The 60,948-nt window shown below is 38.9% G+C and overlaps 7 protein-coding genes and 1 long non-coding RNA gene across 15 annotated transcripts in view; 5 read left to right on the top strand and 3 right to left on the bottom strand.

Moving 5' to 3' along the window:
- The first annotated feature begins 289 nt into the window (after positions 1 to 289).
- Positions 290 to 5,936, top strand: LOC146579816 (sterile alpha motif domain-containing protein 9-like). Its single transcript, XM_085265163.1, has 3 exons — positions 290 to 351; positions 805 to 3,446; positions 3,979 to 5,936. The coding sequence occupies exons 2-3, from the start codon at positions 827 to 829 to the stop codon at positions 4,053 to 4,055; spliced, it is 2,697 nt and encodes an 898-aa protein (XP_085121289.1). The 5' UTR covers positions 290 to 351; positions 805 to 826; the 3' UTR covers positions 4,056 to 5,936.
- Positions 5,274 to 18,084, bottom strand: LOC146579814 (large ribosomal subunit protein mL48-like). Of its 2 annotated transcripts, XM_085265248.1 has the most exons (5): positions 17,977 to 18,036; positions 17,757 to 17,797; positions 16,549 to 16,651; positions 16,172 to 16,279; positions 5,274 to 6,057 (listed from the first exon to the last, which is right to left on the bottom strand). In XM_085265248.1, exons 1-4 carry the CDS (start codon positions 18,034 to 18,036, stop codon positions 16,202 to 16,204), a joined length of 282 nt encoding a protein of 93 aa, XP_085121374.1. In that variant the 3' UTR covers positions 5,274 to 6,057; positions 16,172 to 16,201. The 2 variants fall into 2 exon arrangements, 1 of the variants encoding a protein (XP_085121374.1); XR_014890765.1 differs by lacking the exon at positions 5,274 to 6,057 and adding an exon at positions 16,817 to 16,903 and having other exon boundaries at positions 16,243 to 16,279; positions 17,757 to 18,084.
- LOC146579815 (sterile alpha motif domain-containing protein 9-like) lies at positions 7,937 to 16,039 on the top strand. 3 transcript variants are annotated; one of them, XM_085265145.1, is made up of 11 exons: positions 7,938 to 8,155; positions 8,710 to 8,787; positions 9,012 to 11,769; positions 12,075 to 12,115; positions 12,246 to 12,310; positions 12,459 to 12,673; positions 12,756 to 13,012; positions 13,511 to 13,639; positions 13,728 to 13,884; positions 13,973 to 14,007; positions 15,262 to 16,039. In XM_085265145.1, the coding sequence occupies exons 3-10, from the start codon at positions 9,030 to 9,032 to the stop codon at positions 13,981 to 13,983; spliced, it is 3,615 nt and encodes a 1,204-aa protein (XP_085121271.1). In that variant the 5' UTR covers positions 7,938 to 8,155; positions 8,710 to 8,787; positions 9,012 to 9,029; the 3' UTR covers positions 13,984 to 14,007; positions 15,262 to 16,039. The 3 variants fall into 3 exon arrangements, with proteins under 3 accessions (XP_085121278.1, XP_085121271.1, XP_085121266.1); XM_085265140.1 differs by having other exon boundaries at positions 8,660 to 8,787; XM_085265152.1 differs by having other exon boundaries at positions 7,937 to 8,787; positions 13,973 to 14,014.
- Positions 18,085 to 23,582: 5,498 nt separating the features above from the next.
- Positions 23,583 to 28,067, top strand: LOC146579813 (sterile alpha motif domain-containing protein 9-like). Its single transcript, XM_085265191.1, has 2 exons — positions 23,583 to 26,200; positions 26,840 to 28,067. The coding sequence occupies exons 1-2, from the start codon at positions 23,590 to 23,592 to the stop codon at positions 26,902 to 26,904; spliced, it is 2,676 nt and encodes an 891-aa protein (XP_085121317.1). The 5' UTR covers positions 23,583 to 23,589; the 3' UTR covers positions 26,905 to 28,067.
- A 2,624-nt stretch (positions 28,068 to 30,691) lies between these two features.
- LOC146579812 (sterile alpha motif domain-containing protein 9-like) lies at positions 30,692 to 37,631 on the top strand. Of its 4 annotated transcripts, XM_085265126.1 has the most exons (10): positions 30,692 to 30,752; positions 30,981 to 33,766; positions 34,067 to 34,110; positions 34,224 to 34,288; positions 34,434 to 34,648; positions 34,731 to 34,987; positions 35,485 to 35,613; positions 35,702 to 35,858; positions 35,951 to 35,985; positions 37,098 to 37,631. In XM_085265126.1, exons 2-9 carry the CDS (start codon positions 31,006 to 31,008, stop codon positions 35,959 to 35,961), a joined length of 3,639 nt encoding a protein of 1,212 aa, XP_085121252.1. In that variant the 5' UTR covers positions 30,692 to 30,752; positions 30,981 to 31,005; the 3' UTR covers positions 35,962 to 35,985; positions 37,098 to 37,631. The 4 variants fall into 4 exon arrangements, with proteins under 4 accessions (XP_085121252.1, XP_085121244.1, XP_085121228.1 ...); XM_085265118.1 differs by lacking the exon at positions 35,951 to 35,985 and having other exon boundaries at positions 34,070 to 34,110; XM_085265102.1 differs by lacking the exon at positions 35,951 to 35,985.
- Positions 37,632 to 37,710: 79 nt separating this feature from the next.
- Positions 37,711 to 40,464, bottom strand: mrpl48 (mitochondrial ribosomal protein L48). The gene is made up of 8 exons (XM_085265235.1): positions 40,304 to 40,464; positions 39,914 to 39,972; positions 39,645 to 39,676; positions 39,470 to 39,555; positions 39,038 to 39,207; positions 38,341 to 38,443; positions 38,132 to 38,221; positions 37,711 to 37,957 (listed from the first exon to the last, which is right to left on the bottom strand). Exons 1-8 carry the CDS (start codon positions 40,322 to 40,324, stop codon positions 37,880 to 37,882), a joined length of 639 nt encoding a protein of 212 aa, XP_085121361.1. The 5' UTR covers positions 40,325 to 40,464; the 3' UTR covers positions 37,711 to 37,879.
- Positions 40,465 to 41,986: 1,522 nt separating this feature from the next.
- On the bottom strand, positions 41,987 to 50,962 carry LOC146579810 (E3 ubiquitin/ISG15 ligase TRIM25). Of its 2 annotated transcripts, none has more exons than XM_085265199.1 (8): positions 50,614 to 50,962; positions 48,853 to 49,700; positions 48,563 to 48,671; positions 47,828 to 47,923; positions 44,596 to 44,829; positions 44,271 to 44,293; positions 43,389 to 43,537; positions 41,987 to 43,246 (listed from the first exon to the last, which is right to left on the bottom strand). In XM_085265199.1, exons 2-8 carry the CDS (start codon positions 49,494 to 49,496, stop codon positions 42,960 to 42,962), a joined length of 1,542 nt encoding a protein of 513 aa, XP_085121325.1. In that variant the 5' UTR covers positions 49,497 to 49,700; positions 50,614 to 50,962; the 3' UTR covers positions 41,987 to 42,959. The 2 variants fall into 2 exon arrangements, with proteins under 2 accessions (XP_085121325.1, XP_085121335.1); XM_085265209.1 differs by having other exon boundaries at positions 48,853 to 49,697.
- An 8,707-nt stretch (positions 50,963 to 59,669) lies between these two features.
- Positions 59,670 to 60,948, top strand: part of LOC146579809 (uncharacterized) — a 3,961-nt gene continuing 2,682 nt past the window's right edge. Inside the window, exon 1 of the long non-coding RNA XR_014890769.1 lies at positions 59,670 to 59,755. This is a non-coding gene — a long non-coding RNA (uncharacterized LOC146579809). The remainder of the gene's footprint in view (positions 59,756 to 60,948) is intronic.

Raw genomic sequence — 60,948 nt, 5'->3', positions numbered from 1 at the left:
TAATTTTTCTTTATTAGCTTCATTCTTAATTTTCTTCCATCTAAATATCTTAAATATACCCCATTCCCATTTACCTTTTTATGTGACCATATATATTACCTAAAATGATTCCTTCTAATATTTTGATCATAGCATACTACTCACTTTGATTTTCACATTCTACGGGTCTTTTGGTGGGTGTATACATATACCCACAAACGTTTCCTGGGTGTGGCATGTGGCTGTATACTATATATAGCAGCTACCTGGTACCCAGGTTATGGAACATAGTTACCAGTCACAGATCAGCAGAACATTTGAGAGGAGCTCAGCTACATTTGCAACAACTGAAAGACAAGGCAAGAAAAATCTGTATGAATTTTCATCTGCAACAATGTTAAACTTTTTATGAATGTGATGCTGTAAATGTATATCTTGACATAAAGAGTGCTGCAGATAGTACGGTCACTCTGTAGTTGCACATGGAATAATTCCAGGGTTTAGGAGATTCCTAAAGATTTTATAAATACAACAATGCATTGAGATATTGCCATATGATTAGCTGACAAGATGTTCATTTTAACAAGCAGTTGAACAGGTGTACCTGAAAATCCAGTCAGTGAGTGAATGTTTTGTGTATGAAGGTAAATTTAGGGGTTGATATTGTGGCTTCATATACAAGTGCTTCGCATTTCATAGGGTCAATGTGCAACCCCAGCATACAAAACTCTTATTAATGTTGTGTCTGCTACTATCTAGACTACTCCTTTAGGATCAAATAACAGTTCAAACTAAATTACTTTCATTTTCTAAAACTTATTACAGCACAGGACAGCTAAAGCTAAAGATGGCAAACGGACCAGCCCTGTCCACTGCTAAAGGTGGGGAAGTATATGTACGGACTGAATTCAGAGATTCCTGCACAATGTTGCATGTTCTCCATGCAAATCAGTTTGAAGGAGAAATTTTTGATCCAGCACTCACTGGGAAGACAGAAGAGAATTTCTACAGAGGGGCCCCACCTCAGTGGTTAAACTTCTACATCAGTGAACAGGCAGAGTCCCTTGGGACTGCTTTTATCAAAAGAGATGGATATGAGAAACTCAGGGAACAAATTCAGAAAAACAGAACATTTCCAGGGATATCAGCTGTAAAACTGACACACCAACCAGGATGTGGGGGAACTACAATGGCCATGCAGGTGATGTGGGATTTGAGAAAAACCTTCAGGTGTGCTGTTTTAACTGGCTCCACCTCAGACATGGCAAAAGTTGCAAAAGAGGTTGTCCAACTTTTCACAGCAGGCAGTCGAAACAACCAGAACACTGTGCTGTTGTTAGTGAATGAAAAGAAAATCCTGGAAGATCTTGAAATCAACATTATGATGACAGTTGCTGAGCAGAAGATAGTTACTCGTATGCCTGTAGTCATTTTCCTCAGCTGTGTGAGAAACAATGCACCTCAACAGAGTGACCACGTTGTCCTAAAGAACACACTCTCAGACAATGAGAAGAAAAATTTTGATAAGAAAAAGGAAGAGCTTCAAAAGAGGTACAAAGATAAATGTGAACAATTTCATGGCTTTAACATAATGCAAAGTAATTTCTCTCAGGACTACGTCAGGGAGGCATGTGCTGCATTAGAAAACAGCAAAAAAACAAATAAACCTCGGAAGACGCAGCTTGCTGCCTTCCTGTGCCTGCTGAATGCCTACGTACCAGGTTCATATCTCCTGGAGTCTCAGTGCCTGGACTTCCTCGGACATGAAGACTACGATGACCTTTCACTGGAGGATCAAACGCAGCCTTTCAGTCATCTCATCATCACATTCCAAGAAGATGGAAGAGCTGAGAAAAAGGTCCACATGGCTCACACTATGATAGCACAATATTGTACTGAACTGTTGGCAAAGGCAGGTGTGACCAGAAGTGACACAACAAGAAACTTCTTGAACACTTTTTGCAGAGATCCGATTCCTCTGTGGTTGCTTGGTTTTGTCAAAGAGATGTTAACCAAAAGAGAAATGAAACAAGAAGTGGACCAAGTCAACAGCACAGACATCAAACAGAAAAAGTTTTCTAGACTGATTCTAGACATTGAAATGATGGAGGGGAAAGAGCAGTGTGCAACAGTTTTAAAAGTGGCCTCAAATACATTTGGTCAAAATCCATTTTTTCCACAAGCTCTTGCTCGTTTTTATTATATAGAACTAAAAGACTACAATCAGGCAGAAATGTGGGCACAGAGAGCAATAGAAAGAGATCCTCAAAATTCATTTGTTGCTGACACACTTGGCCAAGTCCATAAAAACCACCTAATGAACAATGAGGTTTCTGAACCAAGAGACATTTTGAGACTGGCCAAAAAAGCCATTAAAGCTTTTGAAGATGAAGAAAAACTTGCTGAAGATGAAGATGGACCAGACATGAAAAAACATGGCAATATAAAAGTTTCACCTTTTTATAACTTCAGAGGGCAGTTTGGTTACCTGCAGGTCTGCAAAACTCTGCATTACAAACTTGTCAGTCAAAATGAAACCTGGGAAAAAGTTCTCACCAAAAAAGTATCGATGGGCTCTGTCCTCGAATTACTTGGAGACAACAAACTCCAAAGATTCAATGATCTCATATTAAGCCTGCAAGATGACATTGAGAGAAAATGCATGTTTTTGGAAAAATTTCAGACTTACTCAAAGCCTAAAATGGAGAAAGATGATCCTGAATATATATCTAAAGACACCTCAGAGTGCTACCAGAAGTATGTTGACAACACAACTGCAAAACAACTCATCCAGATGTTTCAGGACAGAAACCTAGATGACCAGTCTGTGGAAGTGCTGTCATTTCTTGTCAAACAATACACTCAATCAGAGCTCGAAGTCATATCTACAAAGTGTAGAGAAATGTGTCCAAGTGCAGATTCAGAAGCAGCTCTGGTCAACAACATCCTCACACTATTTATAGGGAAAATGCCATCGAGCAAGAAAGACCCACCTGAGCTGCACATGTTCTCCCTCCTCTGGTACTGGGCTGGAAATCAAGGCCAATGTGATTATGACCTCAGTGAGTTAACTCAGCAAATGTACAAGTCTTATGAAAATACATATAAGAAGTACTTTCGAAACAGATACCTCCTTCCTGTGTTTTTCATTGGGAAAGGTGAAGGTGTGAAGAGAATTGTTCACAGAAATGTTATTGAGAAACATCTGAAAGTGATTGAAGCAGATTGGAGCGATAACTGGAAGAAAGAAGAAATCTTCAGAAATCCTGCTGTTCAAGAGCTCCTTCTCAGACTTGATGGAGAAGTAAGAAACTACAAAGTGTATACAAGAGTTGGTGGCAAAGAGATTGAGATCGATGCCAATGTGAGAAACAGCCTTTGGAAACCACGCTCAGTTACCTTTTACCTTGGATTCACCATCAGAGGTCCTGTGGCCTTTGACATTCAGCGCAAAACTGCAGACACAGGTAAGAAAGCATAACAGTTGAAACTACAGTGAACTGTAGCTGCTTGTTATTAGTTTATAGTTCTATAGTGATCGTGTTTGTATTATGGTCTTGAAGACATCATTTTTCAGGTTGAAAAATTATTTTCGAAACACATTTTGTAAAACTACCAGTTTAACCAACATCATGTATTTATTTGCAAAACAACCAGCAAGTCCAGGAAATTACTCTTCTTATGAATATTGGTACATATAAAATAAAAGTCCTGTCCCCTCGCCATTAGTGTTTTGTTGCTCTTAATAGCAATAATATATGTTTGGAAGGAAACATATACCAAACAGACAACTTTTTATATATCAGCAGAAAGACACCTTGGACATTAATGTAACAGCAAGTTCTAAATATTAACATGCAAATATGTTTACTAACACATTATATCTACTAAGATTACAACATCAGCTTGTATACACCTTAGTTTCTGTTGTGGAATAAGATTTTTTTAACATCCATTATTGTGTTTTTCAACTTATTTTATTTTTACTGATTGCCTCAGATCACAGCGTCATGGATCTCAGTGGAACAGCCCTGACCAACGATGTGAAAGACACCAAAGATAATGAGGGACATTAAAGTTTGTGCTCAGTTACCCCATGGGAAGGTGATTCTGAGACTTTTCTTTGTGTTTATGTGTTTACATGTAGGGGCAAAAACGAAAGGAAAGGGCTCTGTAATGTTCAAAACCAATGCAAAAGAAGTATGTGTTATGGTCATTTTTCCTGCTGCCACAGTTTTAGTCATAAATATATTATTTCTGCTAACACCTTAGATTAAACAACAGACAAACAACAAAAAGTTGAGTTCCTAAAACTTTTTTGCCAAGTGTCTATTTAATACTTTGTTAGTGGATTTGTCACATCTATGTAAGCGTTTATGTAGTGAAGTTTAGAAACTTTGTGAAGAAACGTCTCAAATGATTTTTTACATTGTTGTTTAATTGTTTTAATTGGAAGTTTTAAAAACATGATATTACAGAATTGTTTTGTCATTTATAACATGACACGAGTGAAGCATAACCAATGAAAATGTTTGACATATTTTAGTTGCTGCTTGATATATTGTACTGTTTTGATTTTTTTTCTAAAACAGTAGATTTATGAGATATAAGTTTATTTGTTGTTTTATTTGTGCATTAAAATGCAGTTCCGTGTATGTGCTATTACCTTCATGGATTTATTAGGGATTTATGCAATTTTAAAAATAGAAAATAGGGTTTCTTTGTTCTTATTGTGTTGCATTGTGTTGTGAGGGGTTTTTTTTTTTCACATTTTTAATCAGACCTTTGTAGTTTTATCTTTGTTTAAATTAAGATGAGTATTGCTGAATTTATCATTACTCAGTAGGTAATGTTTTGTTTCTGCAGCACAGAATCCATTTGGAAATTTGCATACTCAAATTTGATTATGTGAATCAATATTAAAGTTACATACATAGCCACCTTTGTATAATAATATTGTTTTGCATTAATTTCAAATGTGTTTACTGGCTGTTAGTGAAAATGACACAATTACTTTTAAATGTTTTAAATGTACACTCGGTTTTGCATTTGATGGTTTTTGGGGGTATTTTAAAGGGTGTATCTATAGCTGTGGCATACCATTAAAACATTACATTACATCGTTATTGTTGTTGTTGTTATTATTATTATTAGTAGTAGTAGTAGTAGTATGGTCAACTTTTAGAGAATTGCCAACTATCTCTCAATTTATTTGTCAAAAAACTAAAAAAGAAAGATATAAATTCTGCATTAAATATCAGAAAAACCTAATTTGCTTGAATACTTTTGTCCATGGTGATCCCTCAGTGAAACTATGCCATCTGACAGCATAATAAACATATAGTTGCACTTTGTCTGTTGATTTGAATAAACAGAGTAGCTTGAAAAGGAATCAAACTCTTGGCCTGATTATTTTTTTTATTTGTTTTATTTTTATTTTTTTTTTGTCAACCACCGTCTGATGCCTATAATTACGTGACAATTGTGTATGGGATAGGTATGAATGTGTGTATGAATTTCCACTTTTGGTGCAGCTCTCTGACTGTAAACATAAACATAGAGCTTGTCTGGCATATACTAAATTATCCAAAATATATTATAAACTTCCAAGTACACACGTCTTTGATAAGACGATGCTTGATGTTTAAGAAAAAAACATTTACAACATAAGAAGAGATTTAAAGAATTAAATAACACTATTTGGAAAGTAAAGGAGGGCTTTATTATCCAATGGTGACAAAAAAAAACCCTTAAGTGAATGTGAACAGTTACAACAGTCATAACTGACCTGAACAGTGTGTGGAAGTAAAAACCTCAAGTCACAATCTACTTCTGCTCTTTTTTATTTGAAAAATGAAAATTAAAAAAAAGTTTACAAGAACAGATCGTGCAGAAGAACTGAGCATGATTAAGTGAGCTACAGAATTCAGTAAGGCTATCTGACAATTAGACTCCAGTGACCCATCATAGAAGAATGAGATCCCAGTAGTGAGAGGAGAGCAAAGCACCCCCTGGAGTCTAGATGCTGGTGGCAGTCAAGATGAAGATGAGGAGGAGCCTGGTTGCATGAATGACAGTCTGAAAGACAGAATGACAGAAGACCACTGAGATTTTAAACACAGAGAGAAGGCAGGGAAGAAAATGATTGGACCAGAGTAATGATGTTAGCATTGAGTTTGCAGCCCAATGAGTGATTACAGATGTTCCTTACTGAACTTACACATGAGCCTCATTTTTACCGAGGACCAGAAATATGTGGCGCTCAACTCCCAGCATGCTGGGTGAGGACTGTTTGATAAGGGTAAGGTTTTGAGCTGATTTGTTTTGTTGTTTTGTTTTTTCACACAGAGGACTGTGAAAAAAGACAGTTTTGCCACTGCACTCACAGCTGTGAACATTACACATGCATCAGTTACACTGATGAAAATGTTTTGATAAGAAGAACTAAAGAAAAAATAAAGAAAATTGAGAAGAAATAAACAGCCTTGAAGAAGGTGCTTTTATTGGTTCACTGTAAATTTGGTCACATCCTGCACTCTAGAGCCTACATCAAAAACACTACTTTAATATCATAAATGAAACATTCTTTAACCCGACAGAGCCGCTGGTCCATTGAGTGGATGTCATGCTTTGACTCTCCTTCTATGCAACGTAGGATTAAGCTGTATGGTTGATATGTATTTATGTGTAAATGTGTTAGTAATGTTTCTTTAAAAGTTGGCTCTGACTGTTTTCATGATGCTTTAAACTAATTTTTAAGCTCTTTTGGTACTGAAAAGCATGCATGTTAATTTGATACCTATAGACGAGGCAAAGCATAACATCCACACAATAGACCAGCTGGCCTATTATACAGTTTGCTATGATATCAGGTTGCATTTTCTTTATGAGGCACTATATTCACACCCCCCTTGAATTACTAAGGTTTTTTGAAGTTTCACTTTTTCCACAAACTCTCGCTTGTTTTATTATATTGAACTAGAAGAGTACTACAACACAGAAATTTGGGTAAAGGAAGCAAAGCGGAGGGCTCACTGAAGTTCATTTGTTGCAGATACACTAGGCCAAGTCCATAAGAGCCACCTGGAGAACACAACCATTTCTGCCACATCAAGAGAAATTTTGAGACTGGCCCAGAGAGGATTGAAGCTTTTGAAGATGAAGAAAAACCTGCTAAAAATGAACATGTCAAAGGCAAACAAGAAAGTGCTGCTTGGTTACCTGTGGTATGACCATCTTATCAGACAATGAACAACAATAAACTTTGGAAGAAAGTTCTCACCAAAACCATGTGACTGGACTCTGTCCTGAAATCCCCCAGAGATGAGAAACTTTTCATGTTTATGGAGCTAGTAAACAGTCTCAGAGATATGGTTATGAAAAGGTTTGAAATGTTTTGACAGTTTCAGATTTTGTGTTGAAAAAAGATGATTCATCCTACATTTAACAAAAAAAACAAAACATCAGAATGTCTGCAAAAGGTATGTTGTGCCAAGCCAAATGATCACATCCAGAAAGCCTTCCACAAACTTAAACAAAACCTGTCAGTCACTTCTCCGGGAGTACTTTCCTGTCTCGAAAGATGGACTAAATCAGACACCAAGGACATTGAACTATGTCAACATAAAGACTCTGTTGTACATGTCTTACCCAGCTACATTCAGGCCAATATCATGCTGATTAATATGAAAGAAACGTTTGTGTTTCTCCCTGAAAGCAGATGAGTTTTTATTGAGATATTTTAATGAGTTTACGTATGATTTTATATCTCATCAAATAATAAGAATAAGAATAATCAGATACATTTTTTGTTTTTACACACACCAAAAAATAGAAGCTTTAATGTCAAAAACATCACTGATTCATATCCTGGCGCCTCTCGTTGGCTGGAAGCAGCAAGTACGCCACCTGTCGAAACAGGCGTGAAACACACAACAACGTCGGAGTTTGTCGTGGTCACGTGACCTGGGTGTTTTCTACCGCACTTTGGAACTGGGTTTTGAAACATCTGTGCCTCGGTGACTCAATACCAATGACCGTAGATACTCAATACGCTATCGAAACGTCAATATTGAGCTTCCCGTCGGCAGCACATAACGGTTTTGAAACCCTTTATTCAGGCTTGGATATGCGCATGCGTAGGAGGGTTTTACACGGTCGATCGAAGCACGCGCTTGTGAGTCCTCATTACACACAAATCATTGTACACGTTTGTAAATCATCATATCGTTATATCGTACTCGTTCGTAACACTTAACTTTATCTCTATATGAACTTGAATAACAGGTTAACTCAACCACAAGCGCGAACTAGTGACGGAATAAAATAATCTTCCGTCATGAACGCGTTCATAGTGAAACGTCAGTATTTCCTGTTGTGATGAACGTTTCCTTATCAAATGAACTTATGAATACAATACCGCTTTGAAGAAGTGCACGTAATGTTTGAATATAGGACAAAATTAACATATACCACCTATTTTATTATTTGTGCTGGATAAATTTGCAAATTTCCACTCTTTGGCTTCTAATTGTGCAATATTTGACTTGTTTATCGACTGAACGAGTCAAGTGTAGCCCCTGCCTTTAAAAAAAAGAAACTTTAAGCAGGAAGGAAATGCGCCTGGGATTGTTTTAGAAGTGCTCTGACGTTAAAAGTGTAGAGGTGTCCATGTCTGTAGGTGATTATCTCTTCCTGCTTTGGGTGTGTCTACTACCTCCTGGGTTACAGTACACATCCACGGTCCCAGTGCTTGAACACATGGCATGATAGCAGATCGCTAGAGCTGTCCGCGACATTTTAGAGGAGGTAAGATAAATTCCGTTAAGATCTGAAAGTTTTTGTTGAAGTTATTGTTTGGTCCTTTACATGGAGAAGGCTATATATGTGTGTACTCCACCAGCAATGAAATGGCTATTTAAATATATCACATTCCATAAAGTGAAAGTAAGAGCTTAATTTACAAATAGTTTAAGCTAAGACATAAGACTAAAAAATGTTTGTGTTTTTTTTTTACATTCATTACCATGAAGTAAAGTGAAAGTGTGAAGATGGCAAACAGACCAGCCCTGCCCACTGCTGAAGGTGGAGAAGCAGATGCAAGGAGTAAAATCAGTGATTCCTTCTCATTTTTGGATGTCCTCCATGCCAATCAGTTTGAAGAAGAGTTTGTTGAAACTCAACACGCTGAGCAAGTGGAGGAAAACTTTTACAGAGGGGCCCCACCGAACTGGTTAAACTTCTATATCAGTGAACAAGCAGTGTCAGATGGCAATGCAACTCCTTTTATCAAACGAGATGGATATGAAACCCTTAAAGAACAAATTCACCTGAGAAGAAAAGGCCCTGGGACATCAACAATTAAACTGTTTCATCAACAAGGATGTGGGGGAACCACACTGGCTATGCAGGTGCTGTGGGACTTGAGGAAAACCTTCAGATGTGCTGTTTTGACAGGCTCAACATTAGATATCACAAAAGTTGCGCAAGATGTGGTCAGCCTTTTTACAGCAGGTAGCCATGGCCACCAGAAAACGGTACTGTTGTTACTAAATGATGAGTTCATATTGGACATCCTCCAGGACAGGATTATGGAAGAGATTGCTGAACAGGATATAGAAATTGATTTGCCTGTGGTAATTTTACTGAACTGTGTGAGAAGCAGTGACGGGATTATCCACCAAAAGGCGCGTTCTTATGAACTGAAACAAAAGTTCAAGAGGAAAATGAGAAAATCTATTATTCTCAAAAAATCTCTCTCAGACAGAGAGCAAGCAGACTTTGATATGAAAAAAGAGGAGCTTGGCAGAAGATTTGGTGATCGATGCAAGCAGTTTCATGGTTTTAACATTCTGCAGTCTAATTTCTCTCAAGCCTACATCAGGAACGCATGTGCTACATTAGAACATATCAAAAGAACAAATAAGCCACTGAAGATGCAGCTTGCTGCCTTCCTGTGTCTGCTGAACGCCTACGTACCAGGTTCATATCTCCTGGAGTCTCAGTGCCTGGACTTCCTCAGAAGAGACAAGTTTGGTCACCTTTCACTGGAGGATCAAATGCAGCCTTTCAGTCATCTGATCGTCACCTTCCAACAAGGTGAAAGATCTGAAAAAAAGGTTTGCATGGCTCACAATATGATAGCTCAGTGTTGTACTGAACAGTTGGCTAATGCGGGTGTGACCAGAAGTGACACAACAAGACACTTCTTGAACAGTTTTTGCAGAAGTTATGTTCCTCCATATTTACTTGGGTTTATCAAAGACATGCTAAATAAAAGAGAAATTACGGTAATAGAGGACCCAACTCATGGCATTAAAGAATGGAAAGAAAAGTTTTCCAGACTGATTCAAGATATTACAAAAAGAGAAGATGAGGGCAACAGTCTGTCAGTTTTGATCATGGCCTCAAATAAGTTTTATGAAGTTTCACTTTTTCCACAGACTCTTGCTCGTTTTTATTATATTCAACTAGAAGACTACTACAATGCAGAAATCTGGGCAAAAGAAGCAAAGCGGAGGGCTCCTTGGAGTTCATTTGTTGCAGATACACTAGGCCAAGTCCATAAGATCCACCTAAAGAAGATGCCCGTTTATACCAGACCAAGCGAAATTTTGCAACTGGCCCAAAAAGCCATTGAAGCTTTTGAAGATGAAGAAAAACTTGCTAAAAATGAACATGCAAAGGGTAAACAAGGAGATGGGAATGTAAAAGTCTTGCGTGCTTTAAACACCAGAGGGCTGTTTGGTTATCTGGAAGTTTGCAGCCTGTTGTATGACCATCTTATCAGACATGATGAACTTTGGAAGCAAGTTCTCACAAGAACCATGTCACTGGACTCTGTCCTGAAATCCACCGGAGATAGGAACATTGTCAGGTTTAAGGAGCTAATAAACAGCCTCAGAGATTTGGTTGAGAAAAGATTTGAATTTTTTGACACGTTTTTAACGTATTCATATTCTGTTGTTAAAAGAGACGATTCATCCTACATGTCCAGAAAGACAATAGAATGCTACAAAAAGTATGTTGGAGACGCAGAACCAAATGATCAACTCCAGAAAGCCTTCCACAAACTTAAACAAAAACTGGCTGTCACTTCTCCGGGAGTACTTTCATGTCTTGAAAGATGCACTAGATCAGACACCAAGGACATTGCTGTATGGTGGAGAGAAATCTGCCAACACAAACATTCTGCTACACAGGCCTTACTCAACTACGTTCTGGCCAATATCATGCTGATAAATATGAAAGAACCTCCGTCCAGCTCCGACTACCAAAGCAGCTTTAGAGAGAAAATGCCATTGGCTCCTGAGATGCAACCCGAGTTTCACATGTTAGCTCTGCTGTTGTGTTGGCCTACAGATGGTGAACACGAATTGGCCTCTGACCTCCCTCATTTAATCCAAAATATTCTGCAATCCTATGAACAAGAATATAAGTCACTCTTTCAGTCAAGGTACCTTCGACCCATATTTTTTCTTGGACCGGGTCAGGGTCTGAACAGATTTGTTCACAGACGCAACCTTGAAATCTTGTGGACCCAAGATGCACTGGAAGACCCAAAAACAAACTGGAGGAATGACGATATTTTCACTGATCCGACAGTCCAAGGCAAACTCCTCAGAATTGAAGGTATAGTGCAAGATTACAGGCTGTATGCAACATTTGGTGACACAGAGATCGAGTTAGATGCCAACCGAAAAGACAGCCTCTGGAAAAAAGGCCATGTGTTCTTTTATGTTGGATTTACAATCGGAGGTCCTGTTGCTTACAACGTTCACAGAGCTGAGGGTAAGAGAATTAAGTTACTAAAGTCCTCATCTTTACAAATGTCATATGTGTTAATAATACACATTTTGTACTGCCATTATCAAAGTGAGTTAGTGCTGCGTACAAAGTTTTCCTGTACTAAACTGGTTTTATTGTTACACTTAAAGATTCTAACAATAGAAAATAGATATCTTATATGTACTTAATGTAATTTTGTTATGTAGAAATCTCACACAAGATAGCACTTGTGGTAAAGGGGAAAAAACCAATGTGTCTGAATGATATGTTGTTGGCCAGCTCTTTAAAATTTAACTTTGCTTTACAAGAACCATCAGAGAGACTTCTGAAGACTTTTGACAATGAAACAGTAAGTTTCTACTTCTCTGGGATTTTGTTTGTTTCTCATATATTGTATGTCACATAAAAATTCTAAAGTCATAATGTAAATGTATAATTATATTGTAAAAATATAATGAAAAAAATATCTTGTACAACAGGACTCCAGTCAGTGGACGAAGCTGAAACCTGAAGTTGAGATAATGGAGGAGGTTCATACTTACAGGTAAAGGTTATCGATAACTATAAGACAGACCATAAAGTAATTCATTACAAGTGCCATTTTATATTATTTGCTTTGCAGTTTTGCTGTTTCTGTTCGTGCATGTGAACAGAGCATAACAGAGCATTTTGTCTTGTCTATTCAAATTCAGCCTGCAGTCTGAAAGTGGCAAATATGAATGCAGCGAGTCTGCCTTGCGGTGGGTTTGTAAGGAAACCGTCAGCTTCAGATACCAGTTTAGCTCATGGGAGCGATTCATGAGGAAACCTGTATGCATGGACTACATACCAGCAGGACCCCTAATGGACATCAAAGTCACAGATGGGAAGCTAGAGGAAGTCTGTCTGCCGCACTGGATCTGTACAGGTGAGCAGTCGTAAAACGCATATGATTGTTTTATTACAGTAATAAAGATATTTATGCACACACGACTGTTTGTGCTTTGCAGGTGAAGTTGCAGCGATGTCAGACATATTTCGAGTTCTGCATGTGGACAGCAGTGGAGGTTATTTGGAGCAAGTGTCTGAAATGACATCATCCCATGTGAAGTTAAACAAGCCGGAGTTCTCTCTAAGAGGAGCCATGATCCTAAAGAAACTGGGCCTATATCTAAAAGTTTTTGCTGATGTCTTGATATACATGCAAATCACATCTGGCCTCACTCTGCACGTTTACCTGGTCCCACATGATCCTCTACTACAACAGGTAATACAATGCCACATACTGGAGCAACAATATAAAGTAGAAGTGAGGAAAAATATATAATAACACAGAGAAATAAAATGCTCTCATTGATAAATACAAAAACACAGTGACACTACAAGGCAGCAAATTAATAGAGTTTGGTCTCTAAATGTTTTGACAATCCAACTGACAACATTACTGACTTTCAGGCAGAGAAAACTGCATTAAAAGTTAAGAACTTACAGCCATCTTTATGCTAATGTAATTTAATCATTCTTTCAAAAGCTGTTTTTTGAACAGCTTTGAGCTTTTTTTTTAACTTTGTAGTTGTTACTTGTGTTTGCTTGGCATTTTCCCTTTTCAGTTACATGGATTGCAGTAGTGCAAATCAATGTTCTCATCTTGATATAAACACAAACACATATGTTCTTTAAAGACATGAATAGATGTGAACACGATTCCCAAAGATTTCCAACCATTACTTGTATGTGAAGAATGGTCCATTTTTCCATGTTTCAGGAAGTGGAGAAGAAGGAGAAATCTGACGGATTCAGAAAAATCCGAAAGACAAGTCCTGTTGACCCTGTACAGCTGGAGAGTTATTTCTACCTCTCAACAGACTGGGACACAGCACAAATCTGCCCTGAGGTTTGGACTAAGCTGCACTTCTGTTCATTGCACCATAACATAGAAACAGCAAAAATCCTCAAGTTTCCATAAAATGTTTTCTCTGCAGAAACAGCAGTTCATGTTGGAGTGGAGCGACACTAATTTCTTTGAGGTGGTCATTGGAAATGAAAAAAGCGACTTCGGAAACGTGAAACTGAAACTTGAAGTTGAGCGCAGGGGAGGAAAGGAAAAGGACACCGTGTGGACGTGCACTATCGGAACAGGTTAGTGTTTTATATGTTGTTACCCTAACGCAGCTCATCTAAACTATAAACAGCCACCATCTGACCAATGTGAACCCTTTTATTCCAGATGACTATTAAACTCAAGCATTCACCAAGAACAGGGTAAGAGGTTCGTTTTAATCCATAATTATTAGATTATTATTGTTATCAAAGTAGATCCCTTTAAAAAAATAGTCGTGAAAAAGAAGGTACACCACTTTTTTATTCTAAGGTTTTACTTATCCAGCTATAATTTGAAGGGAAAAAAAACATCTGGTTCCAATCGGATTCTGAAAGAATCTAAATACAAACCTGAGATGAGGAATGTGTTTATATTTATTCATTTAACAAAACTAGGCCAAAGTGCAGAAGTAGTGTGTGAAAAACTAAGCACAACACAAGATTTAGTGGCTTGTAAAACCACATTTAGCAACAATAAGAAGCAATCAGTGTTACTTTATCAGTCTCTCACATCATTGTGGAGGTATTTTGGTTCACACTTCTTTACAGCACCGCTTCAGTTCATTGAACTTTGCTGTCATTCATTTACACACAGCTGTCTGAAAAAGCATTTCAGTCCGGTTGAGGTCTGTACTTTGACTGCTCCATTCTCCTGTGCTTGGGATCATTGTCCTGGTGCATGATTTAATTTCAGCCAAGCTTTATCTGTCAGCAGATGCCCTTGCATTTTTCTCTTGAAAACTTTGGTATACCGAGAAGTTCAACTCAATGACTGCGGAGTGTTTAGTTCCTGTGGCTGCAAAACGAGAAGAGAACATGTGAAGAGACTTTCTTCTTCATATAACATGCTAATTGAGGCCTTTAGGGTCTTTTGGGGTTTTTGTAGCTTCCCTGAGCATTGCACGGTCTGACATTTACTGGGATGGTGACTCGTGTGAACACTGGAAGCCGTCCTTGAATGTTTTCTTTTTGTGAATAATAATTCTCACCAGACTGTTGGGCATCAACACTTGTTTCTTTAAAATTATTACTACTTTCTTCCCTGGAAATCTGTCAGCTGTGGTGACTTCTTGTAAAAGAAAAGAGAGCAGCTTCGTAGCTTTGTTTAGTTTGCAGCACCAGGCTGCCATTTACCTTCTCTATTAATGGAAGCATTAAAGTCTATTTAGTTTTTCAGCGTTTTGCCATAATTTTCATTAAAAAATGAGTGAGTTGATCTTTTACAACCTGATAAGGACAAAGCGATATTTATTATATTCTGGTAAGTAAAACCTTAGAACTGAAAAAAGGATTTACTTCTTTTCTCACAACTATAATCCTAATATAGATCATCACTGTCTAGTATTCAACAGTGATGATCTGAACACTAGACTTTTTTTTTCTTTTTTTAAATTTTCACCAACTTCCTCCGCTCAGGATTTCGTGGTTTGCCATTGGACAGCTCTGACTGGCAGAGCGAGTGAGGCAGCAGCTGTTGTAGACGAGCTTCAGGAAAAGGATGTGATCTCTGAGGACAAACATGGCGATGAGAGAAGTTCAAATGCAACATGAGACCAAATGAGAGAGATTGTTTAGTCTGTGACGCTGACACAACAGAGCAGTCTATAAAATCCTGAGAGGGATGAAGTCTGAGGTTTCTCATGTATGAGCTTGAAGGATCTCAGTGAAAGAACATGACTGTAATGACTGCTTAGAAAATGGAGCCGATCTGTACATTTGATTAACATGCGGCCTTTCCGTACCTCCTGTGCAAGAATATGATGTGAAAGAATGATTAAACCTAATTTTATCTAGTTAGTGGCATAAAAATTAAGGGTTAAATCTATTGTTTAAGGTATATAAACCTATGAACATTGCAGAATCTTGTTTTCGCAACCAAATAATTGTTTATTTCTTTTTTCAAAAATTTAAAAAATGCCTTTTTTAAATAATATTTTACCTTTTTTTGTCTTTGTAATTTTATGTGTTTTATGTTTTCTACAACATGGGAAATGGAAGTTAATCTTTATTCAGAAGATGAGAAAATATTTAAATAAACACACTTAATTATAATAACTCACATTTTATTATAACTAGTTTGTTTTAATTAAAAGTGAAAAATGATATCGTGCCTACGTTTGGTGTTCAAACTTTTCAATGAAGCAGAATAATTTGTAGATTAAATAATAAAAAAAAGTTTTGAGCTGGAAAAAAAGTGAGTATGGTTTTATTTCCCCCAATAAGACAAATAGAAATGTGCACACTTTTGTTTTTCTTAAAGCAGAAAATCAGTTTTTACGGGATGTTATTGAGGAATGAGCAATGCGCTATAAATTAGTTGTCGTACAAGTACTGTAGTGTTGATACTCGGTGAAGGTTATTGGTTCATCTGAGCGATGAGCCCCTCCAGCTCTGGATGCGCCTTGAACCGTGCTTGGAAATCAGCTTCGGTGTGCTGAGAGGTACAGAGGGAGAGAAGTGGATTAGTTTTAAAAATTATGATATGACTAAAAACTACACATGCACATTGCTTTTAAGAGTAAGATGGAGTTTGGTTTGTTATAGTGAGCACTTCTAATGTTCTCCAACAGTTATGGACTAAAAGATGAACATGCAACAGCTGGACACTGTTAACAGTTAGGTCTTTAAAACCTCTCAGTACACCTGCAGTTTGAGCTGAAAGCACAAACAAAACCCCAAAAAACACAACAAGCCAGGTCTTACCTGAACGACTCGGTGGTGAGTCTTGAGGACAGCATCGACGTATGTCTTGGTGCCTTGCTCCTGCATCAGCATGACCTCTGTGCTCTTTGTTGGTAAAGCATAGCTGTACGTGGGAAGCATTAAAGAGTATTAAAGCTAAATTTTCAGTCTACTACAAAGGAAAAAAAACCCAAAAAACAACAAACTTGCTGTAATATATTGGTCAGATGAGAATTGGGCAGGTTATCTGTATCCATGAATCTTTTCACATTTGTTTAGAAGCACTTACATTTTCAGAGCGCTTTCTTCTTCATCTCTATTTGTAAACAGAAAAATACCAGGGCTGTTTGTTCTCTTAACTTATGATGATGAATTTCTGAGGAGTGAAACATCATAAAAAAGCTCATTCAAGAGAACAAGAGTGGGATTTTTTTTAAGTTTTCATCTTACACACTGAGGCAATGCAGAGGAACTCTGCTGCCACCTAGTGACCAATGTCTGAAATATATCAAGGTTTAAAACTTGATCGCCTACCATCATTACTGTGGCTTTGACAGTTTAACGTTTTTGATAACTACGTCAGCGCCTTCATGTAAAACACATCTAAATAAATTTTTATTCCTCCCTTTAGAGGGAGAAAAACAACTTTTACAAACCTGCAGTTCATCCTGGCTAAATGTTTCTATCTGCTATAAACACACAGAACCTGCCCCATTCTGATCATCAGCTATCATTCTTGCATATTTTGTCTCTGTAAAAACAACAACAACAACCAATCAAAAAAGGCTAATGTGTTCAGCAACAACTAGTCAAAATCTGTGTGAGAGTGTGTGTGACTGGTATTCTGGGTATTCCCTTATGTAGTTTTGTTGGTATTGCTACGATAAGGTCTTTTGGTTGTAATGTGGTATCGAGGATATGATGCTGCTGCTAGTAGTGTGAACTTTATAATTCTTTTGTTAGGCCACCCACCCAGCTGCCACTGCTCTTAATTAATTTGTCTAAAAATGAAAGAGAAACCCTTCTGAAGTAAATATCAGACCAACATAATTTCATAAATATTTTTGTCCATAGTGATACTTAAGTGAAAATGTGATATATGACAGCATAACAAGCAACTGGAATTTGCCTACTTAGCCTGATGATTTGTATAAACAGAGCAGACTAAATAGGAATCAAACTCTTGGCCTGAATTATTTTTTTAGTACCCATCTGCTGTCGACACTTACCGTAACGCTTGCAGGGATGTGTCTGAATAGAAATTTGGTGTCTATAAGGAGACAAATGCCACATTAGTAATTTCCACTTTTGGTGGTCATGGACAGTTCATGCAGAAGAAGTGAGCGTGATTCATCGAGCTATAGAATTCATTTAGGCTATTTGGCAATTAGACATCCGTGACCCATCATAGCAGAATGAGATCCCAGCAGTGGGAGGAGTGAGGATTACCCCCTGGAGTCTAGATGCTGGTGGTAGTGAAGATGAAGATGAGGAGGAGGTGGGAGGCATCAATGGAAGTCTGAAAGACAGAATAATGGAAAAGCACTAAGATTTCAAACACAGAGAACAGAAGACAGGCAGGAAAATGATTGGACCAGAGTAATGATGTCAGCACTGAGTTTGCAGGCCGATGAGTGATTACAGATGTTCCTTACTCAAGTTACACTTGAGCTTCATTATTACTGAAGACCAGAAATATGTGGAGCTCAACTCCCAGACGACTGTGTGAAAAAAGACAGTTTTGCCACAGCGCTCACAGCTGTGAACATTACACCTGCATCAGTTGCACCGATCAAAATAAAAATAACAAAATAAACCTGTTGTTTTCAAAAGAAGAAATAAACAGCCTTAAAGAAGGTGCTGTTATTGGTTCACTGTAAATGTGGTCACATCCTGCCCTCTAGAGCCTACATCAAAAAACACTACATTAATATCATATATGAAACATTCTCTAACCCGACAGAGCCGCTGGTCCATTGAGTGGATGTCACGCTTTGCCTCTCCCAGGCGTGAAATTGACACGTGTACCAGCAGAGGTCTGTAATTTATTTAAAGCTAACAAGACACTTCTGAGAAAGGATGTTATGAAGTACACTCCAGGCTCCTTCTATGTCACATTATGATTAAGCTAAATGGCTGATATGTATTTACGTGTAAATGTGTTCGTAATGTTTCTTTAAGTTTAAGTTTCCCCTGACTGTTTTCGTGATGCTTTAAATACATTTTTAACCTCTGCTGGTTCTGCAAAGTACTGTAGCTTAAGCATGCATAGGCGAGGCAAAGCATGACATCCACACAATAGACCAGCTGGCCTATTACACACTTTGCAGTGACATTGGGTTGCATGCTCCTTATGAGGCACTATATTCACAAAGTGCAAAAAAAAGTCTTTTATATTACAGACAGTCTGGACACATTGTGCAAACACAAACCAATGAAAGCAGAATAAACAGGCTTTAAGTGACTGTAACGTCACCACACAAATGTGATCAATACTGTATTGTAAGCCCCATATGTGAGAAACTAAATAAATACATTTTTATGACATTAACTTCTTCATTAGTTTAATTATGTAGTGGAAATATCGGTCAATCCTAAATAAAATATGAATGTAACTCCAGTACCTCTGTGCTGTGCTGGTTATTTCCAACTGCTGCAGTCATTCCTCCTGTGTTGTTTTTATAATAAATGATCTAAATTTAAGAATTAATAAACATTTCTAGAAAAAATCTAAAAAGTTATCAATTAAATGATCTCATAATGAGTTAGATGATTTATGCTACATTCATGTGTTCAGAATGTTTTTATATCAGTTTCATTTGCTTTATATGTGTTAATATACAAACGTAATACCTTAGACATAATTTAAGTGTCTAAGGTTAAGATTAATCGTTATTAGATGCTTTGTGAAGTGATACAGGGCCATGAAATGATGAGTTACAACAGTGGAATGTGGCAGGTCTTGCAGAAGAATGCGATGTTGAGATGCCGGTGACGACAACGAGAATGTTGCAAATGTAGGAATGCTGAATGTGAGATGAGATGACGTGCAGCAATGTTGTTTGTTTTGTGTCTTTGAACTGTCAAAGGGAGGCTGAGTTGAATGAAATTGGACTTTCTTCAATGTTGTGTTTTGCTTCTGTACTTCATGTGATTGCATTTTTCTAGAGGTGCACAGCAAAAATATAAAATATAAAAGTACTTTTCATTGAGACTAATATTCTCATGCACACAAAAAGTCCCAACTGGATTTAGTTACAAACTGCTGGTGTGGAGGACCCATGTGTCATGACGTGTTTGACAATAAGGAATTTCTGGTGATGTTTGAAATGATCAAAGTTCATTTCTAGGCATGTATGTTTTGCTGTAGCAGGCAATAGAGGCATCTTTGAAACATTTTTAATATTAATGTTATCAGTCTTAGCATATAGCAGCTATGGCGCCATAAGAATGGCGTCCTATGGCTTTGATTTTGCTTTCATAATAATGATATGTATTATTATAATAATACATATGAAAGCATTCTAAATAGAGTTAGCATGAAAGAACATGCACAGTAGACAAGTGTTTACTTGTTTCCAGCACTTAAAAAAAATCTTATTCTGTTCAGTAACTGTGTGTTACTGTCTTTTGAGTCAGTCAGTGGGATGTTTTGTCTAATATTCATATGGCCTCTTATCTTTGTAAGGCACACAGTTCTTAAATAATGTGGCAGGCGTTTTGTCACAATTTAAATGAGACTGAACTAAAATTGTGTCACTTTTTCACTGTACTAAAATTACACATCAAAACACAGTCCGGCTCAAAAGTTGAAGACCACTTGAAAAATGGTCTTGAGCATGCAATTTATTAAAAACAACACTTAAACTGAAACAGGCTGTTTTACAGCTGATCAAAAGTTTAGGACCTTTAAAAGGTCAAATCTGTGCAAAAATGTGGATTCATTGTCATTTTCTGTCAGGTAGCCAGATTGTAATGACGTTCTGATGGCAAAGGCAAAATAAAACGTGGTTCACGTTGTGAACGTGGTCGGTCTGTTGAACTGCATAAGCAGGCTCTCTTGCAACATGGCAGGACTAGAACATAAATAAAACATTTCCTTTGTTTTCTTCATATATAACTTTATTCTTTCAGTGGCAAAAGTAAAACTGCTCCTGCTTATTCCTCACTTAGAAGAAAAATATAAAATTTAAAAAAGGCACCAAAACCTATATCAACAGGGCTTCTTTCACATTTTTCTATATTACTGCTAATTAACCTCTGCAGATCTATGAGATCCATATTTAGCTGGACAAGATTGCATTTAATAGAAATAAAATTTAAACTCTTTCACTCCATTCATCTACATGACAGATGGGACTAAACTCGTAGAAAAGTACTCGACAGCTGTGGGATCCTTCTACATTTCCCCTTTTCAGCTGGTTGAAAAAATTGTCAGTTTAGTTCTCTGCACAGACACACATTATTTAAAAATCAAGCATTTCCACACGTTGTGCCAGACATTTTGTTTTTTGTTGTTCTGATTTTTGGCAGTGTTACTTGTACTGACAAGTCCAGGAAACTTCAAGCTGTGTGATGCAATGAACAGCTGTGCGTGTGTGTGGTACATGAAAGCTTGTGATCAGGCATCGTTTAGGGAGTACTTAATTTGCTTTTGCTTTGTTTTTTAAATAACAGATCATTTTCAAGATTGTGTTAATTTAATCGTGGGAAGCCAAAATTGTGATCAAGGTTACATTTCGTGGAGCCCTGTCATTTAGTTGTAATAACCAAAAGATCCTAAAAATGTCCTTATTAAGCATTATATGCACATCTGCAAACTAAGACCTATATAGCAACCTTAAAAGTGCATTACACCGCACTCCAATATCAGCATGACTATGTCATAACCTAAAAAACACTGGTAACATTTGACAGTCAGATAGTAAGAACAGAAAACATTGCAGTGGTACGTTTCATTATCAGAAAAAGGAAACTTAAAATGCCTTTGAAAGAAATGAAATGAAAGAAGAAAGAAATGAAGGAAACAAAGCATGTTAGAATATGAAAGAAACTGTTGACAGTGTTACAAAGTTTACAGTTGCATGGCCTCTTGTCAGTAACATATCTGTTGATCTCACCCCCACGCTTTTCCTGGAAATGTTCAATCTTTGTCGCACAATAATACTGCTGCGTCAAAGTAAGAAAACAATAACCTCAAACATTGAAGACATTTTTTTTACATTTTCCCTGATCTTTCATTGATAGCTTCTTCTAGATTTTCCATCTGAATATCTTTAATAGGCTTTATTCCAATCTGCCTTTTTCTCAGAAACAAGTAAATATAAAGTCCTAATGATTCCTTCAAACATTTTGAACATATCTTACTACTACCTCACCTGGTCAGTGTGTGCTGAGTATCTACTCTCACACCTACCTGGGTGTGACAAGTGGCTGTATACTATATATAACTCCAGCACAAAAGTCACTAGTCACTAATACATGTAAGATATGAGAGGACATCAAACACATTTGCATCAAGTAGAACACAAGGTAAGAGAAATCTTTATGGAGTTTTTGAGAAGTTACACTTGTAAATCTCTGTCCGGACACAAAAAGTGCTACATATACAACAGCAGTGATTACATCTTAAATCAACACAGACTTTCTGTTCAACAGTCTCAGAGTTTGGTATGAAAATTGATCAGATTTGTTTTTCTCAGAAAAATATATATTGAAAAGTATTTTATGTATGAATGTAAAATTTCACACCAATCATTATATACATGTTTAAAAAAGTTGAAGATGCTTGAGCAGATTTTTTTGTAAAGATTTGATGATATGAGATGGAATGACCCTACAGTCAATCTGTGGTTAGACCTGGGAAAAACTGCTTGGACATAATGATTCCAGGTTTTAGAAGATTCCAGGGGCTTGTAAAAGTACAATACATAAAATATATTTAGTGGATGAAGATAACTTTAGGGGTCAGAATTACAAGTTTGATGTAGAAGTACTTATCTCCAAGTCTGCTTTATTTTCTAAAACACTACTACATGCCAAATTTTAATTAACCCTTTAAACCAAGGGTCCCCAATCCCAGTCCATGAGGGCCGGTGTCCCTGCAGGATTTAGATGTGTCCTTGATATAACACAGCTGATTTAAATGGCTTAATGACCTCCTCAACATGTCTTGAAGTTCTCCAGACGCCTGGTAATAAACTAATCATGTGATTCAGGTGTGTTGACTCAGGGTGAGATCTAAAACCTGCAGGGACACCGGCCCTCGAGGCCTGGAGTTTCCTACCCTTGCTAAAAATGCTAACCGTCACTGGTGATGGGTTAGGGTTTAAAGCAGGGGTCCCCAATCCGAGTCCACGAGGGCCAGTGTCCCTGCAGGTTTTAGATCTCACCCTGAGTCAACACACCTGAATCACATGATTAGTTCATTACCAGGCCTCTGGAGAACTTCAAGACATGTTGAGGAACTTCAAGACAGCTGTGTTATATCAAGGACACATCTAAAACCTGCAGGACACCGGCCCTTGAGGCCTGGAGTTGCCTACCCCTGGTTTAAAGGCTAAATTAGGTCAGCGTTTAAAGGGTTAAAACCAGTAATTGGAGATTATGTATCGGAATTTCAGGAGCAGGACCACACCTCCAAACACGCTCCTTCCGGCTGTCATCTATATAGGTACCCCCCAGTACTGCAAGCTGATCCCTTGTTCTCCATTCTTTAACTTCTTCACTTCTATTTAGTACATGGGGATTTGCCCAGCCCGGGAGCCATCGCCAGTCCCCTTCAAGTCCTCCCCAAACCGCAGCTCAATTCATGTCAAAGCATTCACTTTTACCTACTAAAACGCTGTCACACCTAAAATGAGGACGTGGGCCCAGCTAGTGAATAATAACAATCAAGAATAAAACTAACGCAGTAGGTATAATTTGATGAATGTAAAATCCTAACCCTTAGTAATGTACATTTAAAATGTGTGTGTGCTACTGCCATTTAGCCTCAGAGAACAGTTCAGACTAAAAATCTTTTCACACGTTTATTATGCTGCAGGACACTTAAAGCTAAAGATGGCAAATGGACCAGCATGGTCCACTAAGGAAGGGGAATTGCATATGGGAAGCCTCCCATTGTTGGATATTCTCCATGCAGATCAGTTTGAAGGAAAATATTCAGATGAAGATCTCCTGGAATGCACAAAAAAGGCTGAGGAAAACTTTTACAGAGGGGCCCCACCTGAGTGGTTAAATTTCTACATCAGTGAACAGGCAGAGTCCCTAAAGACTGGAACTACTTTTATCAAAAGAGATGGATACGAAGAACTCAGGGAACAAATTAAGAAAAATAGAAAATTCCCAGGGATATCAACTGTAAAACTGACACACCAACCAGGATGTGGAGGAACTACAATGGCCATGCAGGTGTTGTGGGACTTGAGAAAAACCTTCAGGTGTGCTGTTTTAACTGGCTCCACCTCAGATATTACAAAAGTTGCAATGGAGGTTGTCCAACTTTTCACAGCAGGCAGTCAAAACCACCAGAGAACTGTGTTGTTGTTGCTGAACAATGAGTCGATTCTGGAAGATCTCCAGAGCAGCATTATGATGACAGTTGCTGAGCAGAAGATAGTTACTCGTATGCCTGTAGTCATTTTCCTCAGCTGTGTGAGAAACAATGCACCTCAACAGAGTGACCACGTTGTCCTAAAGAACACACTCTCAGACAATGAGAAGGACAAGTTTGATAAGAAAAAGGAAGAGCTTCAAAAGAGGTACAAAGATAAATGTGAACAATTTCATGGCTTTAACATAATGCAAAGTAATTTCTCTCAGGACTACGTCAGGGAGGCATGTGCTGCATTAGAAAAAAGGAAAAAAACAAACCAGTCACTGAAGCTTGCTGCCTTCCTGTGTCTGCTGAACGCCTACGTACCAGGTTCATATCTCCTGGAGTCTCAGTGCCTGGACTTCCTCAGACAAGACAAGTACGATGACCTTTCACTGGAGGATCAAATGCAGCCTTTAAATCATCTCATTATTACCTTCCAACAAAATGAAAGTTGTGAGAAAAAAGTCCGCATGGCTCACACTATGATAGCAGAATGTTGTACTAAACTGTTGGCAAAGGCAGGTGTGACCAGAAGTGACACAACAAGAAACTTCTTGAACAGTTTTTGCAGATATGAGATTCCTCTGTGGTTGCTTGGTTTTGTCAAAGACATGCTAACCAAAAGAGAAATGAAAAAAGAAGTGGACCAAGTCAACAGCACAGAAATGAAACAGGAAAAGTTTTCTAGACTAATTCTAGACATTCATACGATGGAGGGGAAATGTCAGTGTGCAACAGTTTTAGAGAAGGCCTCATGTAAAATCTTTCAAAATCCATTTTTTCCACAAGCTCTTGCTCGTTTTTATTATATAGAACTAAAAGACTACAATCGGGCAGAAATGTGGGCACAGAGAGCAATAGAAAGAGATCCTCAAAATTCATTTGTTGCTGACACACTTGGCCAAGTCCATAAAAACCGCCTAATGAAGCAAAATGTTTCTGCCAAAACAAGAGAAATTTTGCAAATGGCTCAAAAAGCAATTAAAGTTTTTGAAGATGAAGAAAGATTAGCTGAGGATGAAGATGGACCAGACATGAAAGAACATGGCAAGAGGAATGTTTCAAGACTTTTTAATTCAAGAGGGCTTTTTGGTTACCTGCAGGTCTGCAATACTCTATATGACAAACTTGTTAGTCAAAATGAAACCTGGGAAAAGGTTCTCACAAAAAAAGTATCGGCGACCTCTTTCCTGAAATCACTTAGAGGCTACAAACTCCTCGGATTCATTGAACTACTAGAAAGCCTCAGAGATAAAGTTGAAAGAAAATGCATTTTTTTGGAACAATATCTGACTTACTCAAAGCCTAACACGGAGAAAGATGATCCTGAATATATATCTGAAGACATCTCAGAGTGCTACCAGAAGTATGTTGGAGACACAACTGCAAAACAACTCATCCAGATGTTTCAGGAGGGAAACATAGATGACCAGTCTGTGGAAGTGCTGTCATTTCTTGTCAAACAATACACTCAATCAGAGCTCGAAGACATATCTACAAAGTGTAGAGAAATGTGTCCAAGTGCAGATTCAGAAACGTCTCTTGTCAACAACATCCTCACACTATTTAGACGGAAAATGCCCCCAAGTGACACAGACCCACCTGAGCTGCACATGTTCACCCTTCTCTTGTACTGGCCTGAAAATGAAGGCCAGTGTGTTTATGACATCAGTCAAATAATTCAGCAAATGCAGAACACTTACGAAAATGCATATAAGAAGTACTTTCGTGCCAGGTATCTTCTTCCTGTGTTTTTCATTGGAAAAGGTGAAGGTGTGAAAAGAATTGTTCACAGAACAATTATTGAAAATCATCTGAAAGCAAAACCAGATTGGAGCGATAACTGGAAGAAAGAAGAAATCTTCAGAAGTCCTGATGTCCAAGAGCTCCTTCTTAGACTTGATGGAGTAGTAAGAGACTACGGAGTATATACAGGAGTTGGTGGTAAAGAGACTAAGATCAATGCCAATCTGCAAAACAGCTGTTGGAAAAAACGTCAAGTTACCTTCTACCTTGGATTTACTATCAGAGGTCCTGTGGCCTTTGGCATTCAGAATAAAACTGCAGACACAGGTAAGATAACATAACAGTAACATTGCAATGAAGTAAAATGCTCTGCAAACATTCACTACTAGTTAGTAGTTGTTTCATGCTTTGCCTCTCCAAAATGTGAAATGTACACACATGTAGAAGTTGCATTACCAGCAGGGCGAGATAACATATTAAGCCAAGAAGTCAGGATTGAACAAAAAGACATAGAGTAAATTTCAGCTAGGTGGCATCTATGTATATAGATGTAAATGTGTTAATAATGTCCATTTGAACACTTTCACTTGATTATTGTCATGTTAGCTTGAAATAAAATATCTCACTCTGCAGTTACTACAGCGTGCAACTTACTGCAACTTCTGCATGTGTGTCTTTTTCATGGTTTGGAAAGGGAAAGCGTGAAATGGACACGGTGCACCGGCAGGTCTATTACAAGTTTTGACATGATTCACGGTGCAATAATAACATAAAGTACATACACATAAATGCAATATTACAAAATTAAACAGTGCAAATGAGAATTTATTTGGCTACATTACAGTAATAGTTACTTATTGGACTTTTTAGATTTACACCATAGCATAATATTGTATTGTGTTTTTTAACCTGTATTATCCATTTTTCTGTTGTTTTACTTTATTTTTTGTTTGCTGATTACATCAGTTATTGCAGATCAGAATGGGAAAACTCTGACCAACAGTGTGAAAGAGACCAAAGCTGCCCCTTAAGCTTTAAACATCATACAAGATAATGGGGGACATCCAAGTTTGTGAATCCTGCTCAACATCCCCCCCAATAGGAAAGTGATTCTGAAGCTTCCTTTATAGTATTTATGTCTTTTTATATGTAGGGGCAAAAACTAAAAGGCGAAAATTGTGCTGTAGCGTTGATGTGATGCATGTGATCCAGCACTTTTAGTCATGTATGTATTGTCTATGCTAACACCTAAACAACAGACTTTCAGACTTTCTGATTCTTAGAGATGATTTACTTCCTAAAATTTGGCTTCTTTGCATAGTGTCTATTTAATATTTTGTTTATACATTTCTAAAGACTTTGCTAATCAACATCTGAAGAAAAATGTCTCCTCAAAGTATCGTTTTAAATTGTTGTTTTGCTTCCTGTCTTGTTACTCCTGTTTTTTTTCCTTCCTGTATTCCCAGCTGTCTTCACCTCCCTGATCACCCTCGCTGTGTATATACTGGCCAAATCTGCCCTTGTCTGGTGCTGGAACGTAGGTTCTTTCTCCATGCTAGTACTTTCCAGGTTATGTTTCCTGCAGGCAAAGTCTTAGTCTACGTTTGCCTTTTGTTTTGTATTTTGTGCAACCTCTATAAATGGCTTGCTTTTGTTAAGTCCCGTATACAGGCATCTGCATTTGGGTCTTCTCAATTAAAGGTTGCCTTTTTGTGTTTGTTTTATGTGTTAGATTCTAAAGTATAAAAGAGGATGTACATGCTGTTAAATAAAGGTTCGATAATGTTATGGATTTATCCAAGTTTAAATGTGAAAAGGATTTATATTCAGTTTTTTGTTTGTTTGTTTTTGTTTTTACCCCTGTCTAACCAGTGTTTGATTTCTTTTTACTTATTGTTCTTGTCTAGTTTAGGAGGGCTGTTTGTTTTATTATCCGAGTTTACTCAATAAAGTATTTAATTGCACATTTACACACATTTGGTACTGATTTCATAGACATATTTGAAAAATTATATTTTATCCATCTTCTTCCGCTTTATCCGGGGCCGGGTCGCAGGGGCAGCAGCCTAAGCAGAGAAGCCCAGACCTCGCCACCTCCTCTAGCTCATCCGGGGGAACACCAAGGCGTTCCCAGGCCAGCTGAGAGATATAATCTCTCCAGCGTGTCCTGGGTCTGCCCCGGGGCCTCCTTCCAGTGGGACATGCTCGGAACACCTCAGCCAGGAGGCGCCCAGGAGGCATCCTTGTCAGATGCCTGAACCACCTCAGCTGGCTCCTTTCAATGTGGAGGAGTAGCGGCTCTACTCTGAGCCCCTCCCGGATGGCCGAACTTCTCACCCTATCTCTAAGGAAGAGGCCAGCCACCCTAATTAGTAAATTATATTTACTATTAATTTAAAGTTTGTTTGCAGATTATTTAGTACATCTGAAACAGTTAGTTGTTTAAAGCCCAGCCTAACAGTTTTGCACGTCTGGCCTTTAGTTTTGTGAAGTGCCACGTCTTATAAAATTATTTCAAAGTGAAATATTGGCATCATTTAATAACACACATAATACCATAAATTGTTAAACATGCTTTTAATTTATTTTGAGACATGATTAGTAGTGAAATAATATTAACATTATTTAATAATAAATCACTGACAATCCCCACTTTAAATGCCTGGGACTTTCCACCTTTTGGTTTAAGAATTGAAGAAGCCTCTTGGATACCAGGAAAAAAATACTCATGTAAAGTACAGTAACAAAGTGTTTGTACTTCATTGCTTCCCACCTCTGGATATAGCTGCATATTAAGCTCTATGGATTAAAAATAGGATCTCACTTAAGGCAAGCCGATTATTTTATATATAGCACCAAATCACAACAACAACATAAAGAAAACAGTGAACATATGTATGTGAAGGCAGACAAGGGAATACTTTTGCATATATATGTACATCTCTGGAGCAGGAGTCACAAGTTTGATTCCCACCTGGGGCATCTGATTCCCACCTGGGGCACCTGGGGCATCGGGTGGCTGTAGCTCAGGTGGCAGAGCAGGTCAGCCACTAATCAGAAGGTCGGTGGTTCAATCCCAGGCTGCCTCCTGGCTGCATGCCAAATATCCTTGGGCAAGATACTAACCCCATGTTTGCCTACTGGTGGTGGTCAGAGGGCCCGGTGGCGCCAGTGTCCGGCAGCCTCGCCTCTGTCAGTGCGCCCCAGGGCAGCTGTGGCTACAATGTAGCTTGCCATCACCAGTGTGTGAATGTGTGTGTGATTGGGTGAATGACTGAATGTAGTGTGAAGCACTTTGGGGTCCTTAGGGACTAGAAAAGCGCTATACAAATGCAGGCCATTTACCATCTGTATCCAGTAAGAGTCCTAGGCTAGACCCCCCCCTTCTCTCTCATTCTCGACATGAACGAGAGAGGGAAATATAAAGTCATGCCATCTCGGACGTCACCCTAATCAACAAAGTCCGAGACAGGTGTCTAGGTACCAGGGCACCCTGATGAGAAGTGGGGAAACCTGGATCCCCCGTAGCCAGTTACCAAGACTAGGTGAAGTACCCTCAGAAGATCTACTAGATGATGTGATTGCAGCACTAAGAATGATACCTGTATGCTAAGCGGAAAGGAGGAGAACGGGGACTGGTGAGTGTCAGTACCACGGTCCAGGATGAGACAACAAACATCCACAAATACATCAGGAAGATGGCAACACATAACAGCAGGGTGCAAGATGCTAGCAGGCAGGGCATACATGGAACGCCATAACCAAGTGGCCGGCATAGTGTACAGGAACATCTGTGCCAAATATGGCCTGGAAGTCCAGAGGTCAAAATGGGAGACATCCTCTAGGGTGGTGGAGAATGACTGAGCTAAGATCCTGTGAGACTTCCGGATGGAGGTGGCTAACCAACCGGATATAGTGGTGGTGGCCATAGACCACCAGTAGGGGTGAGAGGAGTTTTTTTTTATAGAGTGACCTCTATATAAGTCTGTCATGTCCTTTTACCCTTTTTAAGACCAGAACCAGGTTATGTACACATGATTTTATAAAACATAGGTCAGCATTCATTAAGTAAGTGTGTGTGTGTGTGTGTGTGTGTGTGTGTGTGTGTGTGTGAGAAAGAGAGTGAATGTGACAGAAAAAGAGAGTGAAAAACATTTTGGATAATAGAGAACTGTCTGTGATCAAGCCACATAAATATTCTTTTTTGATGCGCTTCCAAACACTCTTCATTGATTATTTACATTTGCTTACATCCTAACCTATTTTAATGCCCTCCTTTTATTTGTTTAAATGTTTCCAAATACTCAAGCACTGTTTAATTGCAAACTGAGACCTGAACAGCAGCCACATGAGTGAAATAGAGACAGAAAGAATTGTTATCTTTCATCATTAAACCGTTCATAGTAAAGCCTTAGTATTTCCTGTTGTGACAAGCATTTCCTAATCAAATGAAGTCACCCTGCCCTTTAAACAAATGTAGGTAATGTTTCAAAATAGGACAATATTAACATATATCACATATTTTATTATTTTGTTGGCCAAATTTGCAAATTTCCAATCTTTAGCGTCTGATTGTGCAATATTTTATGCCAGCTTGACGTGTTTATTGACTGAACACGTCAAGCGTAGCCTCTGCTTTTTTTAAAAACCAGGAAGAAAATGTGCTGTTAAATTGACTCATTCCTTTTTTTAAACTACTCTGAAACTGGAACTGCTCTAACATTCAAACTGTAGAGGTGTACATGTCTGTACCTGATTATCCCAACCTGCTTTGGGTGTGACGACTACCTTCCAGGTTACATGACACATTCACGGTCCCAGTGCTTGAACACACACATAATAGCAGGTCTTTAGAGCTGTCCGTGTAATTTGGGAGAAGGTAAGAAAAATCTCTTAAGATCTGCAAATGACAAATGGAAGTTTTAATTGAAGTTAGTGTCTGGTTCTTTACATGGAGAAGGCTATATTTATTTTATGTGATTGACCAGCAATGAAATGGCTATTTAAATGTATCACATTCCATAAAGTGAATGTAGGACCTAAATTACAAATAGTTTAAGCTAAGACATAAGACGGACTCATGTTTGTTTTGTTTAACATTCATTAGGGTGAAGCAAAGTGAAAGTGTGAAGATGGCAAACAGACCAGCCCTGCCCACTGCTGAAGGTGGACAAATACATGTAACGAGTAAAATCAGTGATTCCTTCTCATTTTTGGATGTCCTCTACACCAGACAGTTTGAAGGAGAGTTTGTTGAACCTCAACACGCTGAGCAAGTGGAGGAAAACTTTTACAGAGGGGCCCCACCGAACTGGTTAAACTTCTATATCAGTGAACAAGCAGTGTCAGATGGCAATGCAACTCCTTTTATCAAACGAGATGGATATGAAACCCTTAAAGAACAAATTCACCTGAGAAGAAAAGGCCCTGGGACATCAACAATTAAACTGTTTCATCAACAAGGATGTGGGGGAACCACACTGGCTATGCAGGTGCTGTGGGACTTGAGGAAAACCTTCAGATGTGCTGTTTTGACAGGCTCAACATTAGATATCACAAAAGTTGCGCAAGATGTGGTCAGCCTTTTTACAGCAGGTAGCCATGGCCACCAGAAAACGGTACTGTTGTTACTAAATGATGAGTTCATATTGGACATCCTCCAGGACAGGATTATGGAAGAGATTGCTGAACAGGATATAGAAATTGATTTGCCTGTGGTAATTTTACTGAACTGTGTGAGAAGCAGTGACGGGATTATCCACCAAAAGGAGCGTTCTTATGAACTGAGACAAAAGTTCAAGAGGAAAATGAGAAAATCTATTATTCTCAAAAAATCTCTCTCAGACAGAGAGCAAGCAGACTTTGATATGAAAAAAGAGGAGCTTGGCAGAAGATTTGGTGATCGATGCAAGCAGTTTCATGGTTTTAACATTCTGCAGTCTAATTTCTCTCAAGCCTACATCAGGAACGCATGTGCTACATTAGAACATATCAAAAGAACAAATAAGCCACTGAAGATGCAGCTTGCTGCCTTCCTGTGTCTGCTGAACGCCTACGTACCAGGTTCATATCTCCTGGAGTCTCAGTGCCTGGACTTCCTCAGACATGAAGATGAAGATGACCTTTCACTGGAGGATCAAATGCAGCCTTTCAGTCATCTGATCGTCACCTTCCAACAAGGTGAAAGATCTGAAAAAAAGGTTTGCATGGCTCACAATATGATAGCTCAGTGTTGTACTGAACTGTTGGGTGATGCAGGTGTGACCAGAAGTGACACAACAAGACACTTCTTGAACAGTTTTTGCAAAAGTTATGTTCCCCCATGTTTGCTTGGGTTTGTCAAAGACATGCTAACCAAAAGAGAAATTAAAATAATAGAGGACCCAACTGGTGTAATTAATGAGAAGAAAGAAAAGTTTTCCAGACTGATTCAAGATATTACAAAGACAGAAGATGATGACAAAAAGAAAGGCAAAAGTCAGAGTCTGTCAGTCTTGAAGGTGGCCTCAAAGAAATTTGATGACAACCCACTTTTTCCACAAACTCTTGCTCGTTTATATTATATAGAAATAGAAGACTACAATGAGGCAGAAATTTGGGCAAAAAAAGCAAAGCAGAGAGCACCTTGGAGTTCATATGTTGCAGATACACTAGGCCAAGTCCATAAGATCCACCTGAAGAACTTAAAACTTTCTGCCAAGCCAAGAGAAATTTTACAGCTTGCCCAAAAAGCCATTGAAGCTTTTGAAGATGAGGAACGACTTGCTGAGAATGAACACATGAAAGGCAAACAAGGAGATGGCAATAAAAAAGTCTTGCGTGCTTTAAACACCAGAGGGCTGTTTGGTTATCTGGAAGTTTGCACCCTGTTGTATGACCATCTTATCAGACATGATGAACTTTGGAAGCAAGTTCTCACAAAGACTGTGTCTCTGGGCTCTGTCCTGAAATCCCTCGGAGATGAGAAACTTTTCAGGTTTAAGGAGCTAATAAACAGCCTCAGAGATTTGGTTGAGAAAAGATCTGAATTTTTCGACACTTTTTTAACTTATTCATATTCTGTTGTAAAGAAAGAAGATCCATCCTACATTTCCAGAAAGACAATAGAATGCTACAAAAAGTATGTTGGAGACGCAGAACCAAATGATCAACTCCAGAAAGCCTTCCACAAACTTAAACAAAAACTGGCTGTCACTTCTCCGGGAGTACTTTCATGTCTTGAAAGATGCACTAGATCAGACACCAAGGACATTGCTGTATGGTGGAGAGAAATCTGCCAACACAAACATTCTGCTACACATGCCTTACTCAACTACGTTCTGGCCAATATCATGCTGATAAATATGAAAGAACCTCCGTCCAGCTCCGACTACCAAAGCAGCTTTACAGAGAAAATGCCATTGGCTCCTGAGATGCAACCCGAGTTTCACATGTTAGCTCTGCTGTTGTGTTGGCCTACAGATGGTGAAGACAAATTGACCTTTGACCTCCCTCATTTAATCCAAAATATTCTGTATTCCTATGAACAAGAATATAAGTCACTCTTTCAGTCAAGGTACCTTCGACCCATATTTTTTCTTGGACCGGGTCAGGGTCTGAACAGACTTGTTCACAGACGCAACCTTGAAATCTTGTGGACCCAAGATGCACTGGAAGACCCAAAAACAAACTGGAGGAACGACGATATTTTCAGAAATCCAACAGTCAAAGACAAACTTCTCAGGGTTAAAGGGGTGGTGAGAAATTACAGGCTGTATGCAACATTTGGCGGCACAGAGATCAAGTTGGATGTTAACCAAAAAGACAGCCTCTGGAACTCAGGCCATGTGTTCTTTTATCTTGGATTTACAATCAGTGGTCCTGTTGCTTACAACGTTCACAGAAGAACTGAGGGTAAGAAAATGAAACTATTAAAATCCTTTCCCTCAACAAATTAAATGCTTTCCTCTTTGAGTATTAAAAATTTTCATGTTATAATGACAATAGTTGTTTTAATACAGCTAGGTTGATAATTTTACATGACCAAATGGTGTTTCCTCCATTTTTCTGCTTTAAAGATGCTAAGATTAAAAAGCATGTTTTTTATGTACTTATATCATATAGAAATCTCGCACAAGTTAAAGTAACGTTAAAATTGTGCTAGAATTATTGCATTTTGTTAGCTAGCTCTTTAAACATTAACTTTGCTTTAAGAAGAACCTTCTGAGAGACTTCTGAAAGCTTTTGGCAATGAAATGGTAAGTCTCTGTTTCTGTGGATTTTTTTCTACTCATTTATTGCATCTTACAATAATTGTAAAGATTTTACAATTTCAATGACCATGACAATGTAAAAATATCTTGTACAACAGGACTCCAGTCCGTGGACGAAGCTGAAACCTGAAGTCCAGATAATGGACAAGGTTCATACTTACAGGTGAAGGTTATCACTAATTACAAGACACACAATGAAGTGGTTTGGGTTTAAAGTACCACTTTGTACTATTTGCAGTTTTGCTGTTTCTGTTCGTGCATGTGAACAGAGCATAACAGAGCATTTTGTCTTGTCTATTCAAATTCAGCCTGCAGTCTGAAAGTGGCAAATATGAATGCAGCGAGTCTGCCTTGCGGTGGGTTTGTAAGGAAACCGTCAGCTTCAGATACCAGTTTAGCTCATGGGAGCGATTCATGAGGAAACCTGTATGCATGGACTACATACCAGCAGGACCCCTAATGGACATCAAAGTCACAGATGGGAAGCTAGAGGAAGTCCGTCTGCCGCACTGGATCTGTACAGGTGAGCAGTCGTAAAACGCATATGATTGTTTTATTACAGTAATAAAGATATTTATGCACACATGACTGTTTGTGCTTTGCAGGTGAAAATGCAGCAATGTCAGACATATTTCGAGTTCTGCATGTGGACAGCAGTGGAGGTTATTTGGAGCAAGTGTCTGAAATGACATCATCCCATGTGAAGTTAAACAAGCCGGAGTTCTCTCTAAGAGGAGCCATGATCCTAAAGAAACTGGGCCTATATCTAAAAGTTTTTGCTGATGTCTTGATATACATGCAAATCACATCTGGCCTCACTCTGCACGTTTACCTGGTCCCACATGATCCTCTAATACAACAGGTAATACAATGCCACGTACTGGAGCAACAATATAAAGTAGAAGTGAGGAAAAATATATAATAACACAGAGAAATAAAATGCTCTCATTGATAAATACAAAAACACAGTGACACTACAAGGCAACAAATTAATAGAGTTTGGTCTCTAAATGTTTTGACAACCCAACTGACAACATTATTGACTTTCAGGCAGAGAAAACTGCATTAAAAGTTAAGAACTTACAGCCATCTTTATGCTAATGTAATTTAATCATTCTTTCAAAAGCTGTTTTTTGAACAGCTTTGAGCTTTTTTTTAACTTTGTAGTTGTTACTTGTGTTTGCTTGGCATTTTCCCTTTTCAGTTACATGGATTGCAGTAGTGCAAATCAATGTTCTCATCTTGATATAAACACAAACACATATGTTCATTAAAGACGTGAATAGATGTGAACACGATTCCCAAAGATTTCCAACCATTACTTGTATGTGAAGAATGGTCCATTTTTCCATGTTTCAGGAAGTGGAGAAGAAGGAGAAATCTGACGGATTCAGAAAAATCCAAAAGACAAGTCCTGTTGACCCTGTACAGCTGGAGAGTTATTTCTACCTCTCAACAGACTGGGACACAGCACAAATCTGCCCTGAGGTTTGGACTAAGCTGCCCTTCTGTTCATTGCACCATAACATAGAAACAGCAAAAATCCTCAAGTTTCCATAAAACGTTTTCTCTGCAGAAACAGCAGTTCATGTTGGAGTGGAGCGACACTAATTTCTTTGAGGTGGTCATTGGAAATGAAAAAAGCGAGTTCGGAAACATGAAACTGAAACTTGAAGTTGAGCGCAGGGGAGGAAAGGAAAAGGACACCGTGTGGACGTGCGCTATCGGAACAGGTTAGTGTTTTATATGTTGTTACCCTAACGCAGCTCATCTAAAATATTTAGACAAGGCCAGTATTTGACCAGCTTGACCCCTTTTATTCCAGATGAATATTAAGCACAAGTATTCACCAAGAACAGGGTAAGAGGTTCGCTTTAATCCATGATTATTTTATAAAGTAAATTCCTTTTTCAAATCTTATGATTTGCTTATCAAGACATAATTTAAAAAGAAAACTGGGTTCTGAAACAACCTAAAAACAAACCTGAGAGAAACAAAAAGCAGTCTTTCTTTTTCACCCATTTGCTGTAAAGTTCTCGCTGTGGTCTGGATCACTGTCTCTTTGCACGATTTCCAGTTTGATCCCGTCGCTATAAAACAAAGCCCAAACCATCACCCTTCCACCGCCGTGCTCGACAGTTGGTTTGAGGTGTTTGTGCTGATATGCTGTTTGGTTTTCTCCAAAGGTAGTGCTGTGTATTTTGTTCAAACATGCCTACTTAGGTCTCACCTATCCAAAATATATTGCTTTTTTTTTTCACATGCAGCATTGCTGCTGTTCTTTTTAGATAGAAGATATTTACCCTCTTTCCAAAAAAGCCCGTTCAAAACTTGTTCATCTTTTTCTAATTGTACTCTTATTAACTTTAACATGCTGAGGCCTGCAGAGTCTCAGATGTAGCTCTTGGGTTTCTTGCAGTTTCTCTGAGCAGGGCATGGTCTGATACTGGGATGAATTTACTGGGATAGTGACTCCTGTGTTGACTGGAAGCTATCTTGAATGTTTTCTGTTTGCGAATGATCTTTCTTCCCAGACTGAAGAACATCAGCAATTTCTTTTTAAAAATTATTGCTTTCCTATTTGGAATTGTGTTAACACACACCTGAATGCTCCAGACTAGGAAACTACTGAACGACTGCTTTTGTAGAGATGCTGATTATCAATAATCAAGTGCATTTCTGTATCAGCACCTGGCTGTTACTTGCACAGGGAGCAGTGTGCTTAGTTATTTAGCATTTTGGCTTAATTTTCACTAAATAATGACGTCATGTTGCTGTTCATCTACAGTTTCAGTAATTTTACAGTCTTGTAAAGACCAGGAGATTTTCATTAGGTGCTGATATGTAAAACCTTATAACTGAAAACAGCTTCTTTTTTCAGAACTATATATTTATGAAAAACTATATTGTAGAGCATTACAACTTACTGTGTTTTATTATGTTTTACATTTGCTTTTTATTTTTCTGGACAGCATTTCATGGATCGCCATTCAACGGCTCTGATGGACAGTGAACGAGGCAGCAGCCGTTCTAGACAAACTCCAGGAAAAAGATTTGATCTCCAATGAGAAATTTGATGCTGTGAGAAATTTAAATGAGAGATTATTCAAAGATGAGCTCTATGAAGTCTAAGGGATAAAGTCTCTGAGGTTTCTCATCTATGAGCTTGAGTGATCTCAATGTACTGTTTAGAGAATGTTAAAATATGAACCACATTTTAAGTTTTTTTTTTTTTTATTTAACTCAACCAAATATATATTTTTCTCTTGTTTAAAAAAACCTTTCTTTATTTTTTTTAAATTGTTTATCTTGTTTTTATCTGTGTAATTTAATTTCTTTAACGTTTTTCTACAACATGGGATACAGATGTTAATGTTTACTCAGAATACAGGCAAATAAAATATTCTGAACTTTTATATTTAAATTAAAAAATACCTGATTGCTACAATTCTAACTTTTAGTCACAGAAATTTAAAATACTACATTTTGTGTCCAAAGGTTAAAAAAGTACAGTGACATGATGTGTATTAAAGTGAACAAAGTTTACAATGAAGCAGAAGAACCAGAAAAATAAATATGAAAATATTTTAAGGTGGAAAAATGAGTGTGGTTTTATTTCCCAAAGGTCACAAAATGAGACTAATGTGCACAGTTTTTTTTCCATTTCAGATAATCCATTTATACAGGATGCTACTGAGGAATGATGGGTAATAAATTAGATCAAACTGATACTTGTACATAATGAGGTGGAAAGTTATTGGTTCATCTGAGCGATGAGCCCCTCCAGCTCTGGACGCGCCTTGAACCGTGCTTGGAAATCAGCTTCGGTGTGCTGAGAGGTTCAGAGGGAGAGAAGTGGATTAGTTTTAAAAATTATGATATGACCAAAAACTACGCATGCATATTGCCTTTAAGAGTAAGATGGAGTCTGGTTGGTTATAGTGAGCATTTCTAATGTTCTCCAACAGTTATGGACTAAAAGATGAACATGCAACAGCTTACTCACCTCCGTCACAGAGAGCTGAACTCCCTCTGGTTGATTCTTTAAGAGGACGTCCATGAAGACGGGACACAGCGCGGCGTTCAGAGTGCTCAGCTGGACAAAAAGTAATAACACCGTTAACAGTTAGGTCTTTAAAACCTCTCAGTACACCTGCAGCACCTGCAGTTTGAGCACAAACAAAACCCCAAAAAACACAACAAGCCAGGTCTTACCTGAACGACTCGGTGGTGAGTCTTGAGGACAGCATCGACGTACGTCTTGGTGCCTTGCTCCTGCATCAGCATGACCTCTGTGCTCTTTCTTGGTAAAGCATAGCTGTACGTGGGAAGCATTAAAGAGCATTAAAGCTTAAGTCTACTACAAAGAAAAACAAAACAACTCACTGTAATATATTTGGCAGATGCAGAGGAACTCTGCTGCCATCTAGTGACCAAAGTCTGCTATATCAAGGTTTAAAACTTGATCATCTACCATCCTTACTGTTGCTTTGATAGTTTAACTGTGTCAGTCCCTTCATGTGAAACGCATATCTAAATAATTTTTATTCCATCCTTTACAGGGAAAAACAACTTCTACAAACCTGCAGTTCATCCTAACTATGCTTCTATCGGCTGAGTGAATTGTTAATTACCCACACATAAGAGAGAAGACGGGGGACCTTTGATACCCGGTCTACCAATCAAATAAACCAAATCATATTTAATGTTGTTCATATATGGAAAAGAATAAAAACAGTTTAACTTCAAACATCTAATCTTAATGAACAGGGGGCAGTTATAGCAGAAAATGGAAATGTTCCTATTGAACTTGACATGGTTTGCATCTCAGCTCCTTAAGTGACTCAGTTAAATGTTACCTGCTGACCTGCAGTGATCAGAAACCTCAGACCTGCCATCCAAACATCCTCACCTGTCAGCTACTTTGATGCCAAGCCGGTTGCAGAAGTTATGGATGTACTGGGAGTAATGTTCCACGACAGTCATGTCATATCCTGACACGTTCACATTCAGAGTGCCGTACGCTGTATCTGTCGCAGACATGATCCGTTTCATCTGGTGCTTGTCCTTCTTTTTCCTCGGCTACAAGCAACAAAACAGCAAAGGGCCAGACAGTGTCTTCAGTTAACTCTATCCTGCAAACAATTTAAAATTCACTCTGGGAACCACAAGTAAGCCAGCAGTCTGACACTGAAGAGTTCTGTGAGGACACTCTGGTGGTATGAGGTCTTTAAGATGAAATGGGCGTGATTATTCAAAACTGTGTGTGTGAGGAGAATGTTTTTATTTTCAATTCTGGATTTAGCAGGTAGTCAATCAATATATTCTCCACTTGGAGTCTTACCGCTTGCTTAGGTAACAGATATTTCCACCTCCCAATGCCGTGGGTTGGCATGCCCTTGTACTGTCGTTCATTTACAGAGTGTGTGCCTAAGAAGAGAACAAACAACACTTTAAATATTCTGCAGCACCACGAGCAGTTTGCATTGAGTTTGCATACACAGGACACAAATACTTACACCAAACAGGATGCTGGATGGACGGTGCAGCCCTTTAAAGATTACAGAACACAGATTAATCATAAATAGTATCAGAAGGAGAGAAATCATCTCACCGCGATGTGTTTAGAAACATAAAACAAATTCTACGGTCTAACAATTGAGACTTGTTGTAAATGTCTGTGCTTCAGTCTGTTTTAAAAACTGACAAATTTAACCTAATTGCTTAATTAAATTAAACATATAATGTCTACAACTGGGACAACCGAAAAAGCAAGGCAAAGACTTACCGGCAAGGTGTCAGCGCTTTATTCAGCAGGAGCGCCTGCTGTGCGACAGACGCCTGCACCTGGAGACAACATCACCTGTCAAATCCACTATTTATCACACTCATTTAAATTTAACAGTGTATCCCGGCAATTATGAAGCACAGCAGTATTTGGATATCCTCCTTCAGTATAACCATAAACACCCATTGCGGTCTTCCTCTTTTCCTCCTTGCCTGGCAGCTCCATCTACAACATCCTCTGTTTTTCCAGTTACCTCTACAGGAGCCAGAAAAGACAACGACACAAACACGGGGCTGGCTGACAGGAAGCTAACTTAGCTCCAGCACAGCTGTGACCTCTGTGAAGTCAGCAAACCTGTAGCAGAGAAAAAACAAATAAGCGGGACGTCACCTTCCGGAAGACAGGATTCATCACTGCGCCTCTCTCTGTCGATATTTAATGTCAGATATGCTCAGACGAAACTCCTCACAGAACTGCATCTGCTTAGGATGAATAACATGCAATAACACACGCACTGGTGCAGACGCCGGAAGTCCGTGCTGTTTTTTGTCCGTCGGTTAAACACGGGAGTACAACCGTTCCGGGTGTCGTGGCAAAACGTGATTACAGATGTTTCTGTGTGTTCTGTTTTTTTAATGCCTAATATAGTTCCTTATATTGGTAAATAACCTGTAGACAACATGATTTACAAAGCGGCTATATGTAGAATAAAGAATTGGCCTGTTTTAAAAGTATAAACTAAGACCACTGCACTACTTTCAAGCACTTCAACTCGTACTCGTCTTGATGTTGTTTTTTTATATTCTATATATTCTTCTTGATATTTATTCAGCTGTCTTAATTGCTTGTTTGTCCAAAACGTTTATTTTCTTTGAAGATATAATGATACAATAAATGTTTTATTTTAGTGGATATTTTGTTGACTCCATAAGGGATTTTCACATTCTTCCCATTCTGGACATCTTGCCCCTCTTTTACACCCTCATGATGTAAAGTTTTCTAGATCTGGCACTGCTGCTCTGTCCTCTGCATTAAAATGCACTCCCTTGGGGCAGTTAAAATGTATTTGTATTTGTAGAACTGTGATTCATGCTAATACAATCCATGCTTCCCTCTTGGCTCCACCTCTCGTGAAGAAGAGACTTTTGATGTCAGTGACACTTTCACCCAGATAAATATGGATATGCAAAAGTCACTTTGTGACAGGAATTTTCTTTCTGGCTCAGAATGAGCTTGACATGTTATAGGCCAATAATACACAACAGTTTAAATACTAGAGCAGGTGGTTGCTTCTCCTCTACAGTGTAGTGAAATATATTGGCGCCCCATGACTTGCGTGGTTGAACAGGCTACTCCTGTACTGAAAGCTGTCTCTAAACTATCCCACTTAAAGGCCTAAACTAAGATTTTATTATTATTAGTCTGCAGTGATGGACCGATGAGGTCAGGCTGGGGTGTCTGTGGACTATGTTTGCATATGATGTTGCGACGTGTAGTGAGAGCAGGTGGAAGAGAGAGAGCAATGGAGACTGAATTTAAATACCTATGGCCAACCAAAGCAACAGACAGTTAACAAAGAGGTGAACAAGACAGTGCAGGCAGGGAAGAGTGGGTGGAGAAGAGTATCTGAGTGAAAGAATAGCAGCTAGACTGAAAGGGAAGGTTTACAAGATGTTAGATGTGCGGTTTGGAGATGGCGACTGAGCTGGAGATGCTAAGATTTTCACTGGGAGTGACCAGAAAGGACAAGAATAGTAATGTGGATTTTGGAGGGACAGCTAAAGATGTTTAAGGTGGTGCTGCCAGGCAAAAAGGAAGAGCACAGATGAGGTTCATGGATTTAATGGAGGAGTACAAACAGAAGGTTGGTGTGACAGAAAAGGAGGATGCTAGGGATATGTGACATTTGTTTTATTTTCTTTCTTGCCCATTTTCCTGTGTTTAAAGTCTTCAGCCTGTTAGCTTTAAATGTCCTAATCAAACTGCAGTAATGCGTTTCCTGTACACAAAGCAAAAATATAAACTCTTACGTCACATTTCTCCAGCAACATAAACAACACCGTGACAACCGTGCACATTCACCAGGCTTTTTATTATCATTTTTAATTTTTACAATTCCTGAAGTTTGGCCCCTCAAATAATTTTATCAAAATGGAAATCAGCTGTCGACATTCAAAGGTTTCAGGTGTACCACAGCATTAACAGTAGTAAAGTGCGAAAGTACACATCACCTAAAACTGGTATTTTAAGAAGAATGTATGAACTGTGCATAGGAACAATTATTTTTGTTTTTACATGTTTGTAAATGCATTAACTGCTTTTAAAGCACAAAAAGCAAAACGTCATTCTGCAGTAAACTTCTGTTAGCACATTTCTTTAAACATCATGCCAAGCAGACAAACATCTCCTAAAGTATGCATGCACACACACTCTCACTCACAACCTTTTCTCTTTGGCTTACAATGCTGAAACAATCACAAGCTCATACACAGGTTCTGTTCCAGCAGATTTCTCAGAGCCTTCAGCAGAAGTTCTGATCGAAGGGCTTTCTTTGGAGCTATTGTTGTATCAAACGTTTTGCAGAAAGTTCTTCAATCAAGCTAGAGCAAATCTAGCTAACAAGGTGAAAGAGTAAATTCTCACTTTCTAAAAAATCTTTTTGGCAAAGTGCTCGAAAATCTGGTGTCACAGACGTGCAAAGGTTTCCCAAACTGAGCCGTTATACATTCACATTCATGTACAGCGAATGATTCTAAAGGAAAGCACCTGAATTAGGTTTGCCAGTGTGCGACACATGTTTAGGGTGAGAGTCACTTCAGCACATTCTCAGCCCTTGATTTGTTTCAAGTCCAGCTGAACTGGAGGCTTTCACTGCCCAGCATGTGTCTGAATGCTGTGTGAGGGTTAGAGGCAAATTGTGGGGCTTCTTGAGTCTTAATCTTCACATTCTGCGAACATGAAGACGAGCGATTTGTCATGTGACTGTGCACTCGTCCACAGTCGAGGATCGACTTCAAAGTGCTTCATTAGGTGGAAAATAATGCTATTAAACTCCTCTTTCTTCGTCATCCTCTTCCTCATCCCCATCCTCTTCTTCTTCCTCTTCAAAATCCTCCTCCTCCTCCTCCTCCTCCTCCGGGCTGTAATCATCATCATCATGCGGTCCCACCCCATCTTCCTCCTCATCGTCTTCCTCCTCCTCCCCCTCACTTCTCATTTCCTCTTCGCTGCTGTCATCTAGGTCATCTTCATCTTCATCGTCCTCCTCCTCGTCCTCCTCCGGAGCCTCTTCCTCATTCTCGTCCTGCTCCTCCTCAGGATCAGAAATGTAGCCTGATGGAGAAAATGAAACAGAAGTTTGAGCAGAGCTGAAACAGCACAAATCGTTACGCTGCCAGATGTTTTCGGGTTAGAGGCTTGTGAAGCCGTTTCAGACACAGTGACGAGTGTCAGCAAATGACTGAATATTTCTTACACAGGGAATTGATAGCATCGCTAATGTGAGGCCGGAGCTCCTCTTCCAGAAATTTTCTCATTTCCTCTTCCATCGTCATTCCCACACCCTCCGTCTCCATGTCGACATACTCTGGGTAAAACATGTTTTTCCTTAGCTGCCTGCGGTAACTAAAGTGCACAAAGACAAAAGAAGTGACAGTTTGCTTCCTTCATCCATGTATACACGTCTTAAATCGCTAATTGTTTGCAACCATGCTGACACATAACTAAGCACTTCGGTCAGTCTATAATAATCAGTTTAAGTAAAACTACAATATGTACTGGTAAAAACTCCTTAAATATCATGCTTCTAATGGTTTTTCGTGATATACACACACACAGCAGCCACTTTGTTAGGTACACCTGTTGAATTGCTGAATGAAAATATCTAATTAGCCAATCACATGGCAGCAACATACATGTCACAAAGGTTGAATCATCTCAATCTGGTTTCTTGAACATGACAGTGAGTTCACTGTCCTCCAACAATCTCCACAGTCAGCAGATCTCAATCTAATAGAGCAATGTTGGGACGTGGTGGAACCGGAGATTCACATCATGCATGTAAAGCCGGCAAATCTGCAGCCACTGTGTGATACAGTCATGTCAACATGGACCAAAATCTCTCAAACATTTCAAGCAACCTGTTCAAGTCGCTCTGTAGTTAAGAACCTGGCACCAATGAGATGTATTCAAAAAAAGTGGCTGCTGAGTGTTTATTTTTTCCTCCCCACAAAAAAATAAGCTAACAGATAATTTCAGCTGTGAGAAATATTAGGATGTTTAAACTTTATTTTGTCTGTATGATGTGAGAATAAAGCAAAGATGAACTGAGAAATTAAAAAAAAAAAAAAAAACTTACTATTTTCCTTTTGTCCTGTATGCCTGAAAAAAAACAAAACAGACATCAACACAAATAAATCAATTATTAAAACAAATCTATGCGTATCTCCACACACAGATTGTACTTTGGTGGGCAGCCCTGGAATATAAACCATCACATTTACATCATCCTAGCAGGATAGTCTGAGAGTTTGATGACAGCATTCTGTTGGTATTTTTACAGCTTTTAACTTCAGCAGGATAAACTTTCTTTTGGATCAGTTCAATAATGTCACAAGAAAATGTTCCGTGCTTTAAGAGTAAAATCGCGGCCGCAGTTTGACAGTGACGCGTTAGAGTCTCACCTCGATGAAGCGGAAAGGGTCGCTCTCGAGCATGAGACCTTCGATGCCGCAGCGGACTTCCTGTAAGCGCGCCTGGTCCTTGGTGATCTTGATGATGTTCATCTGAATGGTCGGGCTGTTGATGTCACAGTGAGCGCGTGCACAGTCTCGCAATCTGCCGATGAAGCTCTGCACTTTGGTCTTCATCTCGTCTCCCAGTCGGTTCAAGCACAGCTCGGTGTCGTCCATAAACTTCTAACGAGGGAAGCGACGGAAAGAAGAAAAAGTCAATCAGCTGGACGATGGTGCAAAAGTGCAAGAATTTAATTTACTCAACATGAATAAGTGATGTGTAAACGGTCTAGTGCTTTACACATTCACCTAACCTAACCAGATGAGACCGTCCCCTTTGGGGTTGCGTCGGGAAGGTATGGAAGCTCATTTCTGCCACAGATTTTTTTTTCCAGGATCTGTAAATCCAAATTTTGTGTTACAATGTTAAAATTTCAAATTAATAACTCAAAAGTTTTATTTAGGCATCTTGAAATTTAGAGTTACTCAAGCCTGAGTCAGAGCATTGCCTGACTTTGTTTTTTTGAAGCAGAAACAAGTGCCCATAGCAAAGGCATCCTGGGTACTAAAAATAAATCAATCAGCAAGCCTAAGTGATTAAGGGAGCAGAAGAAAAGAAACAAAAACCCCTCCTTATTATACTCCTTACCATATTAAGCTTATTTATAATTATAATTTTTATATTTTTTTAAACCCATTCAAGTTCTCAACTTTGGCCATATTACTTCTTTTTTAGGATTCAAATTTTGTGTTAGTAAATTGTTAAACAGTGGTGGTGCTGGGCTATGCGCTTTGCCTGACTGCTGATGGGAAAGGTGGAGCTGGTTGATTCAGAGCGCTGTATCAGGTGAGGCAAGAGGCACACCTGTAGCAGAAGGGGAAGTCATACAAGGAGGACGTACACAGTGAGAAGGACTTTTAAAAAGCGCGTGCCCTGAGCGCCCTGTTTACAAAGCTGAACAAGCTGTTCTATGCAGAGGAGAACTGACAGTGGCTGAACCTCTTGCCACAGTACTGTACAGTTGTGGTTATACAGTCATCATGGGCATGGATGTTGAAAAAGTCTCCAGATTGCTCTCCATGGTGCTGAAAAGGTTCCCCTCCCCAATCACTGCATGGAATATACAAAACACTAAAACAAATGAAACTGCAAACTTCAAACTTCAAAGTGGTTTTCATGAACATCCTGTGAGCTGTAACGGTTTCTTCTGTTTAGAGGTCTCTGGCTCCATTTAACTCTAAAGTAACGTGCAGCAGAGCTTCGTAGAACATGATGACCCAGCACCTCTACAGGCGTCAATCTGCACCTTCAGAGGCCTGGGTGGACTTTATCTAGTTTTGGGATGACTGAGGCCTTACATTCATAAAACTTTGGTGTGGTTTAGACTAGAGATGGCACGATACCACTTTTTTTTTTTTATGTCCGATACCAATATCATAAATTTGGATATCTGCAGATACCGATATGAAGCCGATAGTGTTTTTTAATCAATAGAACTGGGGTTTTTTTGGTTTTTTTTATATCTTGCTGCATTTTGTATAAGTTCATACTGAAGTTTAAAACAAAAACACTAAAGCTATTGTGTTATACCTGTATGCAAAAAATACACTGCACCCAAATTATTTCATAGTTGAGCAAAAACTGATCAATCTAATAAACTTAAACCTACACCATCCTCCCTATTCTGGTATTTTACAGAGTACTTAGCGGAAATATTAAGCAACCTAACTAATAGGGTTCTAAAACTCCCAGCAAAACAAACAAAACAAAAAAAGGGAACCACCCTCCACCTCATGAGGCTTAATTGACGTAATCAACTTTAATTTGATGCAGGGTGGGAAAGGGAAAAAAAAAAAAAAAAAAAAAATGCACAGAAATCAATTATTTTTCCACAATTAAATAGATTAAACATTTTTCTTTAACAGATGGTACCTTTCCAAAGGAAAAAAGTACTATAGCTTACTAGGGTATATTAGACTTAACAGTCACTATATACAGTAATGGACTTCTATACATTTTACATCAGATTAAAACTTTGGGTGTAAGATTCAAATAATTATTTATTAAAAGCTAGACATTTAAAATGACAATAAGAAAGAAAAGTATGTCTTTGTGCCCCCTTTTCCCTGTTCATACCCTATCGGCCCCCCTGGCTAAACTTTGCTAGATCCGCCCCTGCACAGTTACCAGCGTCAGCTACGTAGAAAAAGATCCTGGTGTAGAAAGTAATATTAAATAAATTCTAACAACAGCTTATCAAACTTAAACGTGCTGCTGTTGTTCAGCCGCTGGTTTCCTCTTTCTGGCGCGAAGTGGGCGAAAAACAAACAAGAGACGGGAGTCACGACAGAAAAGCTGATCAGCTGATCACTGATCAGTTTCATGATTGAAGTAGCAGCAGGAGAGGGAGGGGGAGAGAAGAGGCAGTCGCTCCATATATCAGTTGTTAAGCTTAACGCGGGAATGCTTTACAAACATTAAGAGATGAACTTACACACTTGCTTTACTTCTCTGGGATAACTTCCTCGGAGATGAAATGCCGGTTTGGTAGCGAGGCTCCAAAAACACACAGCCGCTCTATCACATGACGCATACTGCTCCGACGTGCTACGGTTATGAGCAGAGTTACGCCGTGTTGCAAGTTTTGTGAGGTGCTTTTTTGATATTTAATGGATCGGATAACATTTTTTTATTTCTCTCCGATATCTGATCCAGTAATTTAGGTCAGTATCAGACCGATGCCGATACGAATATCGGATCAGTCCATCTCTAGTTTAGGCTAAAGGAAAAGGTGCTGTGTTAGCCTTATCTGAATAAATAAGGAGCTTTGGAAAAACTGTACCTGTGTCCTGATACCACACAGCCCTCACTAATAATTATTCCAGCCACCAGCGCGATCATCCCTGCTTTCCTCAGGAATGAGCTTTACAGAAGTCTCTTAAAGGCTTCATCTAGAACTAGAAGTAGTACTGGCACATGCTTATGCTGAGTCAGTATTTATGTTTAGGTACAGGCCTCCCAGAACTGGGATTGAAAAGACAAAAGTGCAAAATAATAGTAGTTTAAAAAAAAAACAAAAACAAAAACAAAAAAAAAAAAAAAACCCAGGACAAATGGTAACATACTAAAAAAAAAAAATGTATCAGTTATGTTTAGATAGTGAAATGTGAGGCCTCTTACTTTACTGTGCCGCTCCTTCTCCTTCTGCTCCTGGAATTTTTTCTCAGCCATGCTGTACTTCCTTTCTATCCTGTACAGCTGCTTGTCCAGCACCCCCTGGCAAACAAGAGCAGCCGAGTAAGTTTAAAGCGAATGAAGGCACAAAACGGTTTCACGTTTAACATGAAGGGACTCCAAGATTGAGTGTAAAATAAGAAGTGCGTCCTGTCAATATGTTGTTGTTGCTGTTGGTGGTGTGTGAGACTGGGAGCTGCAAAGCTACAGCCAAGCAGTGTTGAAACAGCTGAGGGCATAAAGTATACGCTGGACAGCGCTAAAATGTGGACGGGTCTGCTGTGGTTCTTTCATTCAGCTTAAACAATTAAATAAAATTCTCAGCTGCCACTCATAGGACATTTTGTCTTTTTCAGACCATTCCTACAAATCCTACAGACAGTTCTGTGGGAAAATCTCAGTTTCTGAAATACTCAGACAAGACCATGCGATGCCAACAACCATTCAAAATCACTTAAGTACCCTCTTCCTCATTCTGATGCTCAATTAGAATTTCAGCATTTCTACTTACCTAAATGAGTTAATGCCTGATTATGTTCACATTAACAAGCATTTGAACAGATGTATCTAATAGAGTGGCCAGTGCGTGTATATTCAGTGTTTAGCCATTAAAAAAACAAAACCTCTTTATCATCATAACATTACAGACTGGAGAAACTCTAATTTTGGTAAAGAGTGTACCTTTAAATCCTTCATTGTATTTTTCAGAGTCTTGATCGTGTGTCCTGAGTGTCCTCCCTCTATGGTACAGGCGTTGCACACACATATCTTGTCATCAATGCAGTAATATCTGGAGTAAGAATAACAGGGCTCAGATAAAAATGAACACTAAAAGCTGATCAACAGAGCAAATCAGTAAAGCCTGGGGGGGGGGGGCGGCGACATCCTCACTAGTAAATAAATAAATGTTTTACAGGCACTCAGCTACTCTTCATGAAAAAGTCAAAAGGCCATCTCCTCCTCCTCCCTACCTGTAGATCTCATCATGATCACGGCACTTCCTCTTCCAGAAGTCATTCATCGGCTCGGTGAGAGGATGCATGCGGAATGCCGGCAGTTCCAGATGTGGCTTTAAATGCTCTTGGCACATCGACACCTCGCATTTCAAGCAGGTCTTTACTGCAAACATCGAAGCGGCAGCAGCAGGAGCTGCTGCTCCCTCGCTATCACCCCCTTGTTGAGAAACAGAAGCAGCAGAAGAGCAGTCCACAGCAGCACTGGCAGCCGGTGCCTCGGCAGAGCCTGAAGGGCAGTAGTCACATGGCACAGCGATCCCATTCCTGCAAGGTTGTAGCACGAGAGAGGACGACGGCAGATCCCTTGATTTTAAAGCTGTGGGAGGCATGGCGCGAACCCTGCGCCTGTGACGGTAGTCATCGGCGATATTGGCAAGTTTAAAGTTTTTCTGAAATTTGGTGCTACACTGGTGGCTGTTACGGCATTCTGGACAGCGGAAGTGACTCCGCTCTGCCTGCCGCTTCAGGCGATCGAGGCAAGTCTTGCAGAAGTTGTGCCCGCAAGGAAGCAAGTGAGGGTCCCGGTACAAGTCCAAGCACACCGGACAGGTGAGCTCATCCTGAAGGACACTGGACTGCGGTGACTCAGCCGAGGCCATGTCACTGGATGTGAGGGCAGGGAAAATGAGCCGGAGACAGATGGACGTTTCCCAAAATAGGAAAAAGATGCAATGATGAGGGGGGGACAGACGTGGAAACAGAGGGTGAGGTGGTCGGGATAGGAGAGAGTAAAAGGAAAAGAAACAGGAGGAAAAAAGGACTCCACGCGTTTCCTAAAGTGTGGTTTAATTTTCTGCAGGCTGCTGAAAACAGAAGAAACAAGTTTAAGTTTATTGCTAATGAATGTCTTCAAATTGAATTCTGTCAAATTAATAGCTTAAAAACACAAAAATAAACATACAAGGCCTAGAGAAAAACAGTTTACTTGTTATGCTTTTCATAACAAATAAACCAGGCAAATGCAGTTTTTTGCAGCTGGTTTGCATAATTTCAATGTGCTGCCAGTCATTTACAGTCAGAAAAAAAGAAATCACGAGTATTAATTATTCTTTGAGACTCAAATGTCAAAATGTGCTAACTTTTCCTTTTCTCGTGATGGCAAACTTGAGCAGATCTGGCTTTCACTGATAAAACAACAACAACAACAACAACAACAACAACGCCAAAACAAACAAAGTTGAGCACTTCCACGGAGAGCAGGTGTTATAAACACTTGCAACGTTCTTAAATATTTATGTTATTGTTTTAAGTACGCTTGAGAGTGTCACGTGATCATTTTCGCTTCCTCCTAATTGTACATGCTGCATAATAAAGCCTGGAATTGAAAGTAAAACTTCCTGCTTGTCGAGACCACAGGGCAAAGTCACTTGTCCCGTCTTCCTCTGTTTATTGAACACGTTTAACAAAATCAGTCTGCTGTTTACATGACACACAAAAAAAAGTGCAGTTCCCAGTGGTCAGCACTGGTTTCCAGTGTCGCACCCGTCACACACACAGGCCTGGAAAGCTGCCATGAAAGCGTCCAGCCCTTGATTAAAACAGAGGGCCTTTAATGTGTCACGGATTTAAAAACCTGCGATCGCCTCTGTCCGTTAGTGTTAAACCGACAATTAGCTAACTTGGCTACACTAATCTCCCGCTCCCCGTCGAGATGCCGGGGAATAGGTTAAAAAACAAAACAAAAAACGGCACAAACAGACATTAAAGTCCCCTTACCTCGACAGAGTATCCAAGGTAGCTTTGTGAAGAGATGAAACGGTGATTTTTGCGGTTTGACAGCCTGTCAGTCGTGGCCGTGGTGCACCTGCCGTGGCTAACGTATTAACATTACCGCCCGTTAGCGCTGCCGCTTTTCCCCCCTTGTTCCCTCTGTGTCCGCACAGTCCAGGTTAGTCCGCGGGGAAATATTCCAGACAGCCGGCATTTAGATTCCCATCTGGAGTTTTCTGGATGTGACACAAAAGGACGAGTTGACACAAACCTGTGCGGAAGACAAACGGACAGCTGGCGGACTGAGACCGAGCAGGTTGATGCGGGGAAAATGCTGCCTTCACTGTGCCTGGGAAATCTGTATTTTATACGTACTGCGCGATTTGTTTGTGATTGCGCCGCTCGGGATCGCTGTTACATAGTGTGGGCTGTTGCAGAATGGTTGTTGAACCCTGTTATGAGTCATTCTATAATTAGAGGACAATTTAGGGTTCATGATCTTCTCTCATGTCTTTAAGAAAGACGATTAGCAAAATCATTTCAAAGATGTGGGACTGTCATGGCTGAGGCCGTGAAGACAGAAGGACTCAGAAGCGAAACTTACACAGACGCAAAAGTGAACGTGAAAACAAGCCTTTATTCTCTAAACATGGAATGCAACAACAATTAAACAATGAAAGCTGCAAGCAGTGTTGAGAGGGCGTGTTAAGCTACTCCCAACCAGGGGGGGATCTAGAGAAATTTTCTTAGAGTGGCATGAGGGTGGCAAAATCCAGGACACTATGCAATAAATTCAGTTTTAGCATTTATATTCAATGTTGACTGTAACTACGCTCAAACTGTTAATGCTATCTTATTTTAATAAACAACATTGTCATATGCAAAACAGGGGTGGCACTTGGGGTGGCAAAGGATCATTTTAGGGTGGCACTTGCCACTCCATGCCACTCTTCTAGATCTGCCCCTGCTCCCAACACCTACACCCAGCAAGTCCGATCTGGTGTCACACTGATAGATTTTATTTCTCTTCCCACTGGGTGGGACTCTAACCATTGATTACAAATATCAATCTTTCCAAACGTGTCACGCCTTTTGACGAAAGGTGGCTTGGGTCATCCACCTCTATGCTATACCAGAAGTGTAAAACATGACATTTTCTGTTCCCACTAGTTGGCGCTGTTGCTGATGTTAAATATAGCAGTTAAATATGTTCAGCAAGGGAGCCTTATCACATGTGAGAAGTTTGGTCCAGCTTGAAGAATGTAAAATGGTAAATGGCCTGTATTTGTATGGCGCTTTACTAGTCCCTAAGGACCCCAAAGCGCTTTACACAACCAGTCATCCCCCCATTCACACACTGGTGATGGCAAGCTACACCCTGGGGCGCACTGACAGAGGCGAGGCTGCCAGACACTGGCGCCACCAGGTCCTCTGACCACCACCAGTAGGCAACGGGTGAAGTGTCTTGCCCAAGGACACAACAATCGAGACCAAGCCGGGGCTCGAACCGGCAACCTTCTAATTACCAGGTGAACACCCAACTCTTGAGCCACGATCAACGTAGGAATGATGCATGTAGGAAGGGAGAGCAATTAAGATTTTCATGGTGAATGATTGAAATTTGCTGTGGCGCCATGTCCACACCCTATGACAAAAACTCAGCGGTGTAGTTGACACTGACCAAATATGAAGGTGATCTGATCAAATCCCTAGGAGGAGTTCGCACAAGTTTAGGGCCTGGAAATGGCAAAATTAGCACCAAAATGTCACTTTCAATTCAAAATGGTGAACTTCCTGTTGGGTTTGCATCAATCGGTCTACTGACTTTTGTTTGTCTCGCCATGTTACACATGTTTACCAAATCTAATCTATGTGACTCAAACTATGTGTTTGTAGGACTTCATTAAACAATGCATAGGTGGTATTCTAGAGCAATTTTGCACCGCCCATATGTGAACCATTAAAATATGTAATTTTTCACCAGACCTGATACGTGTACAAAATTTAATGAGTTCAACATGTTAAAGGCCATTAATTTCACTGAAAAATAATAAACGGAAACAATAGGGCCTTTGCACTTCAGTGCTTGGGCCCTAATTAATTTTGAACTACGGGTTTACTAGATCTGTTGAATGATATCAATTTGACCTGTTAAATATTCTGTTTTGTTCAAATGAATATACTAACGTTATTACAATAAATAAATCACAGAAATCAGTCGATTCTGATCATTGTGAGGACCTTTCAGTGGATGAACTTTATTAATTTTAGTGATTTGCCGTGCAGTCCATTCTTCTCCGTTTAAGAGACGCTGGTATTGGATCTTAATGATTTGATAATAAAACCAACAGCTTAATTATACTGCATGATATCACTGTAATTAGAAACCATTAAGACAAATTTCTGGTAAACTGACTATATACAGGAAAGCAGTACTTTTCATTTCATTTTCATTTCTGCTGACATGAATGAAGCTATGATTGAAGGTATTTTACTAATGCACAAAGATTAATACAATTGTCTCACTAACATGCTTGATCCCCAGGAAGAGATGACATCACGCTCAGCACAATGGAACATATTACATAATACCAAAGACACAGGAATGTGCAGTATGCAGCAGGCGTGGCTGAGACTCTCCTGTCATCACACACCTGCTGCAGCTCTAACAGGTCTCCTAAAAGGTGAGTAAGCTAAAATATCTCTTGTGTTTTTGAAAGACAGAAAAACAGTTAAATTTTCTCTTTATTTAAAATTTGTAAGTTAAGAACCTAACAATCCAAGCTGTAATAAATCATAAATCTATTTGGTGATTTGATAATTTAATGTCCAGATGTGACAAAGCAATCAAAAGGGGTTATAATAAAAATAAAATGACAATGCTATCTAGGGGAATTCCATTCCAAGGAAATACAAAATCTTAAAAACCAGAAAAGATTGTAGAGATTCAAGGATGCTCCAATAAAGCTAACTGTGGCACAACCTGTCTTGGATTACATAAAACTGTACAATGGACAGGAGTTAAGCTGGCATGCACTGTGTGTGATTCAGCTCCTGCTCAAACTGTACAATTGAAATGCAGAGGTTAGAAGTTTGTAGGTCATGATGCAGGTACTCACACCATACGGCCCAATGCTCTGATGCGACCTGAATGCTCACACTGTGCATCCATAACATGAAGTAGTCATATTAAGTGTTAAAAGAGTGACCCACCACTGAAGGTCCGACGGCTACTGGTGTGTCTTTAGTTTGCTGTTTTAAAAACAAAATCTGTCTCTCAAGTTAAAAACATGTTAAAAGTCAATGAAAAACTCTACAAGGACACCAAGCACCAAGCTCGTGGCTCACAGTCTTGAGAAAGTGTACATTTTAATAAAACAAGAAACCACAAACGCGCATGCACACATACACTTAAAACAAAATACACGGACTGCTGAACTTGCACCATGCGAGTAAACAGTGGCCAGTACTGGTTATGGTTGTTAAAATATTGATCGTGGGCCCTCAGAAGAAGAGGAATATCCTGCACTGCTCCCTATGGAAACTGGAGCAAGCCAGCTGGATAGGTACAGGTATTGCAACCAACCAGCACTCGAGGGCAGTGTGGCCTAAATATAGGTAGCGAAAAAGCACCCCGGCAGGTAGGCTGTGCACCTGACTTGACCATATCAAGCATATCCACTCTCACTGACATCAGACTGAGCTATGTGAAAAAAAGCACAATGAAGAATGAGGTTTTGATTCAAAGGGTTTACCTGTACATTAGCTGAGCTGTCAAAATGTTATAGCAAATTATAACATCTGTGCTGCAACTATGGTTAGTGTTTTTGTTTTGATTTGTTTTTTGTTGTGTTTTGGGAGAGATGCAGCATCTAGTTTTGTTAGTCTTCATGTCAGAAAGCATAAACTAAGAAGGCAGTATGGGGTGAACACTATGCATGATAGTGTAATGATGTTATGTTTTTCTGTCTAATCCACATCTCTTCAGGTATCTGTTTCTGCTTCAGAAACTAGTCCAGTGGGATTTAAAGAAAGACACAAAACATTCCTCTTCATTCTGAAGTCTAAGCTTAAAGCCATGGAACAAAATGAAAATGTAGCAGGAGTTTTGGAGACTGACATCACAGATAATCCTACTGTGTCCAGAACCAGGGAGCTGTTCTCTTTCTTGGCACTGATTAATGCTTACGTACCTGAGTTTCACCTCCCGATGCAACAGTGTCAACAAATCCTTAGACCACCTGATCCAATCCATGGAGGACCCCCTGTGAAGAAATTAATGGATTCAGTTTGTGTTGCTCAAACTGAATCATGTGTATAAACAATTAATTAAAGATTTGTTAACAAAAGAGAGAAATGGGAAAAACAAACAAAAAAAGTTTTCAGGATTGATAACAGACATTTTGGAAAAAGAAAAGCTTCACCGTGCTGTCTCTGTATTGAAATCTGCAACATACAAATTCCAAGAAATTCTTGTTTCCCCCCCAAAAATTTCTCGTCTATATTGCACAAAAACCAAGAATTTAGGACTAGCTGAAAAATGGGTCAAGACAGTGGTTGCAAGAGCTCCAAACAACTCTTACGTGGCCGACACTCTTGGACAAGTTTATAAGAAACGCTTAATTCAAGCCAGTAAGGATAAAGATGACATTTTAAAAAGGGCAAAGGCAAATGGTATCTAACCTACTCCAAACCTGGCATGAGCAGCTTTGAGTCGCCTTTCTTCTGGGGGGGTTGTTGCACTCTGTTATGAGTACTACACAAAAAAACAGAGCAGCAGACTCCACCAGCTTTCCAGGCCTCGTTGATTTGCTCAATCACGGTCTTTTCATGTCAAAGAGAAGGCGTGCTAGATTTGAGGAGCCTGAAAAAACTGTGTCATCTGATGATGGCTAACAGAGGTGGCAGCCAATGATCTTTTGGGCTCTGCAATTACCCTGTGTGTATCCTTCCTGTTCTCAGTTGAGGCTCCTGTGTCCCAAACACCTGGACAGTAGGAGAGCCCTCCCTCCACTGAGGACTGGCAACAGGCCACCTGCAGCTTCTGGTTTTATATAAGTCTTATTCATACCAAGTGCATCAGTTCTTTTACTTTTGGTTTGATACAAAACTTTTTTTTTCACAGATTAAAATATTTATTATTATTTTATTTAATTACAATTCCATTTGTGAGTAACATGAACTTATTGCACACTGGGAATGATTAAGGTTCAGATATGATATTTGGAATTTTGAGTTTTCTAATTTTTTCTTGTCATTCTTTTTCTGCTCTTTTCAAACTAGATACCATAAGTAACAACACTGGTACAACTACAGCCTCACTGACATTTCCTATGCAAGGTATAACATATTATATAACATGTTAATTATTAGCCCCATGTGCATATTGCACATACAACACAATTAATGTAATAATTAATAATGTAGTAATTAAAAACTTATTGAGTTTGGTTATTTGCTGTGAGAAGCAACAGCGTTCAATTTGTAAAGCTATGAAAAATCTGGCAATGCTTAATGACAAAGAATAGTCGATGTGTTTAATTTTCAAAAGATATTATGTAGAATATGAATAAACTTAAATAAGTCTTATTGTTGTTAGTCCATCAGTGCATTTCCTTTTGGTTTGATTTAAAAAAAATGGAAATCAACAAAAGGAAGGTACAGATCCTGAATAACGTACTTACAGTGAACACCATGTCACCAGTGACCCATATATGGTTATGTTTTATTTCATCCATATGTTAAAGAGAGAAATGTTTGGAAACTAGAAGAATTTCATGGCCAGTTTTATCCATCCATCCATTCGCTTCCGCTTATCCTTTTCAGGGTCGCGGGGGGCGCTGGAGTCTATCCCAGCTGTCATAGTGCGAGAGGCAGGGTACACCCTGGACAGGTCGCCAGTCTGTCGCAGGGCTAACACACAGGGACAGACACTATTCACACTCACATTCACTCGCACATTCACACCTAGTGGCAATTTGGATTATCCAATTAACCTATCCCCACAAGCTGCATGTCTTTGGACCAGTTTTATGTTTTGATTAATTCAGTGTCTAATCTTCATTTTGAGCTACAGATCTGTTAAGAATGCACAAATATCCTATCTGACATTAACAAGTGATGATTAATCCTTGAGGCCAGGGAGAGGGGACTTTTTACGGTTTTACAACCTATTTTAAGAGAAAAAAACATAAATAATCTCGTAATATCAGGTCCTGTTTTCTTTAAGATATAAAAACAAAACAGCTAAACAGTATGTAAGTTGTCTGGTCGAAATTAGAAGTTAGACTGTTTGGATTTCAGTGTATCTCTAACCAGGTTCACACATCTCTTTCTTCCTCTGGCAGACACATGTGTGGAGAACAGCAAATTACTCTAAAAGAGGACCAAAGAGAAGATTTGACCACAGTATAGTGTAAACTCATCACTATACTCATTAATCCCATGCACTGTTTGTGTGGCTTTTCTCAGATCTGACTGAAATCGAAATTCTTCTCACAGTGTGTAATGCAGGTATTGATGATCCTCAGAATAAAAATTAAGTGAAAAATATTATGGAGGTTGTTCTGAGCTGCTGCATAATTTTGGCTTAGAAATTAATTTTTGTCATACTGAAATATAATGATCGTGCAGGGTTTTGTGACAGTAGTAAAGAAGAGAAAAAAAGACTGTTATGATTTTCTACACCGGTGTTCCATTATTCACCACTAGATGGAGGCAGTCACCTGTGTGTGCGTGTGTGTGTGTGCGTGGTCCTTTTTACATGTATGAAAATGCATATCCAAGTGTGGTTATACATCAGCCTCTAAAGTGGTTTCAAGAACTCAGCTTGACTTTGCACACTGAAGAGTAACGACATGGGGGAAAAAAAGCAGAATAACAATAAAAACACTTTTGACAATCAAGTAATCTTAATAGTCACTTGCAATAAATCTAAATATTAAACTTTTGCATTTGCAAATAAGGACTTGCATGTAAATAAAAGTATTATCTTAAGCTTGATCATCCTCTTGCTGAAAGTTAAAACAGAAGATTAAGTTCAATTAAACATGTACCTCTAGTTTAAAAGGGGTTCATAAACTCACTTTGGTCTTTAATTGTTTATACACAGGGAAATGACAAGATGAAAGAAAGGCAGAATAACAACACACTAGAAACACTTTGGAGATTCTCGTAATCTTAAGCATTTTCAAATTTGCATTTGCAAATAAGGACTTACATGTAAATAAGTGCATTTTCTTGAGCTTTATCATTCTCTTACTTAAAGTTAAAACAGGAGAATAAAGTAAATATGGGTCAATTCCTTTTTTATTTCTATAGTGTCAGATCACAACAGTACTACAGTATTGGCCTCAATGCATCTAATAGACCCTATATTAATAGAGAGAAAACCCCAACAAACAAACAACCTCCTATGACCAAGCACTTTACGACAGTTGGAAGGAAAAAGTCCCTTTTAACGGGAAGAAGCCTCAGGCAGGAGCAGCGACTGGTTGGGGTGAGGGGAGGGAGTAAGGCCAAAAGGCACACAATGATTAAATGCAGAGTGTTGTATAAACACATATAGAGTGGAAGGTGTACTGCAGCTTAATTAAGGGAGGTCAGCTGATCCAACTCAAAATATATGTATTTAAAAAAAAAGAAGTTTTGAGCCAAATCTTAAAAGTAGAGAGGATGTCTATCTCCCAAATCCAAACTGGGAACTGGTTTGGCCTCCCATTCTACTTTTAAATACCCCAGAAACCACAAGTAATCCTGCAGTCTGAGAGCAAAGTGCTTCATTGGGTTCATATGGTACTATGAGGGGTTGAAAATACAGTACGCGGTAACGTGTTAGTGTAATCTGATTACTTTTTTCAAGTAATGAGTAAAGTTAGGGATTACTATTGCAAAAACGGTAATTAAATTACCGTTACTTACCCGTAAGCATGCTGCATTACTACGTTACTAAAACCATGATTCTTTTGTGAGTGTCTCATGACAATGATGTAAGCAAGTGCGACGTGCGTGACAACAGCTGTGTGCAGATCAACAATAGATCATATATCGAGTGTGGGAGAGAGTATGACCATGCCACGTTTAAAGCGTGGAAGTACTGACCTTACTTTGAGTTTCATTCCGTAAAAAGTGACAAAAACATTAGTGTCCGCTGTTCACTGCGTGCGAAGAAAACTTCTTTTTACAGGACAAACCTCCGCCTGCTATACAGGTGAAAACAGAGCAACAGGACCGCTGAGTCTTTGATTTTATTTATTTTCTGCTGTGTTTTACTTGCATCTATTTGAAAGACTGAGTGTAAACACAAAAAATATTTTATTTTATGTGCTGGAATGTGCAGAAAATAGGTTTAAATGTTAAACAAATTTCTTCCGGTCAGAGAATGTTGCATATAATTTGATTTTTGCTTGATGCATAAAGTTAAGATTTAAACTAATAAAAAAATTTTAGACTTTTTTTTTCATTTGATTGCATTTTATATAATGGATTATGCAGAAAGTAGTAGAAAGTAGTAAAGTCGAATTGAGCTGAAAGATCTATTGCTTTATTACCTATTCAAGTAGTAAATCATGTTTTTAAAAAGTAACTAAGTAACTAATTACTTTTGAAAATAAGTAATCAGTAAATTAAAGGGATTACTTTTTGGGGAAGTAATCAGTAATTAGTTACTGATTACTTTTTCAAGTAACTTGAGCAACACTGGTCACTACTAAATATTCCATAGTCAATTGTTCAGTGAAATTTAATTAAATGAAATTCAGTTCAGTTTTATTTATATACCACCAACAGCCACCTAAAGCTGCTTTATATTTTAAGGTAAAACCCCTGTAGTTAGTAGTATTGTAATAAAGTGGAAACAATTAGGAATGACAACAACTCGGCCAGGAAGTGGTAACTAAATTCCCTTAACTCTTCTCCATAATTGTTTTGCATTGCGTACAAATACATTGACCTTCAGTTCCACAGAAGGATTCACAGTCAAAACACAGCAGATGTACCTGACAATGCACATGCCAACAACATCACCTCACCAGACCAGAGTATGCAAATCCATCTCACTGTGATGGATTTCCATACGGTGTGAATGTTTTGGCACGTTGCACCACAGATGTTACAGGGAAGCCACAGAGTACACAACACATCAGATCAGGTACTTTCTAAACTTTGATTATAAATTCAAATTTTACATGTACAAATATTTATTTATTTCTATTAGTTGCTTTACTGGTAGTAATAGTTGTTTTTAGTTTTAATGTTTTACTTTAATTGTTAGCTTTCAAAATTGGAACGTATTCTCGTAAGGTTTTTAGAACATAAACCCACAATTATAATTATACTCAGAAGTACAAGTACTTCAATACTGTCGACTTTTCAGGTACCTGTACTTTACTTGAGTATTTATTTTTCTGACAACTTTTTGCCTTTACTCCCTACACTTTTAAACAAGTATTTTTTTACTTCTTGTATTTTTAAAATCAACTTGTAACTTTAGGTTCATTTATAATGTTTATATTTGGGACTCAAAGTGGGCCAGAAAGAGTGCAGGTATCTGTAAATTCAGAATCTAGCCCACCCTACAGAAGAGGAGGGCGCATATAGGGAGTCACCTTTTTTTTAAGTGTCAGGTCATTTCAAATGTAACATTTTAACAAATATTAGCAAACACACAAACTGTTGTGTGTAGTTTGTTGCACAGTGTGTTGTCAGCTTAAGGTCCAGCTGCTGTACACAGGGAGATTTGAGAAAAGACAGGATAGGAGAGACAGGAAAGGACAGCTGAGTGACGCTTGATAAACTGCAAATTTAAAGCTTATATGTAATGTCATCATTTTGACTGTTGGGTTTTTCTCTGTATTTATTATTTTGGTGAATTAGCGCTGTATAAATAAAGTGGAATTGAAATGAACTGATCACATAGTAGCTATTCCTGCAAAACAAACTCGGCTATAATATCTATGTGTTACTCAAATTCTGCCTGAAACTACTCGGTAGTTTGTACGGGTGGAAAGAGCTTAGCTTGTTGTACTGTGGTGAATTTATTGTAACAGTGACTGTGGTGCCCATGGTCAGTGGTGGTTTACATCAACTGTAGTAGCTTAATTTGATGGTTACAGATATTATTACGGACATAAGTGGAATTCACTTTTATGCCAGCTGTATACTGTCTTTCTATACAGTATACTGTTAGAGTAATGGAAATCAGCCAAGATATCTATGAAACCTCCTGAATTCAGTTGTGTAAATCTACAAAGAGCAACCAGTCGCTGATCACAACATGTAAACAACGGAAATTTACTGAAGCTGGCTTCATTGTTTTTATGGTGCTTTTGTAAACCATTTGAT

This window comes from Mchenga conophoros, linkage group LG3 (assembly GCF_057382185.1).
Source record: "Mchenga conophoros isolate Kocher_MC1m ecotype Shallow Benthic linkage group LG3, M_conophoros_male_GT1.1, whole genome shotgun sequence".
Classification (NCBI taxonomy): domain Eukaryota; kingdom Metazoa; phylum Chordata; class Actinopteri; order Cichliformes; family Cichlidae; genus Mchenga; species Mchenga conophoros.
This window is presented reverse-complemented; position numbering and strand designations above follow the sequence as displayed.

What these genes read in the sequence shown, in the direction of transcription:
- mrpl48 (XM_085265235.1), bottom strand. Translation starts at nt 40,324, where the DNA reads ATGAATCCTGTCTTCCGGAAG. An exon ending in CATCCAGCATCCTGTTTGGT is followed by an intron (nt 39,556 to 39,644) that starts GTAAGTATTTGT and finishes TTCTCTTCTTAG; the next exon opens with GCACACACTCTGTAAATGAA. An exon ending in GGCATCAAAGTAGCTGACAG is followed by an intron (nt 38,444 to 39,037) that starts GTGAGGATGTTT and finishes TCCCACGTACAG; the next exon opens with CTATGCTTTACCAAGAAAGA.
- LOC146579815 (XM_085265152.1), top strand. Translation starts at nt 9,030, where the DNA reads ATGGCAAACAGACCAGCCCTGCCCACTGCTGAAGGTGGAGAAGCAGAT. An exon ending in CAACGTTCACAGAGCTGAGG is followed by an intron (nt 11,770 to 12,074) that starts GTAAGAGAATTA and finishes TTGCTTTACAAG; the next exon opens with AACCATCAGAGAGACTTCTG. An exon ending in ATGATCCTCTACTACAACAG is followed by an intron (nt 13,013 to 13,510) that starts GTAATACAATGC and finishes TCCATGTTTCAG; the next exon opens with GAAGTGGAGAAGAAGGAGAA.
- LOC146579814 (XM_085265248.1), bottom strand. Translation starts at nt 18,036, where the DNA reads ATGCCTCCCACCTCCTCCTCATCTTCATCTTCACTACCACCAGCATCT. An exon ending in CAGCATCTAGACTCCAGGGG is followed by an intron (nt 17,798 to 17,976) that starts GTAATCCTCACT and finishes GTCTCCTTATAG; the next exon opens with ACACCAAATTTCTATTCAGA. An exon ending in ACATCCCTGCAAGCGTTACG is followed by an intron (nt 16,652 to 17,756) that starts GTAAGTGTCGAC and finishes TCCCACGTACAG; the next exon opens with CTATGCTTTACCAACAAAGA.
- LOC146579813 (XM_085265191.1), top strand. Translation starts at nt 23,590, where the DNA reads ATGGCAAATGGACCAGCATGGTCCACTAAGGAAGGGGAATTGCATATG. An exon ending in GAATAAAACTGCAGACACAG is followed by an intron (nt 26,201 to 26,839) that starts GTAAGATAACAT and finishes TGATTACATCAG; the next exon opens with TTATTGCAGATCAGAATGGG.
- LOC146579812 (XM_085265102.1), top strand. Translation starts at nt 31,006, where the DNA reads ATGGCAAACAGACCAGCCCTGCCCACTGCTGAAGGTGGACAAATACAT. An exon ending in GACAAGGTTCATACTTACAG is followed by an intron (nt 34,289 to 34,433) that starts GTGAAGGTTATC and finishes ATTCAAATTCAG; the next exon opens with CCTGCAGTCTGAAAGTGGCA. An exon ending in GCCGCACTGGATCTGTACAG is followed by an intron (nt 34,649 to 34,730) that starts GTGAGCAGTCGT and finishes TGTGCTTTGCAG; the next exon opens with GTGAAAATGCAGCAATGTCA.
- LOC146579810 (XM_085265199.1), bottom strand. Translation starts at nt 49,496, where the DNA reads ATGGCCTCGGCTGAGTCACCGCAGTCCAGTGTCCTTCAGGATGAGCTC. An exon ending in GATCATGATGAGATCTACAG is followed by an intron (nt 48,672 to 48,852) that starts GTAGGGAGGAGG and finishes TTCTTACTCCAG; the next exon opens with ATATTACTGCATTGATGACA. An exon ending in AGAAGGAGCGGCACAGTAAA is followed by an intron (nt 44,830 to 47,827) that starts GTAAGAGGCCTC and finishes TTCCCTCGTTAG; the next exon opens with AAGTTTATGGACGACACCGA.
- LOC146579816 (XM_085265163.1), top strand. Translation starts at nt 827, where the DNA reads ATGGCAAACGGACCAGCCCTGTCCACTGCTAAAGGTGGGGAAGTATAT. An exon ending in GCGCAAAACTGCAGACACAG is followed by an intron (nt 3,447 to 3,978) that starts GTAAGAAAGCAT and finishes TGATTGCCTCAG; the next exon opens with ATCACAGCGTCATGGATCTC.